The 72,089-nt window shown below is 38.2% G+C and overlaps 4 protein-coding genes across 7 annotated transcripts; 2 read left to right on the plus strand and 2 right to left on the minus strand.

Moving 5' to 3' along the window:
• Positions 1-13,850: 13,850 nt before the first annotated feature.
• LOC109174927 lies at positions 13,851-15,046 on the minus strand. Its single transcript, XM_019324169.1, has 2 exons — positions 14,626-15,046; positions 13,851-14,536 (listed from the first exon to the last, which is right to left on the minus strand). The coding sequence occupies exons 1-2, from the start codon at positions 15,044-15,046 to the stop codon at positions 13,851-13,853; spliced, it is 1,107 nt and encodes a 368-aa protein (XP_019179714.1).
• A 22,116-nt stretch (positions 15,047-37,162) lies between these two features.
• Positions 37,163-45,173, minus strand: LOC109174954 (RNA polymerase I-specific transcription initiation factor RRN3-like). Of its 4 annotated transcripts, XM_019324193.1 has the most exons (17): positions 45,057-45,164; positions 44,584-44,650; positions 43,029-43,189; positions 42,253-42,336; positions 42,074-42,145; positions 41,908-41,979; positions 41,583-41,819; positions 40,993-41,103; positions 40,785-40,904; positions 39,813-39,938; positions 39,656-39,724; positions 39,367-39,470; positions 39,149-39,232; positions 38,952-39,045; positions 38,172-38,291; positions 37,729-37,919; positions 37,163-37,601 (listed from the first exon to the last, which is right to left on the minus strand). In XM_019324193.1, the coding sequence occupies exons 3-17, from the start codon at positions 43,140-43,142 to the stop codon at positions 37,295-37,297; spliced, it is 1,905 nt and encodes a 634-aa protein (XP_019179738.1). In that variant the 5' UTR covers positions 43,143-43,189; positions 44,584-44,650; positions 45,057-45,164; the 3' UTR covers positions 37,163-37,294. The 4 variants fall into 4 exon arrangements, with proteins under 4 accessions (XP_019179738.1, XP_019179737.1, XP_019179739.1 ...); XM_019324192.1 differs by lacking the exon at positions 44,584-44,650 and having other exon boundaries at positions 45,057-45,173; XM_019324194.1 differs by lacking the exon at positions 44,584-44,650 and having other exon boundaries at positions 43,029-43,205.
• Positions 45,174-58,416: 13,243 nt separating this feature from the next.
• Positions 58,417-59,316, plus strand: LOC109174928. The gene is made up of 2 exons (XM_019324170.1): positions 58,417-58,587; positions 58,756-59,316. The coding sequence occupies exons 1-2, from the start codon at positions 58,417-58,419 to the stop codon at positions 59,314-59,316; spliced, it is 732 nt and encodes a 243-aa protein (XP_019179715.1).
• Positions 59,317-60,783: 1,467 nt separating this feature from the next.
• LOC109174929 lies at positions 60,784-61,735 on the plus strand. The gene is made up of 2 exons (XM_019324171.1): positions 60,784-60,924; positions 61,016-61,735. Exons 1-2 carry the CDS (start codon positions 60,784-60,786, stop codon positions 61,733-61,735), a joined length of 861 nt encoding a protein of 286 aa, XP_019179716.1.
• The last annotated feature ends 10,354 nt before the right edge of the window (positions 61,736-72,089 follow it).

Below are 72,089 nucleotides of genomic sequence, written 5' to 3' on the forward strand. Positions count from 1 at the left end.
CAAGGTTCCGGGGAAAGAACTGCGTTAGAAAGGACAAAAGAAGGAAGAAGAAGTCAAGAAAAGAGGTTCGAAGCACGTGCTTGGCCCAATTCTGGACCGAGTAATCACCCTGCCATACCTAGGCGTCCTCATTGAGCTCCAAGCTTATTCAGATCTTCTTGGGTGGAGGCGCGTCCGGTTGTTCCAGCGGACGCTTGGAGCTTGGACTCCCCGTTGGGGCTGGAGGCGGAAGTCGGGAAGGAGAAGCTGCCGGGGAGGTCGACAAATCCACCACGTTTCTGGGTGGAGTAGCACGAGGCACCGGGAGAGGAAGCAAGGAGGAGGCCGACGGGGTACCAGTCGAGCGCTATGTCAGTCGGCGTCTCATTTTTTCCGCACGGTCGGCCATGGCGTCGGTCGGAACTTCAGCTTCCTCCGAAGAAGTGGACACGGAGTCGTCGAGACCTGCACATACGAAGGGAGAAAAAAGCTAGCCACTCCGCTAGGAAGAAAGGCAAAAGAAAAAGGTCTAGTCGAAGACTACCTGTGGTGGCCGCCCCAGTAGGCAGAAGACCCCATTTCGCCATGGCACGCAGTCGCGACCAACGCTTGGCGGAGTAGGGTCCCATCCCCTTCAAAAACCTGGCACCCCGGTCTACCTCGGGAGTGAAAACAGATCGCCGGGAGCAGGGCTTGAAGAGAGTAGCCGGCCAAATGGTCGGGAAGGTAAAAGGAGAGAAAGAAGGGCGAACAAAGAAGAAATATAGCTTCCAATCTTTCACAGAATCAGGAAAACCCTCGAAAAGGAGACGCCCATGTCGAGCAAAGACTTTTACGAAGCCTTTGGAATTAGGGCCGACTTTGTTCACGGTGAACAGACACCGGAACAGTTCTATGTCGGGCTCGCAGAGCCACTAGCGACAAAGAACTATGAAACAGACAAGGAGACGATGGGATGGGCACAAACTGGCCCGGAACCAGGTTGTAATAACGGAAAAAAAGGGAGAGAAATGGATGGGGTGGCACTCGAAAGCCAAAGGCCACCAAGTGCAAGTGTACGCCGACAAAACCCTCCGGCGAGTAAAAAATGGACCGGTTTTCCAGTGGAAGAACGACGGCCGACGGACCAAGAAGATAGCGGGCCATCTCTAGGTCCTCCGCCGATACAAGCGATTGAGTATCCGCCGGAGGAGCTATTGACTCAAAACCACCCCTCGGCCGTTGAAGGCCGTCAGGCAGGGCCGCCACTGTTGTTAGTGGGGCCGGACTCAAAGGCACAGCCGCCCGGGAAGAGGACGGGGCTGGATGAGAAGAAGATGGGAAAGGGAGGTCTGAAGGAGCCTCCCGACGGCGATGAGACGAAGAAGAGGACGAGGAAGAAGTGGCGGATGACCCCGCCAGACGGTGAGAAGGAGAAGAAGAAGAAGACATGACTCGAATGTGTTCACCAACCTGCAGGGGCAGAGCCACCCCTACCCCAAGAGGGGCCCTGGCCCCCCTCACCCCACCCCCCATTTTTAGTAAATATATAGGTATATATTATTATTATATGGGTAAATTACACTTTTGGCCCCCTTCTATTTTTTTTTTAAAAAAATAATCTATTATGTATATATTAAATGAACTCGAAAGTTACACTTTTCATCCCTAAATTATGAAATAATTGTAGAATTCGTCTATAATTGTTGGTCGTGTTCACTTTTCGTCCTAAGCTATAATTGACATTGTAAATTTCGTCCTTTTAATAACAAGTTGCGGCCACTCTGCCTTTCTAAGCTACACTTTGTTCCTAATGTTTTGTTAGTAAAGGGACGAAATTTGCAACATCAATTACAGAGTATATTTTAGGGACGAAAAGTAAGCACGACTAATAATTATGAATTCTTCAATTACGCTATAACTTAGTGATTAAAAGTGTAATTTTTCTTATTTTTTACTATTTGTATAATTTTTGTGTTATGTAAAAAATTCAAAAGTAATGTTTGACAATCTTAATGATCGTACTCATATAATTATATATTTCATATATTATTGCATATAGTATAATTAAAAATAATTATCAATAATAAATGGCACAATCATATATGGTATATATGTAATAATATTATGTGGTTGGTACTAATATCGACTAAGATGATAAATTTTCTCTATAAATTTGGCCCCCCCAACCCCGGCTTGTGTTCATTCTGATATATGAGTTTAACGATGAAATGGTAGAAGTCCTTATTCATAACGATCACACTCGAGATTGATTCCCCCCAAGGAATTATTTTTTTAAGCCGGATTTCAGAAAGAAGCACAATGCTTCAAGAAGGAACACAATGTCTCAAAAAGAAGCACAATCCCTCAAGTCAAACAAGCACAATGTGAGCACAATGTTTCAAGAAGGAGCACAATGTCTCAAAAAGAAGCACAATCCCTCAATTCAAACAAGCACAATGTGTTGAAGTCAAAGAAGCAAGATGCGAAAAGAGCACAATGTAGCCAAATCTGTAACACCCCGTGTTACGACCTTCAATCCCGGATTAATTATTTAATTAATCTCGTTAATAATAATTAAATATGATTTAATTCGGTTAGGTTTCCTTTGATTAATCAATAAGGTCCACCATGAACCGTGGACCCTTGCCTAAATTAGAGTCTTAAGCCTATTAGGAATAAAGAAAGTAAACCCTTTACTATTCAGATTCTAATTAGGAATCCTAGACCTAGTTATCTATTAGGAATAAAGGAAGTAGGCCTTTTACTATTCAGACTACAATTAGGATTCCCTTTAATTAATTAATATGGGCCACTATGGACCATGGACCCCTATCCCTAAAATAAGCCCTTAGTCCTATAAGGAATAGAATTAGTAAACCCATACCATTCATACCCTAATTAGGAGTCTTAAATATATAAATAGGGATATAGGAGGCACCTAGATCTTTCACCACCATAATCTCTCACCACACAAGAAGCTCCAAGAATCCCCTTAGGAGAAATCAAGAAAGAAGAAAGCTTAAAGAAAAACCCTTCGTAGCCAAGGAATTAATTAAGGCTAAGAGGTAACCCATGTCTCAACAAAACCTATTTTCATAGTTATGATTCCCCCTTAAGGTTTCCCCATATTATTGTGTATTGATGACTTGTGATGATTATTATTGATGATTGATGTGATGATCCCATGGGGGATCTTGATAATCTTGATATTGGGAGATTCTTGATAAATATGATGTTCTTGATGATTATATGGAGTTCTTGACGATTATGTGTTGTTCTTGATAATTGTCTGATGCCCTTGATGCTTATGCGTTATTCTTACCGAATCTTGCAATTAGAAGGCGAATTGTATTCTTGTTGATATAAAAGTGATTAGAACCCTAGGTTGTATCGTATGATATTATTCTTGGATTATCGGGTGGGGTAATCGCATGTTTGGGTGTTGATTATGTTTAGAAAAGCATGATAGGTTATGTGTCGTTCGTTTCTCGTATTTGATCCGTTAATTGTCTACGTGTTGTCGTTGATTGCGCTGTAAAGTGTCTAAGCATGGTTTCGGGTTCCACAATGGTTCCCGGGGCAAAATTGTGTGATAAGTGTCAGTGGGGGGTAGGGGACCCGCCACCTACCCACGGCCAGAATAGTGATCCCGGCAGCGGGCAGCTGCCCGCCGGCGACCCGCTGCCCGGAATAGTGAATCCGGCGGGCAGCCGGCGGGTGGCCCCCCACCCACCGGCTACCCGCTGGAATTTTCCCCATCTTGGGTTCCCGGCTTCCCCGTTTGATGTTTCCCCGTCCCCCGTGGTGTCCCAACGGACTCCGTTTATCGTGTCTATGTCTAGTTTGATATTTCGGGTACCGTTCGTAGGTTTATGAGTCTATTATATTGAATGCTAGTTGAATTGGTATCCCGTTGACCTAGGTGGAAGAAGTATGAACCCCTTAGGACTATCCTTAGTATGTGATCGATCACGCATAGGTTTTGTTATACGCTTTCTCCCCCTTCCCAATGTGTTAATGTGGGTTGCATGTACTTGCTATGTGTTATGTGTGCATGTAACCCCGAGTTGGTTAAGATCAATCGGGCTATACGGGCAGTCGGATGGGCTGAGAACCATACCGGCTGTTAACCAGGCTGGTAGAGACCGGTCAGGTATATAAATATTATATAGGACTAAGTTCCACTATACGTGCAATCGGATGGGCTGAGAACCATACCGGCTGTTAACCAGGCTGGTAGAGACCGGTCAGGTATATAAATATTATATAGGACAAAGGTCCACTATACGGGCAGTTGAATGGGCTGAGAACCATCCCAACTGTTAACCAGGCTGGTAAAGACCGGTCAGGTATATAAATATTATGTAGGACAAAGGTCCATCAGTCGGTTGCGATCGGCTCCTCCGTAATGTGAGACGGGGCAGGGTGCTGCGGGGCCGTGTCAGAGCTATATGCGCTGACCCTCATGTATGGGCATGCGATTGGTCCTGTGGTGCCAACAAAGTGTGCTATGTGATGAGATATGGTTGAGTTGTGTTTATGATTATATTGGGGGACATGACTATGGGATCTATGCTGGGGATTGTTTATGTTGTGTTATGATTATTAATTATGCTCAGCTTTATCTATCTTGCCTGTTGTGGATTGTATACGCCTGTTATGACTGTTACTTGTGTCCAGCCTTATCTGTCGAGTCATTCCCGGTTTTAAAAGCTAGAGTTCGTAGGATATATCTTCATGCTCAAAATGGTTTTCGTATATCTATATATATCTCTATATGTATTGTATTTCAACGCGTTGGAGTGGGTTACCAGCATCTCTCGCTGAACAGATATATTTGGCTATCAGGCACAGAAGAATAAGTCACTGGAGCGCGCTAGAACTTGGAACGTAGAAGTAGACAGTTTCCCTTTCGGCCTGCGTGCCATGCTTATGCATTTACATTATTGAGGATATCAGTTAGTTAGCCTGTGCACCTGAGTTCTCTAGCTCAGGTGTGGCATAGCACCCTGTACTCTTGTATTATGTTTTGGGATTTAATGAGATTTCACCTTTATTTTATAAGTTTTAAATGTCTTGAAAATCTGGGGGTGTTACAAAATCAGAAAAGCATGATGTAGCAAGTCAAAAAGCAAGAAGTGTCAAGTCAAACAAGCAAGATCTGACTTTTAAAGCACAATGCGTCTCAAAAGAGTAAGATGTGACAAAGAAGCAATATGATCAGCAAATAGATAAATTTGAAAGAATTTATGTTGGTACATCTCACATGTCACAAGAATCCAAATTGCCTAAAGATATGATCTAGGGGTGTCAAAGTGGGCCGAAGCCCGCGGGTTAGGGCCGTAGGAAATTAGGCCCGTGAAAATGTGGGCCTAACGGGCTTGGCCCGCGGAGGGCCAAAGCCCACGCGGTCAATCCCGCACGGGTTGCGGGCCAGGCCATATTTTATAAAATTAAAAAAATAAAATAAAATAATATATATATATATATATATATATATATATATATATATATATATATATATATATATATATATATATATATATATATATATATATATATATATATATATATATAATATCTTCATTCTTAGGCAGTGTGTATATCTGACCCATCTAAGAAATCCAATTAATTCAATAATCTTTCGTCAATTCTTAAATCAATAATTCCTAGAGTACGCAGTTCTCCGGTTCTCCCGTCTCTGTCTCGCCTCCAACTCCAGCAAATTGATGGCCCGCGAGACCCGCAAGCCTGCATGGGACGGGCTTGGGCTGTGTAGTTCCAAGCCCGCGAGCTTTGCGGGCCGGACCGCAAAAGCCCGCCAAATAAAAAGCCCACGGTGGGGCGGACCTAATGGGGCGGGCCGGTCCGCATTGACACCCCTAATATGATCAGAACGGTGGAAAATTTATGAAGGCATGGATAAAAAAAATCTTATCTTAGAAATAAATTCTATCAGAAGAAATTATTGCAAAGAGACGTTGGAACTTCAAAATAGACAAGGAAAATAATATTTTAGAAATAACTTGAAAATCAAGTTGAAATAAAATATTATCTTGTCAGGCAAGTTGACAATCAAATCAAATTGAAGACCTACCATTATCAACAATATCAGGCTACAGGATTCAAACTTCAAAAATCAAAATATCCCACTCCAACGGATATATTTGGTTATCTATAAAAGGCCATGAAGACTTGAAGAAGAAGAACAACAACGGATGAACAAGTGCGAATTCTAGAAATACAAGTGCTCAAATATTCATTGAAATATCTAGAAAAGAGACTTAGTCTGAATAGTCCCAAAATTAGTTGGAGAGAGATACAATTACCTTTGTATTTGTAATTGTGAAAAGAGTATAGCTGTGTGCAAAATACTCTAGTGAGTGTAGCTGTGTGCAAAACACTCGTAGTTGCTAAGTGTAGCTGTGTGCAAAACACTTAGTTGGCGTTTGAGTATAGCTGTGTGCGAAATACTCGGAGTTGAGTGTAGCTGTGTGCGAGACACTCGGAGTTGGGTGTAGCTGTGTGCAAGACATCCGGAAGAAGTGCTTGTGTAGCGCTTATTCACTATTGTAACTGTGTGTGGAAAATAGTGAATTACTCCTAGAAGTGAATGGAGTAAAGTGGACTAGGAAGATTACGCCACTTCCGAACCACTATAAATTGCCTCTCTCATTTACATACCGCACTTACATAATTCGCTTTATTTATTTATTATTTGACTAACCCGTTTACTATTCACTATTTATCTTAATCTTTCGGGTTTAATGTATTTTCACGTATGCATATAACTCAAACTTTCCATACTTAACTTTTGATTTATTCTAAGCAAGTTTGACGTGTTGCATGTGACATTCATCATACGGTTGACGTGACACGAAGTCTTATTTATAATCTTGAATATTGTTATTAAATATTGAGTGAACCATCTCCTTTTAAATATTCAAGATATTCACGTCATTCTTATACATCATCTGAGCTTATCTTACATGTGCATGTGATTCAATTTATTGATTGGACATAACTCTTTATATATATTTATTCCGTTGTGCAGTTCAAGTTAAACTCTTCTCTACTTGTTACTTAGAGTTGAAGTTACCAAAGAGTTATTTAATTTAGAAAAAGTTTAGAAAGTCTATTCACCCCCCCCCCCCTCTAAACTTTCTACCACCCTATCGGGACCAACAGGCAGGATGCAAGTAGAAGAGCAGGGATCACCGGGGGCTCGATTTCTCTCTTTTGTTCTCTTTTGAAACGAAGTAGACAATGGGGGAGAAGATGGGATGTATTTAAACTGCGGAGAATCCCAAGGGGCCACCTCGTGTCAAACACCTATAGGAGGGTGAGAGAGGTTGATTGGATGTGAAGAGACGGCTGCATTAAATACCCTCGAAAAACGGAACGACGATTGAAGCTAGGGTTAGCCCAGACAGTGCGTCCAGGTATGCGAGGAGTCAGAGTGACCCAGCTTGTCCAATACATGCCCAATCTCGCCGTAATCCCTTTGGGCCACTCCAGTACTTGTCTAGGCAAGACAACCTGAGAATGGGTCTCAGGGCCGATCGAGTAAAGGAGTCGGCACTCATAACCCGACTTCGGTATCCAATTGGGTGAATAGTTGGGCTTCGGGCCTAGAGTCGCGGTCGACCCTGCAATCGGGAAAGTGGGACCAACTACCCTTAACGAAAGGTTAAGTTGGCTGAAGGAAAGTTAGCAAAAGCAATAAAAATAAAATTCTTTCTCCGAAGACAAAGAAAACAAGACGAAATGTTTATTAATCAGGACAGATAGGCCTACATCGCAGTCACGTTACAAACTCAAAGGCATAAAAGCGAGATCACGGTCTAGTCTTCTCCTTAGTCGGACGAGCAGGAGGTGGTGGACCCGAATAGTCGGGGCTGGAAAGGAGGCGGAGTCGGATCCGAACCCGGCACGTCATCCACATAGACTGGCGGCTCCCCGTCATCGACCATCTAGAGAGGCATTTCAAGAGCGCTGGGAGACATGGCCACCCCGAAAAGCGGAGGAACCTCCCATACCTCCTCCTCGTCCAAGGGCGGTTTGTTCATCGCCGGATCCACTCGCCGGTCGGTTGAGTCCACTGGAACCACGTCCAGCATGTCGGGGGGAACCACAATGGGATCTGAGCCGGTATCACCCACCAAGTGGCCACCTTGGGCTAACTGTTGTTGCCTCAGTTTCTCCAACCGAGCTTGCTCTTTCAGACGGATGGAGAAACGCCGGTCACCATCTCTATAGCTCATGTCAAAACAAAAAAGAGAGATAACGGTTGCTAGGGATGTCAAGGGCAGAGCGAGAAAGGTAAGTGAGGGGAAGTTCCATTTATAGCCAGGCCAAGCGAATCTCAAGGAGCAAATCACAGAGAAGAATCAAAACTGTCATCATTGGGCAGAAAAGAAGGAGGGGATAAAGTCAGGAATCTGCGTCAGTGAGAAATTCCATCAATCTCGCTCGGGCAGAGCGAGATTCCTGCCATGGCCTAAAAAGTAAATCTTCCACAGACACGGGAGGATCGCGAAGGGGACAGGCCTCGGGCATAGCGATGGCCGATCGATAGGTCGGCGGAATAACAAATTAACTCCATGCTCTAAGAGGGGGAAAGGAGAACGCAAAAGTAAGAGATAAATTCACTTAGTTTATTAAAGGGAGGGGTAGTACATTGAGAAAGAAACGAACTTTATTTTATACTAATATAGGTTCCTCTCATAGTCCGTCACTGAATCTCACTCGACATCACATCTCGTCGCTCGAAGACCTCAAGTAGTGCAATTCACACGTCTGACGAGGAGGGCTCGTCTTGGAAAGCCATCTCCTCCGATGGGCCAGTCAGAGATGGGCAGATCAAGTCCCAAAAGGCCGGCATCAGGGGCGGAACCACAAGCGCTTCATCGTCAGGGTATAGCTTGAGATAGCGAGCAAAGTCAGCATCCGACATTAGGTCGGTGGCCGGCCCATTGAAGTCATCCAGAGGGATGGTGAACATCATTTTGAAGGCTAGTTGCTCTGGAACCACCACCTCGACGAAAGTCCCGTCTTGGGCCGTGACACAGGCCTTAGTCGGGGGCGAAGGGTCGGTCAGAGAAGAGGAGTCCACCACCAGAGGTGGGGCCTCAGTCGCCATCCGCAAGTCAGAAGAAGTGGAGCTGGAATGATGCCTCTGGGAGGAGGGTTTGTGAGCTTTCTTCTTGCCTTTCTCCAGCCTCGACCGCTTGGAAGGAGGGGGCGAGGCAGCGACCCAAAATCGATCTTCTTCCCTTTTCTGGGAGAGCGACCCATGCTGATCAAGGGGATGAGGAAAAGGCCAAGAACAGAAATGCTATTTATAAGTCTGAGGGATGGAGGAAAAAGTTAAAACGGATCCGGCGAATCAGGCAGATCGCGCAGGATCCGGGATTTATCCGGCCATTGAAGAAGGTAGATTATAAGAGATTCTCAGGATTTGCAGTAAGGGTACGGTTACTTTCCAGCATTCGAGTAAGAAGACTAAATATTGAAAAGTGAGGGACTAGTTGATAGGGTGTGGACACCGGGCCCAAAGCCTGGGAGGTAGAGAAGAAGCCCAAAAATAAAGAGTGGCCCGGAAAGAGGAAGGGGCCAGGCCCAAAAGAAGGAAGGCCCAAGAGAAGTATGGACCAAGCCAAGGAATTGGCCCTACCGCGAGGTCAGCGCGAGTGTTCGGTCGGCGAAAGTGACAAGAGACCGTTGGAGCATTTAAGAGGGTGTTTAAGAGCCCAGTCAAAGAGTCGTTGGGAAGCCCAGTAACGGCAGCCCAACGGCCTTTAGAGATAAATAGTGATTAATGGGCCAATTATGGCCTTAAATGTATGTTTTAAGTCAAATCCAAGGGAGACCTAATATAAAAGGCTCCACAAAAGCTGTAAAAAAGGGGGCAAGTTCATGCCAAGAGAAAAGAGACCCATACTCACAAAAAGTTCTTACTCCCTTCTATTTTTGAAAGGTGAATCCACAAACTAAGGTTGTGTTAGACCTCCCTGGGTCCAAAAACCCTAAAACCAACATTATGTGTTAGAATAATATATTTTATGTGTTTTTAAACCGTGATTCCTACAGTTGTGTGAATCACTATCCACGCAATAATGATGGTTGGTCAATCATTATTGTGTGGACTATATTATCAAATAATGCATATTCAATACAAAAAATAATTTACTTTTAGTATTTTAAAGGTACTTTTTGTTATGGTCAACATAAAACTGTGTGGACTATACTTTGCCCCTTCTCCCACCCCCAACCTTATTATGTGGTGATGCAAGCCAGCTTTGCGGGCTAAGCCCATAGTATCATCAAGATCTAACATACGTTATATTGGTACACTGTTCCTAACATTTTCCCATTTTTCTATTAAAAAGGCCCAGAGTGTGGGTATTTGAATCCAAAAAAATTAAAAAATAATAATAATAAAAATAACTGATGGATTATATGAACCCGGGGGTCTGGATTATACAACCCGAATATATGTCGAATGTGATAAACGAAATAACAAAATGATAATAGGGGTGTGTATGTAAATGATATTGTATTAATCAAACAAACAGTGCTATTACAGAGGTAACAGACGTGTAATTGTCAAACAATTATTGTAGGAAAGTAGGGAAAGCTTGAATAGGACACTGGGGAGTGCTTTTATACTCCCCGGCCGCTACTGGCTCGGGGTACGTGGGAGGAGCCGTGGTCAGAGTCACAAGACTCGCTCCACGCGAGGACCCGGTCACCGGCCGAGCCCGCAGCTCGGCCGGGCCGAAACCAAAGGGTGGCCGACCCCACGTAGGCCGACCTGGGGTGCACCGGTCGACCCCGGGCGCGCCGGACGACCCCGTGGTGGCAGGGGACCTACGTAGGCCGACCCCGAGGTGCCGAGCCCATGTTGGCCGACCCCGGGGTGCCGAGCCCATGTTGGTCGACCCCGGGGTGGTTCGTCACTCCGTGTGCACAGTAGCCGGGGACCCCGTGATAGTAGCCGAGGACCCTGTGGTAGTAGTCGAGGACCCCGGGGAGGTAGACCCATCCATGGTCTGTCCGGCCGCGTGCGTAGTCCACTCGGTGCCAGGTGTGATCCGCTCCATATTTCTTCGCTCCAGGTCCGCTCCGTAATTATTCCATCATCAGTCCCCCAATCTCGGGGATGCGAGAAGTCGTCAGCCCAAGAGAGTACAAAGCCGCTTGATAATTACGGACCCCCCTTGTGCTTTAACGCTTAATCCTTCGTCTATGCTTGCTGTTGTGCAAGCAGTCGCTCGAGCGGCGTCCATTGAGAGCATTTAGGGACCCTTCGGGCATAGCTGGGGGACGAGATGAGGGGTCGCGAAGAGTTCGAGGCAGCGCACAAGACCATGGGGAGCAAGCCTGCTGCGTTGGAGGGCAAGTATGCCGAGTTGATTACCAGCCACGCGCGGGAGCGCCGGACACATGAGGAGGCTTTGAAGGCAGCCGTGTCGAGCTACAAGGACCCCGAGGTGTTAATCAAGAGGGCGGCCGAGACCTCCACGAGAGGTCGGCCGAGACCTCTTCGAGAAGTCGATTGAGACCTTCCCGAGAGGTCAGTCGAGATCTCCTCGAGAGGTCGGCCGAGACCTCCCCGAGATGTCGGTCGAGAGTCCAGACCTCCTCGAAAGGTCGACCGAGACCTCTTCGAGAGGTCCTTCAAGACCTCCCCAAGAGGTCGGTAGTCACCTCCTCAAGAGGTTTGCCGAGACCTCCCCGAGAAGTCGGTCAAGACTTTCCCGAGATGTCGGTCGAGACCTACTCAAGAGGTCGGTCGAGACTTCCCCGAGAGGTCGGTCACCACCTCCTCGAGAGGTTGGCCGAGACCTCCTCGAGAAGTCAGCCATGACCTCCTCGAGAAGTCGGCCAAGACCTTGTCAAGTGGCGAACGAGGTCAGACCTCGTGCTCCTCTTAGGGTAGCCCAATGACTCCAAGTCAGCGCATTTGGGCCGCTAAGCTCCTTCTGTTCAACGATAGGTGAGGTCAGACCTCGTACCACCCCTAGGGTATCAAGTATGCGTTACGCCCGTTCGGCGATAGGCGAGGTTGGACCTCGTACCACCCTTAGGACGTTTTAGCGATTCTTGGGTTGGAGTCTTTTGACTCGCATCCCAAATCCTTCCGTTCGGCGATAGGCAAGGTCGGACCTCGTACCGCCCCTAGGGTTCGAAGATTGCGTTACGCCCGTTCGGCGATAGGCGAAGTCGGACCTCGTACCGCCCTTAGGACGTTTTAGCGATTCTGGGGTCGGAGTCCTTTGACTCAAGCCCCGAATCCTTCCGTTCGGCGATAGGCGAGGTCGGACCTCGTACCGCCCTTAGGACGTTTTAGTGATTCTGGGGTCGGAGCCCTTTGACTCAAGCCCCGAATCCTTCCGTTCGGCGATAGGCGAGGTCGGACCTCGTACCGCCCTTAGGACGTTTTAGCGATTCTGGGGTCGGAGTCCTTTGACTCAAGCCCTGAATCCTTCCATTCGGCGATAGGCGAGGTCAGACCTCGTACCGCCTTGAGAATGGGATCACCGTGCTAATAGGCGTGTAGCTGGTTGTTGGCCGACCCAGCTCTGCGTGAAAGTGTTGGGAGGTCGGGCACTCCCGGGCGTACTCCGCGCACTCCTTGGCCATATTTGGCCAAAAGTACCCTTGCAATAGGGCCCTCCTTGCCATGGTGAAGGCTCCTTGGTGTGCCGCGCATGTGCCTTCATGTATCTCTTCTTTGACGGACTTGGCTTCGTCTGGGTACAAACACCGGAGGAGGGCACCGTTGTAGGACCTTTTTTAGAGGGTGTCGCCAAAGAGGACATATGTTGGCGACCTCCTCTTGACCGCCTTGGCGGCTGCCTCGTCTGCTGGCAGGGTGCCCATTTTCTTGCACTCCAGCAGGTGGTCTAACCAGCATGGGGGTCGAGTTTGTATGGGGAAGACTGGGTCGGCCTCCAAGCTGGACCTCTGGAGGTCTTCAATCCGTGCTATATTAGAGACATGCTCCGGGGTGCCGAGGCCAAGCTTGGAGAGCAAGTCTGCGTCCTCGTTTTGACTTCTGGGTACCTCGGTCAGGTCGGCTGTGGAGGTCGGCCTCAGTGCTTTTCACGATCATGTCATCGACGTAAGCTTGCAGGTCCCGACCGAGAACCTTCTTAAACACTTTGGGCCACCATTCTTGTGTACGTGGCTCCCAAGTTCTTGGGCTCGAAGGCCATGACTCGGTAACAAAAGACCCCTTCGGGGGTGGTGAACGCCGTCTTCTCTTCGTCGTCCTCGTGCATGAAGATTTGGTGGTACCCCCGGAAGGCGTCTAAAAGCTCATGAGCGCGCATCCCACCGTCTCGTCCACCAGTTGGTCTATGTTAGGTAGCGGGAAGGGGTCCATGGGGCATGCCTTGTTAAGGTCCATGTAGTCCACACACGTCCTCCACGTAGGTGGTTTAGGTGTGAGGACTACGTTCGCGAGCCATGTTGGGTATAGGACCTCCCTTATGTGCCCGATCCCGAGGAGGCTGTCGACTTCCTTCTTCACAAATTCTCGTCTGTCCGTGGCGAGGTAGTGCTTCCGCTGCTGGACCGGCTTGGCTTTGGGGTCCGCCGCCAGTTTGTGCGTGATGACCTCCCGACTGAGGCCCGGCATGTCCTTGGGACCCCAGGTGAACACGTCTTTGTAGTTGCGGATGACCTCAACGATCCGACCCCGGAGGTCGGCCGAGAGGCCTGTACCCACCTTCACCATCCTGTCGGGTCGGCTGAGGTCCAAAATGACCTCTTCCGTCTCCACCGCGTGTTCGCTCAGGGTCGTTTTCCTTCCTCTTTAAACACCTTTTCGGTTACGGTGTGTACTTAGAGGTCCTTCTTCGTTATTTGGCGGCATGCTTTCAAGTAGGGGTGGGGAACTTGAGGCAAAGGTGCTCCATGGAGATGATGCACCTAAGGTCATCCAAGGTAGGTCGGCCGAGGATAACGTTATGGGTGCAGCTGATTTTTACCAACACGAACTCCACCTCCCACCTTTTAACGTGCGGCGGGGTGCCGATCTGTACCTCGAGGGTGATGGAGCCCTCTGTTTCGATGGAGTCCTCGGTGAAACCAGATAGCGGGGTCCGTACCTGGGAGAGCTGCTTCCGGGATAGCCCTAGCTGCGTGAAGGTGTCATAATGCATGACGTTCACGGAGCTCCCCGTATCTACCAGTACCCGGTGGATGATGATGTCTTTGAGCTCCAGCTTGATTACCAATGCGTATCGGTGGGGCAAGGGGCCATCCGGGAAGTCGTCGTCGATGAGCGTTATAGGCTCCCTGCGTGTCCTTTTGTCGTGGGGTGCTCGGACGACTTCCCCCACGTATAGGCTCCGCGCCCACCTCTTCCTCTCAACGGGCGTGTCTCCTCCCTCCAGGCCACCAAAGATGACGTGGATGACTTTTTTCTTCGGCGGGCTGTCCGGCTCGGTCTCCTCATCCTCCATGAGTTGGCCAAGTTCCCTCTTGCGCGGGGCAGAGGCGGATGGCCCTGCACCATCCTTCTTATTCCGAGCGTTGTCGGGGCCCTTAGCGTGGTCCTGCCCTGATCTCTTCACATATTGGCCTAGGTATCCCCGTTGAATGAGCTCCTCGATCTGCCTCTTGAGGACCATACATTCGTCAGTGTCATACCTGCGTAGCCGATGGAAACGCAGTACTTCTTCGGGTCGGCCTTGGGGGAGATCTTCAAGCACTCCTCGGGGAATGAAACGATGCCCATGTCCTCCGCGTGGTCCAGAATGACACTCACGGGCTGGGTTAGCGGGGTCAGGTGTCGTAGTGGGGCTAGATGGGGACCCCGATCACGGCGTGATCGCGACGGGCGGCGATCCTCCTGGGGTTGAGGTGCCTTGTCGCCCCAGCCCCGGCCTTCATCCTCCTCCTTCTTCCTCTTCTCCGCTGCCTCGGCATTGGCATACCGCGTGGCGCGGTCCATCAACTCCGTGTACGTCTTTGGCTCGTTCCGGACGAGGTCGCTGTGGAAAAGACCGAATCTGAGATTTTTGGTGAAGAATGGGATGGCGGACCTTTTGTCGAAATTGGTCACCCCCATGGCCTCCTTCTTCCACTTGCTCAGGTACTCTGCCAAGGTCTCCGACTTGTGTTGTTTCAAGTAGCACAGGTCGGCGAACTGTTTCCTTCATTGTATGCTGTCCGCGAAGTGTGACATAAACTTCTTAGCTAGGGAGGCGAAAGTGGGGATGGACTCCGCCGGCAAGGACCCGAACCAATCGTGGGTCTGGCCATCCAGAGTTGTGCAGAAGCCGCGACACATGATGGCGTCACTAACACCTGTCATAATCATGACCGCCTTGTACCGGTTGAGATGATCCCGGGGATCCATCGCCCTCGTGTAGGGTTTGATGGCCGGGAATCGGAATTCCCGAGGCAGGGGCTCGGCCATGATGTCCTTAGCGAAAGGTGTGGCCAAGGCGTACCGAGGCTCTGGTGACTCGTCACGCGCCTCGATCTTGCGCTGCAACTCGCGCATCTGCCTGCGCAGTTGTTCCATCTCGTCGCGCTGGGAGCTTGGAGGTCAGCCTCTGGTCTCCCCCGAGCGCTCCCCCGGTGGGGTCGGCTCCCGTGGCCCCGGAACACGAGGTTCATGGCTCCGGGACCTCCGTGAACATGACGACTCCGCCTATCTGGCATTTGTTGCTGGCCTCGGCCCTAGGCGGTCTCGCGCCGGCACACGCGGGCCTAATCGCCCGAGCGCGGATGTGGTCCGGGTCGGCCGAGTCCTCCTCTCCTCTCCTCTCGTTGCTCGTGCTGGCCTCGGCTGGCCTCCGCTGCGTCTCGTCTCTCGGATGGTCAGGGTGAGTTAACTTCCCCATCGGCCGGCGTCGCGGGCGCCCGGGGCGAGTGAGTGCTGGGGCCACCGTCGCAGCCACCGGGGCGCGTGAGTGCTGGGGGCGGAGGTGGGGGTGTCGGGGCACCCCGTCGCAGCCCCACTGCGACGCAGTTGAGCGCGGTCGTCGCCTGCTCAAGTGCGGCGGCCTCCTCTTGGGGATTCGGAATCGGGGGTGGAACGGGTGCCGCTGTCCCGCTGAGCAGGCGATTGTTGGTGAGCCAACCCCGGAGGTCCTCCGCCGGTTCCCATTGATTTGATCTCTGAGGTCCCCTCCCGTCCCCACGGGCACAGTCTGCTGACTCGTCGTGGTCCCGTTGGGGTGGTTGGTGAAGGAGGGGTTGCGTGTATTGCGTGAACCCTACGAGTTGTAGGTGTTTGACCCGGATCTTGTCATCGCTGCGGATGAATGATAGTAGGGAGAGCGCTTAAGCTTGTACAGCCGTTCTCAACAAGAGCACCAATGATGGATTATATGAACCCGGGGGTCCGGATTATACAACCCGAATATATGTCGAATGTGATAAACGAAATAACAAAATGATAATAGGGGTGTTTATGTAAATGATATTGTATTAATTGAACGAACAGTGCTATTACAGAGGTAACAGGCGTGTAATTGTCAGACAATTGTTGTAGGAAAGTAGTGGATGCTTAAATAGGACACCGGGGAGTGCTTTTATACTCCCCGACTGCTACTGGCCCGGGGTACGTCGGAGGAGCCATGGTCAGCGCCGCAAGACTCGCTCCACGCGAGGACCCGGTCACTGGCCGAGCCCGGAGCTCGGCCGGGTTGACCCCGCGTAGGCCAACCTGAGGTGCGCCGGTCGACCTCGCAGTGGCCGGGCCTACTTTGGCCGACCCTGGGGTGCCGAGCCCATGTTGGCCGACCCAGGGTGGTTAGCCGATCATGGGGTGGTTCGTCACTCTGTGTGCACAGTAGCCGGGGACCTCGTGATAGTAGCCGAGGACCCCGTGGTAGTAGTCGAGGACCCCGGGGTGGTAGACCCATCCATGGTCTGTCCGGCCGCGTGCATAGTCCACTCGGTGCCGGGTGTGATCCGCTCCATATTTATTCGCTCCATGTCCACTCCGTAATTATTCCATCAATAACATCAACAAAAGAATAATTCAAATAGTCAATTGAATAATTTTTTTAATGAGGGTATTTAACCACACTCTTATTAAAACATAGAAGTCATACTTGACTATTTCATATAAGAAATGGTTTTGTTCACCATTTCAAACTTTGATTTTTTACCCAACCTTTTTTACAGATACATAGGCGAGTTTTTTGGTCGCAATAGTTGCCTAGGGCTGGGTTCGGGCAAATGTATTGGCAATCTTGATTGGTGTCACAATGCACATATCTTACATCTCTTGCCTCAACCTCAAAGAAAACACCTACATATACAATGCAACCAAATGATTAACACAATTACAACAAATTAAATATTAGTTGTGTTAATTAATTACAGAAATTCTCTATTTTTTTGAAAAATTATAAACTGAACAAAGAAAAATAGAGGATGCACTTATTTGTACATTTTTTCAAACAAAAAATGGGGAAGAGAAAAATGAAAAACTAGAGAAAGAAAATCAAAGAATACATTTATTTTTAAATTTATTCAAACAAAAAATCGAGTGGAGAAATATATATATATATATATATATATATATATATATATATATATATATATATATATATATATATATATATATATATATATATATATATATATATATATATATATATATATATATATATATATATATTATATATATATATATATATTTTGGAGGGAAACAAAAGGAGCAAGAATCCAATTATTTGTACATTTCTCTAAACAAAAATTAATGAGGGGAGGAATGAAAAATAGAAAAAAGAAAAGTATAGAATACATTTATCTAAACATAAAATATGAAATAAAGAAATGAAAATTTGAAAGAAAAAAGATAGAGAACTGAAGTAAATTCAAACCTTTTTTTTTATTAGAAATATATAGGTTGGTCGGAAATGAGTATCATTCATTTGCCTAATTAATGGACTAATTTTATACTTGTGATATAATAATTTCTGAATAACAAGGAAAAAGAGAAAATTAAAAAAAAAAAAAAAAAAAAAAAAAGACTTACAATATTGAACAAGACAAACAATGAAGAGAAATGTCCATGCTTTTGAAGTCATCCTTGTATATATTAATGTTTCTTTTTTCTCCTTAATTTTACTCACTATATGTTATTATGGATAGGAGATTGCATTTGGATTTATAGTGGGAGGGAGATCAGTATGCTTTGGACCTTGGTTCAGTTTCTTCATCATCACTTACATAAGATGTTGGAAAAAAGGGGTTTGTATTCTGTAATACATTTGAGATACAACAATAATACAGAATACAACAGGGAACAAAAATTGGATCATTTGATATCTTCAGGCGTGTAATCACTTTCCTATAAGCTTTAAATCTCCCTCTATAAAAGCAACAAGGTTCAAGATTTAATCTTATGGGATACAAGAAGATGAATGAAATTCTCAAGTTGCTTTGTTTGAGAATTCCCTGTAGAGATGTAAGCCTGTGAAGTGTCTTGGTTTCCTGCAAAATAATTGCTTGTAAAATGCATCTGTTAACTTTTTTTTTTCTATCTCTTTCAGATTTCTATCCAACATATTTATATAAAATATTTTGATGGTTAGGAGAGGTTACATGGCAGTTACAAAAGTTTAAAACTTCAACTTCCACAAGATATATCTTGAATAATATATCTGTCACTGGAGAAATAATTAAATATATATTGAGTTAGTAACTGTATGCAAAATTATATACATATATATATATTTATATATTCCTTACGCATGGAAACATGCAAAGGATAAATATAAATAATATGCATATATGTAGTTCAATAATCTCAAGCATACAGCTAAATATACCAAGCATGTTAAGTGTAACTTTGAAGCATATAGTTTCACAAAATAGAAGAGCATATTTCAAGCACGTTAAGTGTAGTTTTGAAGCATATAGCTTCAAAATTCCCCAACACCTTACGCATGAAAATATCCAAACATGCATTAATACTCTCAAGCATATTAGCTATATATCTCAAGCATATAGCTATATATCACAAGCATATAGCTATATATCTCAAGAATATAGATATATATAAAACTCAAGCATATAGCTATATATTCCAAACATATAGCTATATATCACAAGCATATAACTTTATATCACAAGCATATAGCTATATAAATTTCTCCCAGTATTTTAATTAACTTTCTACCAAACTAAAATAATATTTACAACTCCACAACTCCAAATATTATTTAAGCTTTCATGGTAGTTCATCTGAAACATTAATCTCCATTACTATATAAATTTCCAACATTCCTCCTGCATTTATATAGTAAAGATTAATACTTTACCAAGATAAATCCAAAACTCAGGCATAAATGAAAGTGTCTTAGAGATTGAACTTTCACATAGTATTATATGCGTTACATTAATTCGGATTGCAGTGATGGACGAACCTTGAATCACGCAGTCACTTTGACGAAACGTAGATATAACACACACAAGTTTTACAGTCATTACAACTCACTGTAACTTGACACTATTATGGCCATGTGTCCGTATCCATTAATGAGCACATACCAAGTAAAGCCCAAACTTGTTTGAAGCGGCCGCACTTCATGCTCACAGAGGCTAATCGTTTATCTCATGCACTGCATCTTGCATTTTTTCAAAAGATCAGTTAAGAGTAAAAACTCATCCCTACAACAGTGCAGAACCAAGCATCACCTTTTTTTTTATACAATTTTAATTAAACTTTTGATGCTGGCAAATCACAAAATAAAGTACTCATCTACATTGAACTCAAGGTCTAACGTAATAACTTAGACTTGAGTTGAGCTTTCTTTCACTTGCAATTTAATTTAGGCTTTCCGTATCCCTTCCGATGTACCATGTCCCTTGCAAGGACTCTTGCAAATGGATCCGTTAAAACCGGGACCGTACAAAGTCCAGTGCTACAACACTATTACCTAGGATTTCCCACATAGCTAAGTCTTAAGCCCATGTGCCTTCACTTGTCATTATAAACACTTGTTTATATGATATGGCCAGTGTAGTAGCGCTGTCATAATATACTAAACTGGTGACATCAATTTTGGCCAAACCGAAATCTAAATAATTAAATTCCTCAGCCAATCAACTTCTTGCATGTCAAAACCAACATACGAATTGAAATTCAGATGCCATAGTTGAAAAGACAACTTTGCTCTTAGAAACCCATAAAACAACACCTTCTCCAAGCAGAAATATTCATCTACTAATTGAGGAACAAGTTTCATGATTAGACATTCAACTGGCATTAGAATATCTTTCCAGGATAGAAATTTCTATTAAATATACTAAACCATAATTAATGGTTTTATTCAAGTATATCAAAATTTCTTTTAATCTCATCCACTTAGCCAACTGAACATGATGATAGATAGAATTTTAATATTCTATTAGTGAACTGGTGAAATAAAATATTTAATTGATTATACCGGAACCCCCTTTATAGGTTCCTAGTCAATAAATATTTATTTCTTTCAAATTCTATAACCAAGAATTTCAATCATCATGTTGAACTTATTAGCAGTGGGGACTCCTTAAAATAAAAATTCAACCTTCTCCATTTGAGTCATCATCAACTTTGGAGAATAAACCTCCTCCATTCAGAGAACATCAACTTTGGAGAATAAACCATTTTGATTTTAAGCTTTTAACTTTTTATGTTTCTTCTAAACTGAAGAATCATGACATCTTAAATCATTATCCATGATTTAAATTTAAACTTTCTTTTCACTACTAATTGCCAGCCATACTAGATAAACTAGTAAACTTGTTGGCTTTCAAAATTTTAACACATTCTCAATATGAGAAACTGTGTGTTAAATACATTCATAAAATTTTTATGAATTTAATTATCCATACTTCATGCATAAAAGTTTCTGTATGCCTTTATAAGAAATATAACCGAATATTTCCTGGGCTTTCTGCCTTTATCAGAAATATAACAAATATTTCAAAGGCTTCCTGCCTTAATCAGAAATATATATAACATAATATTTCACACTTTCACAAGGATAAAATTATCTGTGTGCTAAAATAATCAATAATTTCATGCATGACATTGAAATTAATTCCAACTTACAATCATTAAACATTGTAACCATGCATAAGAAAACAACAAATTGATAACACCAAATTAATTCAAATTTGGCAGATTTATAGCACATCAAGATCCAACATATTAAATATGTATCTTGTATACTATGCATGCAACCGAGACAAAGTATCAATATAAAATACTTATACACATGCATAAACATATCCTTGTATTTAACAGGCTTTGCAAAACTCAAAAAAGTCTCATGCAAATCTTCTAGACATAATCCAGAACTAAACCAGTAAGTAAAATAACACTTACAATCCTGTCGAGGCCAAGACAACTAAAAAGTACTGAACGGATCACATCCCGTAACTTGTATCTGCCTCAATAATCCATCTCTTCCGGCCTTTGAATCGCTAAAACCACTCACCCTACCGTGGAGAGAACATCTCTTCTCATTCCAAATAAATCATGGCTAATAAAATTATTTATTTATATAAAATCATTTTCACATCTCTCTAATCATCTTGGCATAATTTGATATGCCCATGATTTTGAGTGAAAACAGAAATGAAACTTCATAGCATATATTCAAACCACATGTACAACATGTACATAGCATGCCATGAACACCATGCAAACATCTACACAGAAATCTTCTACAATAAACAATGACAAACCCAAAAGTGATTTCTGTCATCCTCTTATCAACAAATTCGAAATCTCATTCCGAAAATATTATCGTGATGAGAACTTATTCTTCCATGCCTGACATCTTGCCTTCAAAACTTTCAAGGCAAGACCAATGATCACAGGTTTATAAACTTTAAAGCTTATAGATTGTTGGAAAAAAAGGCTTGTATTCTGTAATACATTTGCGATACAACAATAATACAGAATACAATAGGGAACAAAAACTGGATCATTTAATCTTATGGGATACAAGAAGATGAATGAAATTCTCAAGTTGCTTTGTTTGAGAATTCCCTGTAGAGATGTAAGCCTGTGAAGTATCTTGGTTTCCTGCAAAATAATTGCTTGTAAAATGCATCTGTTAACTTTTTTTTTCTATCTCTTTCAGATTTCTCTCCAACATATTTATATAAAATATTTTGATGGTTAGGAGAGGTTACATGGAAGTTACAGAAGTTTAAAACTTCAACTTCCACAAGATATATCTTGAATAATATATCTGTCACTAGAGAAATAATTAAATATATATTGAGTTAGTAACTGTATGCAAAATTATATACATATATATATATATATATATATATATATATATATATATATATATATATATATATATATATATATATATATATATATATATATATATTTATATATTCCTTACGCATGGAAACATGCAAAGGATAAATATAAATAATATACATATATGTAGTTCAATAATCTCAAGCATACAGATACATATACCAAGCATGTTAAGTGTAACTTTGAAGCATATAGCTTCACAAAATAGAAGAGCATATTTCAAGCACGTTAAGTGTAGTTTTGAAGCATATAGCTTCAAAATTCCCCAACACCTTACGCATGAAAATATTCAAACATGCATTAATACTCTCAAGCATATTAGCTATATATCTCAAGCATATAGCTATATATCACAAGCATATAGCTATATATCTCAAGCATATAGATATATATAAAACTCAAGCATATAGCTATATATTCCAAGCATATAGCTATATATCACAAGCATATAGCTTTATATCACAAGCATATAGCTATATAAATTTCTCCCAGTATTTTAATTAACTTTCTACCAAACTAAAATAATATTTACAACTCCACAACTCCAAATATTATTTAAGCTTTCATGATAGTTCATCTGAAACATTAATCTCCATTACTATATAAATTTCCAACATAAGATTGCTAAAAGTTAGAGTAAATCGGCAATGTATAATTGTTAAAAGCATTGCAACATTTGAAATCATGACCAATTACTATTTATATTTACAAAAAACATTGAAAAGATAAAAAGAAAATTTGACTTGGCTCTCCAAGCTAGATTATATTGCAATAATGGACTACATTTCTAATACAAGGGCTACTTTAGTCCTACTCTTTTAATTTTACTTTCTTATATCATTGATTTTATTTCCTTGTCACAATTAATCCTACATTTAAATTTTTATCATTCTATATTTAAAAAAGAAGGTTAGTATATAATTTCATCACTCAAAATACTCTTGCTCCAACATGTAATTTTCATCCCTCTCTCATAAACTCTTTTTTATTCAATAATAACATTATATGTTAAATCTCTTTATTAAAGGGTAGAATTACATAAATTAAATAAATGTTTAATTCTGAAAAAGAAATGAAAATCAAGAATATAATGAGGTAAATTAAAAAATGAAAAAGAAGAGATTACATGTAGCAATATCACAATAGTGTGGTACTGAATATGCAATTTGCTTGCAATTTCATCTATAATCTAACACACTATTTTCTACCCACATAATTCCACATTCTTTCTGCAAGGTTTTCAAGTCAAAGTCCGTTACAAATATAATTTATTTCGTCTACACAGTTGGGGCTTTGGGGCTTTGGGGCTTGAATAATTAAATACAGCTTACTTATTGGTCTTCCCTGACTCCTAAACAGTAATTGCTCACATAATTTTTTTACATTTACAACATCATAATTTGTTCATTCCAGTGCAAAATGATGTGGATGCAATAGTACCACAATTGTAAATTCTGATAATTATCTAACAAACTTTAAGTAGTTGAGATGCAGATCGCAGTGATTGGATTCAATATTTATTGATAACATTTTTTCTTTTGAGTACGGATAACATTAATTAAATTGGTGAAATTTAACTTTTTAAATTATTCATTGTTATAAATTGTACTATGTATAGCACCCGTGCGATACACGGATAGTAATATATATTAAATAATTATATTATTTAATTAAATGTAATCAGCACAACAAATAATGTATTTGGCTGTCCAAAAATATTAGAATTTGCATATACTAAACTACTACACTAAATATAATGTAATATTAGTAAGTGCAGGTTATGTGTATTGTTTAAAGTTTCCAAGATAATATATTTCTTTAGTAAATGCAGGTCATGTGTGTTGCTCCCATGGTGGACCAGGGTCACCTTCCATAGTGAATCCTGGTCCAAAATGACATCGTTTTCTATCAAATGTCAATTAGTACATCATGTTTAATAACATTATCATAGATTATGTTCATAATATTTGTTCTATATATTCATAAATCAAACCTTAGTGTCCATAAACACAAATCTAAATATACATTATATGCATTTTCATTCATATATACTATGTTCATAATATTCATTCTATATATGTATAAAAATAAAGCTTAATGTACATAGACAGTATACTATGAACGCATCATGTTTAATAATATTCATTGTGTGTACTGTTATACTCATAATATTTGTTCTATATGTCCACAAACATAAACATTAAGGGTCTGTTTACTAACAGAAAACTATTCTCTATTTTCAGTTTTCTAATTTTTCAGTTTTCATTCTCTGTTTTCTGTTTAGAAAACTTGTTCACTAATAGAAAACTGTTCTCTGTTTTTTGTTTTCTAATTTTTTAATTTTCACCTAAAATTTAGTTTAGATAATGTTAATATTTTTTAAGCTAATATTTAAAATATTTTTTGGATATATTCATTTGAATGACATGTATATGAATATATAACTTTTACTTTGAATTCTAATACATGTGAGATTTCAATATCCGATATATGGACCGAACTTGTATTACGATGTAACATAATTAAAAATATTTGAATTAATAATATATTGAGTTCAATCAAAATCTAAAACATTATAAAGTTTAATTCTTAATTTTGATAATGTAAATAATGTTTAACTTTAAAGTGTAAACAAATAAGTTATGTTTAAATAAGTAAAGTAAGTAGAAAATATAGAAGATAGTGATAAGTAAAATAAGATTATAGGTTAAGACTATAGTTGTAGGAATAGGTATTATATGGTGTAAATGGGCTATATCATTCTTATGACAAGTTTGGCCTAATATTAAATAAGTTGGGCTAGAAGACATACTTATAATATAAGTGGAATTAAAGCTAAGGTCCAAATGAATTGTAGTCTTAGGAAATTGGGTGGAAAATAATAATTCATAAGGAATTGGGCCTTAGATAAAATTCATATGAGATAGGAATTTAATTACTTAAGAAGAGTTGGGCTAGTTTGAAAGACTAAATCCCGTAAGGATTTATTTAGGAATAACAATTGTAGAATATTAAATACGGGGTGTCATATTCATCCTTATATTTTCAAGAATGTAATAGAATCTCCCTTTGGAAACTCAATTTTGAAGGATGGGCGCTCCTAGGTATTTTCCCAAGCTGCCTGTGACTGAGATCCTAACCACCTCCTCAATGACTCGGTTAGACATGTTAATATTAGGAGAACAAAAAATCTGGGATTTAGCCAGGTTAATAATCAAACTTGATGCCTTTGAGAATCTGGCCACACAATCCATGATGACGATAATCTAGTTCTCCGTGGCTTAACCAAAAAGGGTAAGACAAGCTGATTCCCTTACTGGAAACGGTGATCAGCCTCCAATGCTTAAGCTGCACCTCTCTCTAAATGTTCAATGAGAGCCTTTCAACGGCAAAAATAAATAAATGGTGGGTAATGGGATCTCCTAGCCTAAACCCATGACCCTGTGAGAAAGGGGCAACTTACTCCCCCCCCCCCCCCCCCCCCCCCCCCGGAAACCCTAGTCTAGACTGTCATATGCCTTTTGAAGATTGAGCTTGATGATCACGGTCCTTTTCCGCCCTCTTTTTTGGTGCATGTTATAAATAATTTCCTAGGTGAGAATGATATTGTCTAACGTAGAGCACCAAGGGAGAAAGTTGTTTTGGTGCTACCTGATCAATTTGTGCATAATGGGATGTAATCTATTGGCATGGACTTTGGAGATGATTTTGTAGACATTGAGGAATGTGATCAGTCGAAAGTTGCTATCTGACTCAAGAGTGTATTTTTTGGGGATAAGCGTAATAAAAAATTCCTAAAATTGGGTTGGGACCTTGCCGACAGTGATTGTCACGTTAACGATCCTAGTCATAGTATGATCCACCTGGTCCTAGAAAGATTAATAAAAGGTCACTTGAATGTCGTCTGGTCGTGGGCTGCAAAACCTTTTCATGCCAAAAATGGACTTCCTCCATGCTTGTTTATCTCGCCAAACTAGTTGTCTACCCTAGAGGCATCTGGTTACATGCACTCTCTCTAATACTAGTATTTTCCAAGCACCCATCCCTGGAATAAAAGGCAAATGAGAAAATTAGCAATGTGCTCCTCTAAAAGTCTAGGATCGAAAATCTACTCACCATTAATTTTCAGTAGGCAACACCTTCCTTGGTTTCTGCAGATCACAGTTGACCTATGATAGAAATTGGCGTTATGGTCCCCATCCCAAATCCAGTCAGTTTGCGATTTTTGGAACCACAACATTTTTATTGCTCCAGAAGGGCTGGGTTATAATTCTATGAGATGGGGGATGGGAGGGGGTAAATAGACTTGTATAGACTTTTAAATTTTCTTTACTATTCAGTTAGTCTTTACTTAAGATGAACTTAAGTAAAAACACTTTATTGCAAAGTGAGTTTGCAGCGGGAATACGGAAACTCTTTTTAAGATTTAAGCACAATTTTTGTCTTATACAAATTTTAGGTTTGGTTGTTTTAAGACTTGAAGGTAATGTGGTAAAGTAAACGATAGGGAGAGATTTTTGAAGTGGTTCGGCATAAACACAGCCTACGTCCACTCTTTCCCTTAAACTCCAAGGAGGATTGCACTATCACAACTAGTACAATAGAAGGCTACTTAAGCCTTGACCACCAAGCCGACATTAAGTGTCTAGGTTTTTCACAAGCAGCACATGTTACTCTGCCTCTTTCTACTTAACACAAGTAGAGAAGTTGGTTGGAAATAAAAAAAATTTTATCCACCAACTTGTTGTAGACATGACACTTAAATCTTCATTGTTCATTAGCCAAAGTCTAAGCTAGATTTTGAATTATAGCTTTTTCTTTGTTTCTCACTAGTCACGTAAACAAAGAACTTGAAAGCTATGAATGCTTAACAATTTTCACTTAATAGACCAATACCTTCTTCAGTTTTGATTGAAGATATTTATAGGGCTATTTGAAATGGGAGGAAGATAAATTTCAAACGTCCATTATCATTTGGGTATTGGCCAATGGATACTTTGAAAGGTCACTTTTGTGTCAGATTTTCTAGCCCTCGGCATGCCTTTAAGTGCTACAATATACTTTTTTTGCTATGCACCTTTTGTTTAGGCTTTTAGGGAAAATCTATCTTGGAATGTATACCTAGAACCCCTTTTGCTCAGAGAATGTCTCGAACAGTTTCAAATGGTCAACTCATGCTTTCCTAAATGGAAATCTGTCTAAAACTGTTTATATGAAGCAGTCACCTGGTTATATTGATGCTCAATATCCCAATCATGTTTGCTTACTTAAACGTTCTTTGTATGGCTTAAACCAGACTTCTAGAGCTTGGTTTAATCGTTTACATATGTTTACTCTCGATTGGATTTCAAGCATCAAAAACGGATGTGTCTCATTTTACTACTCACAGGACTCTGCTTATGTGTATTATGTTGATGATATACTTGTGATGGGAAGTGATCAGGATCTTGTGATTCGTTTGATAAGAGAATTATCTGCTGCATTTAAGCTTAGGGATCTTGGGTGAACCTGATTTCTTTCTTGGGATTGAAACAATTAAATATGATGATGGTATTTTACTTTCGCAACAGAGATATATGAATGATATTTTGAAACATGCTGGAATGGCAGAATGTAAAGCATTATCTACTCCTATCTCTGTTTCGAAATCTATCCCCTTCAGTGCATATTTATATGAGGATCATACGCAGTACAGAAGTCTGGCAGGAGCACTACAGTATCTAACTATCACATGCCCAAATCTATCATTCGCAGTCAATCAATTGTGTCAACATATGCATGCTCCTACAGTATCACATTGGGAACACCTAAAACTAGTTTTGAGGTATGTTAAGGGAACAGTTAACTTTCGCTTGCGCATAAGAAAGTCAGCATTAAGAGAACTCCATGCATTCTTTGATTCTGACTGGGCTGGATGTCCTGAGGACCGTAAGTCCACGACTGGTTTTGCTGTGTTTCTTGGATCCAACCTTGTCTCTTGGGTTTGTAAGAAACAAAGAACTATTGCTAGATCTTCTACTGAGGCAGAATACAAAGCTCTAGCAGATGTCTGTGACGAAGTTACACGGATAGTCTCCTTGCTGCATGAGATTAAAGTGTCAAGTATTTTTTCCAAAATTATGGTGTGATAATCTTGGTGCTACTTATATGTGTGTAAATCTCATCTTTCATGCTCATACCAAACACGTGGAAATTGATTATCACTTTATTCGAGATAAAGTTGCTTCTTGAGACATTCAAGTTAATTTTATCTCTACAAATAATCCACTTGCAGACATATTTACAAGGAGTAAAAGACATTTTTGGTCCTAGACTTATAGTGGCTTGGACAATTTTAGTCCTTTATAAAAAAATTTATCATTTTATGGACAGAGTTATTGTGGCGAGGACATTTTTGGTCCTCCGTCTATATTTTTGTTAGATAACCGTCTGAGAGAGGGGTATTCGCACTTATTCACCGACCGATAACCGGGTCTAATAACTGCAAAATAATTGAAAAATCAAAATTTTTTTTAAGATTAATAACCGTAACCGATCAATAACCGATTTTTTTCGGTCGGTTCATTTAGCGGTTATCGGGCAGTTAACCGATATTTTGCTCACCCCTGGTATTAGGCTATTCCTGAGTTCTCGGGAATAGCCTAAAGTTTCTATTTCCTATTTACCCCCAATTAAATTTCACTGCCGCCGCCGCCGCCACCACCACCACCACCATCGCCATCGTCGCCACCACCGCCGCCACCACCACCACCCCCCACCACTGCCACCACCACCACCCCAGCACCACCACCACCGCCACCACCACCATCACCACCACCGCTGTCGCCGCCACCATCGCCACCTTCACATATTTTTATAAGGGTATTTATGTCTTTTAAAACATATTTCATTTCTATTCCTTAAATCAACCAAACACTGTAATATAATTTCTAAAGTTTATTCCTTCCGCGAACCAAACAATAGAATACAATTTCTATTCTATTCCTTGCATATTTCATTCTTTATGGAATAGCATTCCTATTACTTCAAAATTCATTCCGTGAATCAAACGTGCTATTAGTGAATTTACTTCATCTCATTCATACTTCATCCCATACCAATTTCATTTTCGAATTTCTTCCCTTACTGAATTTACTTCATCTCATCCATACGTTTTAAAATTTACTATGTAAAATGTAAAGGATGAAATTTGAACTTTAGACCTTCGAGTAATAATATCAAACTTCCAACCACTTCCCCTATACAAATTATTGATTAATAAAATATTCTTTGTGATGTACTTCTTTTCTTTCATAATTTCTTGATCTTCTTGGTATCTTCCTGCAATGTCATCATCTTCTCCAATTTACGTCTTCTTCTTCTTCTTCCTATCTTCGAATTTTCTTTAACTTTGCGTGTAATTATTTCTTCTTCGAAAATTATTTCCTTCGAATTTATTCTAGCTATATGAATAATGTTTCTTCGAAAATTCTCTTGAACTTATTTCTTGATTTTCCTTTTGGTCTTTGACACACAAACAAAATAAAATTGGGAGTTCTAAATTTTTCAATCTGTTAAACAGAAAAAGGCAGAGTGGGGAGAGGAAAGGTCAGGATCTCTTTTATTCATTTGTTTCCTCTATACAGCATACAATATATATGACAATACATATATAATACAAAAGCCATAATGATGGTATTAATAATGACCGTTACATCCGTTATAGAAATAATGTCCACTTATGATATATTTATAACACTCCCCCTTGGACATTATTTGACAACGATCTTGTCTCGTCAAAAACTTGCTAGGAAAACCCTGTGGGAAAAACCTAGACAAGAAAAGAGTACAATAGAAAATATATTCATGCCTCATTAAAAACTTCACTAGGAAAACCACGTGGGAAAAACCTAGTTGAAGAAAAGAGTACATGATATATGTAAAAACATATATTGTATTGGTCGCCTCATTTAAAACCTTAACTTAAGAAAACCCTGTGGGAAAAACTTAGTTAAGGGAAAAAAAGTACAACCATAAGCCTTCAGGGCGCAAACTGCATAATCTTCAGGATTTTGGGGTTTCTCCATTTAAGCAATTATTTTGCAACTTTTCCTCATTGTCATTATTATATCATACTCATACCTCGTTAAAAACCACACTAGAAAACCCAATGGGAGAAAACTAGTGAGGAAAAGAGTACATGATATTTATGTTTTTATGCGTTGCAAATAGTGCGCAACTGTTAGTCTTTTATGACTTAATCTTCAAAATTTTACGTTCAATCTTCCAGATTGATTCAAGTAAATGTATTTCCTGTTGTGTTGCAAATATTGCGCAACTGTTAGTCTTTTATGACTTAATCTTCAGGATTTTATGTTCAATCTTCCGGATTGATTCGAGTAAATGTACTTCCCGTCTCCCCCTGTAGATAAAAATATTCAAGTTTTACATATATTTCAAACTCTTTATATGTTTCATTGATATTTACACCATCAATCTTGACTGAGATAATAAATAATAAATAAGTTCATTATCAACCCTTTATCGAGCACACAATGGTACATATTATTCCTTCAATGAGGATATTAACTCCATTCGCAACCCTTTAAAGAGTAAATAATGACACATAATAATACTTAAAAATCCTCATTTCGAGAATTATGAATCCATCAGGGATTTCTCAAGATAAATTTAACTGCATATCTAAATTTATTATTCTGCCAATTGTATTATGTAGCGGAACTTAATGCCATTTACCGTGGGAGAGTATATTTGATTAAAATCAATTAAGGGTCTCTACGTGAACCCATAGGCTACAAACTCGCTGCATATCATATCACCTTGTTATTCTTACTTCTCTTTCATGCACACACCCATTTGTAACCTTCAGGGTTAACGCTCAAATGGTGTATTGTTATAAAGAGAATTTATTCATTTTAGCGAGTCGAGCTATGCCTTAATTGCTCCTTTATATATTAAATAGTCATGGCACTTCTGGTGCCTAACTCTGGATCCAGATTATCATATAACGAGCAATTTGTAATGGCAATTGTGTTGTCGACAACTATAACCTTTTTGTAAACTCCCATATTTTTAAAAGTAATGGCAATTTCTAAAACAACCAGATTCTAAACATTTCCCAAAGATATTTTGATCTGGTCGTTCCGCATCCCTAGTATTACGTTTGTTTGGTGCACCCATAAATCTTACCAGGGTTTTTCGTCATCTGGACGAACGTCTGCAGGACATCGCTATTTCAAGAGTGACAATATTTCTTTACTAGATCTAGTATTATGATCCATATCTCTTTCACCGATAGATCTCCTACACTTCTAGTGTCAAGGAGTATCGATAGATATGTTTGGTCCAAGGATATAGGACCTAGTCACTTCTTTTATGATCATTATGATCAATAAATGTATTTGGCAGATTATTTGCTAAAATCGCAAATAGATTATCTTTTGAACTTCCAGTTCAGTCTAACTAGTACATTGATTTAAATAATGAAGATTTTTTTATTCTTATGAAATTTCTTGGCATTCTAAAAAGCTACGGAGTAGTATATTATCTCCCCCTAATGCCGAGAAACAATCTTCATTAGGAATGCAGTCAACGTACCCAATTATATGTATTGATCCCCTATCATGGGCTTTCGGTCTTTAATCAATAGACGGGGGTTTCTTTGATAGCCCTTTTAGAGGTACGTTGTGGTGGTGATATAAAATAGACTGCGCAAAAAAAAAAAATAATAACGCAGATAGGGAAATGTTACTTCTGAAACCATGTACTAGGTGAAAAAAAAAAGGGTATAGCAATCCTTGAGGGATTGATTTGTGATATGCTTTGAGTTAGACTTGGGTAAAAAGAACTTGACTCATAATAACGTCATAGCAATCCTTCAGGGATTGATGGGATAGGTGGACCATTTTTGTTAAGAATTCATTGTCACGTTTCGTCCTAAAAGGGTGACTTAGAGAATTAAAATCCTTAATCTACCTTCTGGGCAAATAAATATACAAAACAATGAGGGCTATACATTTAAATATCATATGCCCAAATCTCATGTCAAAGAGTTTCTATAGCAGAAACTAGCACTGTAAACATGTCATAGCCTTTAATTGTTATCACATGCAAGTTAAGGTTTAGCAACGACAGGTGCAACCTAACCATATTGAGAATTCATGATATTGCCACACTTATAAGTTGGGTGATGAATCTCAATAGCTATGGCCTATAGCAAATAATTAATTGCCAACAAGAAATAACAAAAGCTCTTATATGAGCCTAATCAAGAGATTATATGCTAAAAGTTGTCAATTAAAGAGAAGCATGCAATAACATGTGATATAATTGTCCATTATGTCTTGGACACCAGAAACTCAATTTAGTCGTGCACATCATATTTGGTACACACAAGGCATGACATGACAAGAGATATTCTTATTAATTCATAAATTAGAAAAATGAGAGAAGTACCGTTCGCCGAAGAATAATGAGCACATGTTTGCTGCCGGGCCCATTCATTCCTATTTTGGGGAGTCAAAAACAGTACTTTTCCAAGAAAGCTCTCATTTTATCTCATATTTTCATACAAGCATGAAAACATCACAAAATAGCAAGATATACAAGCTGAAAACGGCAGAAAATTTTCAGAATTTTGACCTGAATTGCATAATTTTCTGGGAAAAACGGTAATACATTTTGACGCAAAATTTTGCAGGTATGTAGTTCAGCAAGTCTAGAACGTACACGGAAATTTTCATGCCAATCCAAGGTCTAGAAGTATTTTTTCTAAAAAATTTCCCAACATTGCTCTAGGCAGAAAAATAATTGACAGCACAATGCCAAAACTTTAATTTTTTTTCTGGAATCACCAAAGCATATTTTTAACAAAATCTTTTTACAGACATCAAATACCACGAGTCTAGGTTCTCCAGAAAAAATTTCATGCCAAAAGGAGTTCAAGACGTATTTTTCACGAATTTAATTTTCAAACTGCGCCGGTCAGAATTTTCAGGCAGTGATTACCGTGTGTAAAAAAATATTCACAAGTTGTTTGCTTCAAGCAAACCAACATGATGCGAGTCAATTTTGACTTTCGGAGAGTAGCATCTAGCATTAAAAATAGAAGTTGCAAACTTCATTCATAAGTCATTAGTCACTTTAAAGATCAATCCACATTCAGGGTCTTCCAGACCTTATTAAAAAAATAGCCCAATGACCGAATACTTAGCATAATTTTGTCATGTACTACTATTGGAGTACAATACGACCATCATAGATAACAATGAGACCCGCGTACACCAAATATCCTTCCGGGATTGACTTAGGGTCTATAAATCCTTTTAGATCAAATTTCTATAATAAAGGGCTTGAGGCAAGATAACGTGTGATTGATAAAATTAGTGCTCTTGATTTACCTTCTGGGTAAAATTATATTAAAAATTAGACACTATCAATTTGACTTGTTGCCTTCGGCAATGCTATGTTTAGAGTTTTGGCTATAATCACTTGTTGATCAAGACGATCCTTCAAGGACGATCATATAATAAGTGCTTCATTTCTAGGCAAAAATTACATGCATTTATGCAAATTCCGATTAAGATTTAAGAAAAACCTCATCATCAAAAATGGCCTATAGCAAATAATAGATTGCCAGCAAGAGAAGCATATTCAAATTATTCACAGCAGACACACCATTATCATTCGAATTAAGGTCATTATTTAAAACAGGACTAGTGCTAGTGTTAGGCTCACGAATGTTGTGCCTACTAATCACTATGTTAATGATGCGCAGAAATAATTAAGCAAAGCATATGCACGTCACAAACAACCTCATTGCTTGTGTTGGTAAATGATCTCAACTTTCTTTATACACATGCAAGGATTAAAAACTTCGCATCAAATATAAAAAATTGTAAGCTAACCTTAGCTTGCCGGAATAAATCGAAGAAGCAACTTTGTTTCTTGTCATAGCAACGCTTGGTTTTTATTCCCCTCCGAACAAAATAGCCAAACATCATTACTAATAGCAGGTGCAAAGCTTTGGGCATTCTTCCACCAGAAAGTAAATTAGGAAACAGCTCTCCAAGTGAGCCATAGAAAACTTTGCTTCATTAGTTTCCTTGGTTGACTCTCAATTTTCCCGGCCAAGATCACCAAGTAATACAAGGGTGATGGTGGTTTGGCTAATGTTGTTGGTAATTTTGCCAACAATGTTGGTCAGATTACCAATTCTGTTATACTATTTAGTGGTCCTAATAATAGAATTAGGCACAATATTAGAAGCATTCTCCAAAGTAGCATTAACATCAGAAAAAGGCATGGCCACACTGCCAACACTTAGAGAATTATTAGGCACACTTCCAGGCCTAAAATTGACATCAGAATGGCAATTGAGAGGAGAATTCGTACGGCAACAACATACACTGTAATGCATGTCTAATTAAAATATTTTTATCCATGGTTCAACACACAGATTGATGGTATATATACAACAGACTCAAGTTCCAATCAAGACCCCTGTTTAATTTGACATCCTCTTCCAGAGAAAGTAGCAACTAATGATCACATACTGATAGATGCATATATATACTCTAGCAAATATTCATATCCACAAATATACTTTTAATGGAAATATGCACATTCATGATTGAAGACGTGAAGTACTAAAGATATAAGATACTTAGCTTCATTCTCCAAAGGCATAGTCCAAACACGCACGAGAGCGGCGAACCTATTGCGAGCTGCCGGCTCTTAGGCGATTAAGCCAACAACGAGCCCAGGGAGAAGGGTAATCCATGAACGGGTAATCTCCGGTCAACCGTGACGGCCAAAACAAAGGGCTCGAGTGGTGTCACCACCGAGGTTGTCGCCCGGTTGTTTCCTGCCACTGTCAATTGAGCAACATCACAAGGCCCATCGGTATCGCGACCATCCCATTGTCGAGAGAGCCGATCTAGTCACCGGACTGCAAATACCAGTCGTCCTTGATCCGTGAAAACCAACTTGTTCTCGCCTCGGTCGTCGGCCGATTCTAGAGTGGAGCTCTCCGATTAGGAGGTCGATGGCAATACCGAAGCTGATTTGCTGGTTTTGGGGCTTGAAACATAACGTTCGGTAAAAGGTGCCATGAAAGAAACCGAAATCGCGATTGTGTTTTTGGGGCGGAGAGGTCGAGGATCGCGTGGAGGAAGCCGGACTCACGCGGCGCTCTCCGATCAGGGGCCGACGATCTGATGAACACCGTCTCGCCTCAACGATTGCAAATTGCAAATTGGGTAAAGCATCATGTGCTGATAACGTGTTAAACAGAAAAAGGCAGAGTTGGGAGATGAAAGGTCAGGATCTCTTTTATTCATCTGTTTCCTCTATACAGCATACAATATATATGACAATACATATATAATACAAAAGCCATAATGATGGTATTAATAATGACCGTTACATCCGTTATAGAAATAATGTCCACTTATGATATATTTATAACACAATCCAATTTGACATTCAAAATCTATTACAATTTATTTCTAACACCACTTTGTATAAAAAGATCAAAATGTCATAATTTATTGACTAAAATAATCATGCTACATTAATACTAAGACCAACAGAAAATATTATGAAAAAAAAAAAAAAAACAGACTAAAAAGTAAAATAACATCTATAAATCTTAAATCTAAGCCAAAAAATGAAATTAATTTTTTTATTAATTCTTCCTTTTCTTCATTAAAGAATAATGGAAAACCCGGGCCCGGGTGCCGTCTGCCACAGTCCCCATCCGACTGGCAAATTATATCATGCACCGCGCGTCTTTTTTTTTTTAAATGAAAATAAACAGTTTTTGCTTTTCGCCGTTTCGCACATTTTTGCAAAAAGTAACCCTGTTCTTCAGTGTCATTTTGTACACACTGCAGTTTCAGTTCAACACAACTACAGTTTCATTTTGATATAAATATAGTTTCATTCGATATTTATAGACTCAAATATGTGAAAATGTTATTTAATTTTATTTTATATACACTATAGTTTCATTAAAACACAACTACATGATTATTTTGATATAATTACAGCTTCATTGTACAATATACACTCAAATATGTGAAATGTTATTCAGTTTCATTTTATATACACTGCAGTTTCATTTCACTATAACTACAGTATCATTTTGATATAACTGCAGTGTCGATTTAGATATACTGTAGTGTCAGTTGGTGTTTAATACACCAAACAAGCGGACTCCGTTAACTATAACAGCGGGCCGTTTCTTTACTTAAAGAAACGGCGCCGTTTTTTACCTCGGTGCACATGCACCGCGGTCTATGATATAACGACTGCATCCAACTGGCAAATTTCAAGTTTTTTTTTTATAAATTCAAAATAAAAGAAAATTTTTTTATTGTAATTTAAATTAAAAAAAAAAAACTCGAGAGACAAATTATATATTTTTTTTAAATAAATTTAAAAGTATATTTGAACCTATTTTTCCCTAAATTTTTATATATTTTTTTTAATAAATTTAAAAGTCTATTTGAACCTCCTTTTTCCCTAAAATTCTTTTATATATATTTTTCCTAATAAATTTAAAAGTCCATTTAGACCTCCTTTTTCCATAATTTTTTTTTATTTTTTTTTTCTAATAAATTTAAAAGTCTATTTGAACCTCCTTTTTTCTTAAACTTTTTTAAAGGTAAAAAAAATAGAGACACATGACTCATCGTTTTGATTAAAACAATAGGGTTACATTAATGAGTTCTGCTACATAAGCTTTTAAATCATACTCCCTAAATTTTACTATGTGCTACTTTTCTCATGTGAATCCCAATACAAATGTCTGCATCAAGATTTTGTGTAAGAGTAAAAAGTTTGGAGTAGAAAATGAGAGTACATTAATATAAGTAGGTAGGTGTAGAATACATGGAGCAGAAGATTGCGCTACTCCACAAAATTGAGACTAATGTTGAAGCTCCTATATATTTTACAATTACCTACTAGGCTACTACGCACAGCACAAAGCAAAACTGAAGGACAACGGGCCATCCATCACAAAGAATCAGGGCAAGGTCGGATTCTTGAGGGCATCCGCAAACCTGCACCTTCACCTCCAAATCGTTGGAGTAATGTATTTTTCGGAGTTATAGACATCTTGTTCAGGTTGTAATCAAATTCAACCTCAAGATTCCCGTTGTCACCATGACAACTCCGGGGAGCTCCTCCATCGACTATGTCCATACCATTCCCAGGAATGCAAACTTCAACCTCATCCTCATCGCTAGTGCATTCATCATCCTCAACCTCGTCATAAGTATTTCTAACCATGGACCAGTATATGAAGTTTGGCCTGATAAACCTATAAACAAAAAAACACAGGACAGTCAATTAATTGGTGGAGTACACTAACCTCTAAAAACTAAAAGTTAAATCACAGGCATTTTTTCATTTTCTTCTGGTAAGATTGACATCTAAGCAAGCCAGACCTGTCAGATTTCTTTAGCAAACATGGGTCAAATGGGAAAAACGTGTCAAGCCTCTGATTCCCACCAAATGCCATTGAAACTTCCGACTCGAGTAGACCACTACCAATGGGGGCATTGTTCTCTGGGAAACTAAATAAACATGTAGTTTCTGCCACCCTAAGGAATTCTTCTACTATTGATGGTAAGCAAACCTGTTCAAAAAGACAGCTCATTAAAATAAGGCAAAATCCAGTCATGTCCATTGTAAATGGAACACAAATAAAAATGAAATATTTTCTTTCTTGAACCGTTAATGGAAATGCAAACACAAAAGAATCATTTAAAAGATTATTATTATGAAGAAGAGAAGGTTGAAATGTGGGCAAACACTACAAGTCACTTCATACTTGAGGAAAACATTAAAATGGCCATTATTGGCATTATCATAGATTCTTAGTGCTTACCATCAATGGACATAGTGAATGCCTCAAGATATCCTCTATACGCATGCGCAGGAGATGAGATTTAATACGGAATAAACTATGAATGGATCCCCTCCGGAAGCAAATTATGTACATTATGGCCTGTAATAAAGCAAAAAGATGTACAAATAAATTTACTATTCCATTTGATCCTAGAAGCAATTGCTAAAAACAGGCAGCATTTTCTAACTACCCAATAATAATTAATACATGTAAACATTACATAACATACTTTATGGAGTCAGGACACAACCAGTAGACACCAGAGTAGAAACAATTTATCACTCTACACAATCCTCCTTTCCTTTAAGATGTGCAGAACATCTTAATATATTTTATGTGTTTGGATTGGTTAACCAGGATAGACTCAAGATATTTACATGCTATTTTAATTAATTAATTTAGTTTAGAGGATATAAATAAAGATATTTAGAGACCTGAGAAATGATGATATGTGTCTTTTCATAATCCAATCTTATTTCCACTACACAAAGTATACCGTGATTAAAGAAAAGTGCCAGTTACATTAGAGAAGAAATATGAGGTTGAGATAGTTAAGAGAGGAACACAGATAGTTAACAAAGTGAAATCGACTGTGGTTGCTCCGTCGCTTAAGCTATGAAGCGATGCTTTTGACAAGTGAGGCATTAGTTTAGTTGTGGAACTATGGCAAGAACCCCCCTCCCATACCCACATCATGATAAGAAATTTCAACTGATTATAGAATGAAATCAGTCCAAGATATAAAAGGCAATCCCATACCTGACATCCAGCATAGAAATCCTTGTGAGCTCTAGGATTTGGATTAATTTCACCAGTTTTAATTTTGCAATAATTATAACACCAATTCACCAATCTGAAGCAACATAGAGAAAGCAGACCACAAGAAATAATCAGAAATCCTTTTATCAATATTTTATTCCACCATAATAAGCAACTAGGATTAAGATGGAAAAAACCTTTCCAAACAGTCAGCAACAAATGGCATGTCCATAAACCTTGCACGAGCCAGATAACTAGCAAGATAAGCAACAGCACTCATTCTGCAGGAACCAAATAAAGCAATTAGTAACTAGCCAGTAGACAAAGCACAAGAAAACAGATAGAGAGACAATGGAAAAGGATAACAAGATACACACACGCACACACACACACACACACACCAATCCAGTCTTACCTCCATCCAAGATGGGCACCGGACTCAAATATATGAATGAGCATGTTTGCAAACCTCTTACCACAGTTCTCAGGATCAAGTGAACAAGCATAGAACATAACAAACTGAAAAAAAAAAATGAATGAAGTTGAATTACAAAATATAAAATAGCACAGAGTACATATATATATATATATATATATATATATATATATATATATATATATATATATATATATATATATACACCAATAAAACCATGAGGAAGATTCTTACTGTCAGGTGAAAATCAGAAATTGTTCAAGTTTACCTGGGCAAATTTAGACTTGTATGCTGTCAAAACAGTTTTTTCGAAGGACTGAAGAAGTGTGTCAAATACCTGCACAATGTACAAAAACACACATAAGAACTAAGAACCAAAAGGATTTTAAGGGAGGGTGGGAGGAGACTAGACAGATGATAATCACCTGACAAAGGCGGCCACTGTCATTGCAAGATATGAAGTACTCAAATATGAGCACCATCAAACTATCCAACTTCTGAGCACTGACACTGTCTCCAAAAAATCTGTCTATCCACATGTCCCTTTGAAGCTGCAAAGCAGTTTTAAATTAGAATCAGAGATTATAGGGTATGCAAGCCAGAATCAAGAAAATCTAAATTTAGGACTGAAGGAAAAAAGTTCAAGAAAAATATACATATACCTCATGCCAAATATAATTTTCAGCATAAATGTTTATACTTACATCAGCAATATATAAAACCTTTATGGTTGCATACATATCATTTCAAAAAAAAGGTTTTTCAACTGTATTTCAACTGTTATCACTCATCAGTTGGGAATTCTGTTAGAGAAAAGAACAAGGAGGTATTTTTATAGACTGGAAATTAAAGAAAAGGAACAAGAAGTCACAAGACTTTCCCCAGCAAGAGTTTTAGGCTCTTGCCCCACAAGAGTTTTATGCTCTTGCCTACTACTAAAGCTTAAAGACTAAGGATAAAGATTGGATGATTTACTCTCATCTAGAGGTTCTAATTTATAGTGCCAGGAAATAAATAATTATAGAAAATGAGATATTGTTGATATGATTGTGCCTTTGATTTTATTCTTGTCAAATCCCTTGAGTTAAGCCTTTCCTTGTGTATTCTGATTTGCCTGATTTTCTTCATTCCTTTTTCTGAGTAAACTATCTCTTATTTTGGGTGCGTATCAAATTCATGTAAAATTGTCCATGACACCATCAAGCCAACTTCACCCTAAATCTCATGAACCAATTTCACATTCAAGAAACTAAGTTCTCAACTTTATGGACAACTTTGAATTATACCAATGCCGCATAAAAGAAGGCAATAAGAAGTATATACAATCTAGTACTGATGCAGATTAAGGTATGCTTTAAACACAAACAATGATAAGCAATATGTATATGCAGGATTACCTCAAAGTCAAAACTCTCTTGTTGACCATTGTCTATGGGCCCTTCTAGATCTTCCAACTCAATGTCAAAAATTCCTTTAGTGAAATCATCTTGCAAAATAGCATCCCACGATACATCCACCTGAAACAACAATAATAAGTTAATTTGGTGCAACGTCTCCCTTTCAACAAGGAAATCAATTCAAAAACTTCCTCTTGATAGAACTCACATCCAAATCTACAAGCCTATCCACAATTGCCACAAGCATTGTGCTCCCAACAAGTTCACCTAGTGGGCTACTCTCCAATTTTAGCATGTTCTCCACATACATGACAATCAACTGCAGGTAAAGAGAAATGTTATTTGCTACAAAACGTTAGTTTCACAAATGATACAGCCATGAAAGGGAAAGCAAATAATTTAACTAAATTAAGCATTGATCACAATCTAGTACAGTCGGTACAGACAGGTGAAAACTTGAGAATATGGGCCACATATGCAACAAATATCAATATATATTATCTATGCCCGGATGCCTGAAAGAGCAATGCTCACATTAGGCACCTAGAAGGATAATGATTATTACAGGAATGATACTCCTACTTGTTGAACAACATTCAGTTAATTAATGATTATCCAATCACTATGTTGTCTATTATACATATTTGAATGACAAAACATAATTTTAATATCATATAGATCTCCATAGACTCCATGCAATATTCTTCTCAAAGACAACTGGATCTCATAATTGTGCACTCAAATAGCACCAACAAATAAGAAAAAGAATGACACCGAAAGGTGTATATCTGAACTCACAGGTTCCTTGATAAATATGTTAGGCATTCTGTCCTTAATTATTTTCTCAAGTCTCAAAGGAGAGAGAGGTACTAAATCAGCAATGTCTTTCAATGTTGAATGCACACGATCAAGAACTTGCCCCTTTCTTGCCTGACCTCTTGGCTGACTCAGCAATTGCAGGAAGGTGTATGGGGGCATAAAATTACTCACAAGCATTTCCAAGCATAAATCAATGTACTGCCCACTTGATGCTGCCTGCAAGTTTTAAAGCATGCATTGATCTCCAAGAACCAATGTACTAGTGAGAAATGAAATGGTAGCTATCACCAGTAGAGAAATATACCAAGGATACAACTAGTTCCATCAGAGCATCCATCACATCAGTCCCATAGTTCCACATGCTCATTCTAAATATCTGGAGGTCCTCATTCATGAGAATTTGTTTAACAAAAGATAATAAACATAAATCTAAAGGGGAATTATTAACAAGAATTATCATTAAGACTTACAGAAGAAAGAAGAGATTTATGATGAACAATGTCTATACAAGAGACAGCTCCTGACAAAGCCTTTAAACATGTCTGCCATGCAATTTGTGGAAGAAGAGATAAATACATGATCACTAATTACTAATGAAAAGGTCTAGGTTTTCATGAATCATGACAGTGCATGTGGAATTAAACCATACCACAAGTAAGGCCACCTCCTCAGGTGATAGATGTTGATCATGGTTTATAACTCCAACAAGCTGGGAATAATTGTCCATATCACCCTAAAACCAGCCACATTCAGCTATTAGATAACTTATTATGAAATTAACAACAAGCTCATAACTGTAAGCAGAAATTACTGTATGTCAAGAAACAGATAGAGGCCCAAATGAGTTCAATGCATAAGGACGGACCTCAACCTATCAAAAGACATGCTTTTACTTTTTGTTGAATGATTTATTCTTGCAAAAACTTAAAAATCTGGCAGTGGGAAGTGGATTTAAACAAATACAAAATGTTGAATTACATCTCCAGTAATTCTGCACTGGGATACATGGGAGAATGGACAGCTCCACCTATTTGAAAAGAACATAAAAATCATATAGTGCCCCATACACAACCCTTTCTGCTCGCTCCACTACCCCCAAAAATAAACTATAAAACAAAGGGAAAAAATGGTAGGATCTAAAATCACCAATAGTACTTGATAGATAAATGACATAATGAAATAGTTATACATTTCCAAATTCCTTTCTTAGAATAGAAAATAATGTATACATGAATAACATCATGAAATCAGCAGGTATGAAGAAAAGCACAAGGAAAAAGAATAACTATCAAACAGCAAACAGATAAGCCACAGATACACTTAACAATAAATTCCCCATGTGTAGTCCCTAATCAAATGCTAATAACACTATAACAGCAATTAAGGAATTTGGTACATTTTTTAATCCACATTTAAAGTGATTACCTGGATAGCAGATTTAAGGGCATCCCTGACATGATAGAGCAGCTCTGAATCAGAAAGGTCAACATTCTCAACCTCTGGCATGACTACCTGCTCAGCAGCTAATTGCACTCCCATTTCTTCCAATATACGAATGACAATTAACTAAAACTCCAGTGATGGATCTGTATGATGATGAACGTTAAAATAAATTATATCATTAAGGGAAAAAAAAAAAAAAAAAAAACATCAAACAACCCAAGCTCAAGCTGAAATGTATACATCTATATCTTTATATTTATCTTTATCTTTATCTTTATCTATATAATAACAAAATAGTGTCCCAAAACCTTTTCCTGCCTTGTGTGAAATGGAAATAAGCAAAACTGGAATAACAGAACAATGAATTAAGCATTGGGCAGTGCCAACAAAATGTACAATTCCGAAATTTTCATTTAAATGTAACAAGGTTGAGGTGGGGCAATTATGGCAGGTGTAATGCAGTGATTCGTTCAGATATTTATTAATTGACCATACATTGCTATAATTCAAGTTGCTTCGGGTAAAGTGATTACTCAAATATATGGCTGCTGTAATTAAATAATATAATCCTTTAACTGATTACTTGCTGTGAATTATAGAGCAATTCACCTCAGCATTCTATCATAACCAATTCTGGTAAGCATGTTGATCAAAATACATTCTATTCTTCTTCCAGTGACTATTTATTCAACACAAACACTGAATTTGAACATTGTTAAGTGCAGCTGGCACCAATGTCCGGGCTTGTGAAAGGCATTAATCCTAGCAACACCTTTTGGGCATTCAGATCAAGGTTGGTTAGTTTGAATGAAGTGCAAGACAAGACAATGGAGTGTGTCTTCCACGATATGACGTTTGTACACATAATGCCATATTCGTTTTTTTAATTTAATCAATCCATTGTATGTCCTTTGTACGAGAAAAGAAAATTGTGAGTTTGTTTTTAAATGTAAACACAAATTGTGAGTTAACTTCAGTCTTGGCAATATATTTGAAGAATACACCTTGGGCATCACTTATTATTTCCAGATGCGTTGAGCATTTAAGATGGATATAAATGTTTGTAAACTATTCTGGAAGTGTTTAGCAGACCTTAGTATCAAAAGGAACAACCATGCTAATCTACATTGTGTCAAAAAACTATCCATTTCTTTATCACATATATTATTAATGTGAAGCTCAAACATAACTGTTTTTCCTATGCACCATGTGTTCTTATAATTACCCCATAAGAAAATTGGAAAGAGACTGTTTCATCAAATCAAACCATCTGGCTAACACAAAAAACCATTCCCCTCTCAAACCCAACAATGAAGAAGCTAAATGGATCAATATTATTGAACAAGTGGCAAATTAGCAGATTATCCACAGGACCACATCCAGTATTTATATATTTATTTATTAGAACCTGTTTTAATCATATAATGCATGTTCAAAAATCATATACTGCATGTTCAAAATCTTTGTTTTGGATCTGTAAATTTTAGTTTCTGTTCTCAAGTGCTATTTTCTTTATTGGTATTGACTTGGTATCTACCTCTTTCTGACCCACGGAATAAGTTCTGAAATCTTTTATATGCTGCTATGGACTTGATATATTATCTCTTATATACAAAAATCCACACTTAAAAAATCAAACTGTTATATAATTAAATTATTTAAATATTCTGATTTCGGTATATAATTTTGTTTTTCTAGGGGCAATATCACAGCTGAAATAATAACACGGGATTACAAAATTGATCAAATTCACGAATTCGGAAAAATTTTATTTCAACCAGAACTGACAACAAAATTTAAGAGAGGATATTACTAAAAATTTGCTAAATTATCTGAGATTTGCAGATTTTGAAGGCACTGCATATACACCTTTAATAACACTGTATTATGTAATCCGGGTGTTCATTCAAGTGTCGGAAATATGCAATTGTCGAAAAAAAAATTAGGTTTACCAGTATGCATGTTCGTTTTTATTCATTTACAGATAATGAATTAGAGCATTGAACGTACCTATTGTATTATCCAAAATTAAGGGTTTAGAGAGATTGATTATGTACCATCTTGTGCTGAAAAACGGCGGATGGAGAACAATATTGGCTTAAGCGGAAGAGAATTTGAAGAGGCAATGCAGGGTTTAGAATCCATTCCATTTATATATGGGCTGAAAAGATTTGCTAATTTGTTCTTGGGCCGCTTATAGTACAAGTGACCTTTTATTCAGAATTATACGGCAAATTATGGCAAATTATGCCCTGAACTGTGGACACGGGTCCAAAACGACGTCGTTTTAAAAAAAAAATGCGTCATTTAGTTTTAAAAAAAAAAAAATTCGCGCGCGTTTTGCCGTTAACGGCGTTATTTTTTTTTGGATTATAAATGTACAGTTATGCCGTTATGAATGTACAGTTATGCAATTATGAAATTATGAACACAGAGCTCTAACATTATGAACTTACAATTATGAATATATATATAGTGATAAAATTATGACCATGGGGCTTTAAAATTGTGAATATAGAGCTTCGAAGATTATGAATGTACAGTTATGGAGTTATGAATCTACAGTTATGGAGTTATGAATCTACAGTTATTTATTGATGGAATTATGAATGTACAGTTATTGATCGAATTATGAACAAAGAGCTCTAACATTATGAACTTACAATTATGAACATATAGTGATAAAATTATGAACATAGAGCTCTAAAATTGTGAACATAGAGCTTCGAAAATTATGAATGTATAATTATAGAGTTATGAATGTACAGTTATGGAGTTATGAATGTACAATTATGGAGTTATGAATGTACAGTTATAGAGTTATGAACGTACAGTTATGGAGTTATGAATGTACAGTTATTAATAATATAGTAATAAAATTATGAACATATACTCCTATAACGAAGCTGTTTGAAATTAAAAAAAAAAAAAAAAAAAAAAAAAAAAAAAAAAAAAAAAGATAACAGTGCCTAACGGCACTGTTACCCGTGTCCAGCAAGCATGCTGGACACGGGTCCAACGCATAACGATTGGCAAATTATTGTGTGGATCATAATAAAATGTACATTTTTAATATACTAAATGTACATTATTTTGTACTGAATGTACATTATACAATATAATGTATACTCAGTACAAAAATAATATAGATCCCCTGAATACAATGTACATTATTTTTGTACTGAATGTACATTATTTTACAGTATACAAAATATGGTCCACACAACTTGTGTAGACCATGGTCTACACAATAATGATTGGAATTATACTGTGGCACGGCCAAGCACTCATCGTTATGTTGTGCATCCATATGCACCATTCTTGGTGCATACGGATGCAAACGACGTCGTTTTGGAGTAACGGTGTCGTTAGTGGCACCGTTTCACTCCACCACTAAATTTTTTTTTTTTAAATACAAAAGTTCCATTTCATCGTTTCCTCTCCAAAACACTTCCCTCCACTACAGAGCCTTTTCTTCTCCAACACAATTCCCTCCACCTACAGAGCTCCGATTCTAGCCATTTTCACAGCCATTTTCATTAGCTTTTTCTTCGCCATTCTCTCAGGTCTACTCACTTTCTTCATCGTCGTTGTCGCCGTCTTTAATCGTCGTTGTCACGGAGCGCTTTTTCTCTACAACCGATCTCTACTTCTTTTTGAAATAGGTATTATGCATTTTACATTGTTACATTATGGATTTATAGAAAATAAGCATGAATTTTCAGTATACATTTTTGTAATTTCAGACTAGGGTTTTGGACCATTTAAAATACGTATGGATGTGTAGTTATATGATTATGAATGTGTATGTTTATCATTATGAATGTATTGATCATAGCTTCTGAATATATGACAATATCAGTCTCATCTTTGGTGCTTTGGAATTTGTACTTATGTAATTCTGGATGTGTAGTTATTAAGTTATGGTTGTGTAGTTATGAAATTCTGGATGTGTAGTTATGCAATTCTGGATGTATAGTTATGAGTTTATGGATGTGTAGTTTTACAATCCTGAATGTGGTATAGTTATGAGTTTATGGATGTGTAGTTTTACAATTCTGAATGTGGTATACTTATGAGTTTATGGATTTGTAGTTATAAAATTCTAGATGTATAGTAGTGATCGAGTTTATGGATTTGTATTTATACAATTCTAAATGTGGTATAGTTATGAGTTTATGGATGTGTAGTTATACAATTCTGGATGTATAGTTGTGAGTTTATGGATTTGTATTTATGCAATTCTGGATATAGTACTATGTGCACCTTATGTCTCCTGATATATATAACCAAAATGCATTCAAATCTTTTTATCATAACTTTGTATGATTTTTATTTGCAGAAATGGAACCCTCAAATCCACAAGATGAAACTACACTTGGAGAATTTGTCAAGACAATTCGAAATACAAAAACCAGAGCAATACTGAACTCACAAAATGCTGAGCTCTCCCCTCCGCAAAATGAGAGACGTGGCAGTGGAGATTGTGCAGAGCCTTCAACAAGGCAAAAACCAGCAGCGCTCAAGAGAAAAAGGGCAAAACCAACAAAAAGAGAACAAATACAGAAGCCAGATTTAGATTACTTCAACACAAGGATGGGTCCCAAACTAATGTTTGACCTTGTCCATCGCCTATCACGAGATCAGAGGGATGCTGTTGTTGATATTGGTTTTGGTGGCCTGCTATATCAGCAATTCTCCAGCAATTATTCACAGTTGGTTCAATACCATCTGAGCATATTTGATATTCTCAAGGGAGACTTTGTATTGGAGGGTGATATTCTTCATGTCGATGAAGAGGACATCGAATACACATTGAGGATCCCCTGAAGAAAGAAGGAAGTTGAAGAGGGGACAAGGTCTGAGGAAAATTCAACACCTGTATATAATAAACTCCTGACTGCCTGGAGGAAGAGGTGGAAAAAGGGATAATCACGGTAGTATCAAGAACAAGAGAAGTAAGAAGGAAAATCAAGGCCAAAGTAGTGGTCAGGGTAATCAGCTGATGAAGAGGGCTCAAGTGAAGATTGATGGCGTGGAGACATGTACACTCCTAATGAACGCCATACCTGTTTAAGTAACATAGTTGATTTTAGAAATTTAACCTTCTGTGACTGTTATGCTTTTGGATTGATAGTGAAGAGACCTTTAAAGGCTAGACACAAAGAATAAGAGTTGAATTAGAAACTTAGAGAATTGAAACTTAACATTGGGATATTCATAAGTAAGATAGTCCCTTCTATCTTTATGGAGATAAAGAAGAGACGAGCTAAGAGTTGTGAACCCCGATGGGAGTGAAGCTTAAGCTGATGACTAATAACCTCAATCCTTGAGATATGAAGGGATAGGAAGAATGTTGTACATAAGTCATAAGATCCTTCGAAGTGCGAAGAACTAAGGAATGAATTAAGTAAGGAAAGACAAGTAAAAGAATGGAGATTTAGGAATGATAAGATGTGTGAGAACTCAAGGAAGTATTATAGTAATGAGAATGAAACAAGAGATAGTTGAATTAATGAAAGAATGATGGAATGATTAAAGACTAAGTTTGGTAGGAGTAAACCGAAAGGATTAGTTTAATCGTTGAACTTCTTGAATAAGAATGAGACTTTGCATAGGAGAATTTTGAAAGAATGCATCGTACCGTAATGAGTGAGGAAGGTAATTTGTCAATAAGGAAGTGAGTAACACCTCAAGCAAGAGATATGATGATCTGTATTAGATTGAATTGAGGGCATCGAACCCTAGAGAAGAATAACAAGATACTACTAAGTAAGAAGAAAAGTGTTTACGAAACACTCTAAAGATTTCACGCAAGAAGCGTAGAAGTTCTAAGTGTTGAGATTGAAGGAGTGGTAAGAACGATAAGAATAAGAGGAGTAACAAGGATACTTTAAGTCAGTGAGTTCTAGTAGTTAGGTTAAGCTTAGCGCCTTAGTTGTTTGGGTGCTTGTTTGGAACTCAGAGATTCCATTTCTTCTTAGTATTCCAAGAGAACTCCTAAGTCAATCTTTGGAATTCTTACCATCTTTTCGAAAGCTTCCGTTCTGAGAAAATCCGTCCGTTCCTTCTAAGTTTCGGGACGAAACTTCTTTTAAGGGGGGTAGAATGTGACAACCCAAAATTTAATTTTGTAAATCCAATTTTAAGAAATTCCAAAATAGCCATTTTCACTCCATTAAAATTTTTTGAGATAAATTTGGTGTTTGAATAAATTATTTTGAGTTACATTTTAAATGCATTCAACACCGGAACTTATTTTAATTCAAAAATCCTAAATTCTCGGGTACATTGCGTACCAAGTTTCTAATCCGAAAGTCAATCTGAGTGAAACCGGGAGAAATATGAGAAATCTAAATTAAGTGGTTGTCTAGAAATTATTTTTAGAAAATATATTTTTGACCCCAAAACTATTTAAAACTATGATTCTAGATCTTGGTCCATGAAGCTTGGTGAACCACTAGACTCCACCTCTCTTTGCCTGATATTTTAGAAGCCAAGCCAAATTACCATTTTGCCCTCCACCAATCATTGTTGATTCACCTAGGGTTTAGAGCTACTATAAAATGAATAGTTAGCAAACTTTTCCTCTTGATTCCATCATTGTCTTCCCACCAAGAGCTCTACAAGAAAACCAAGAAGAAAACAGTAAGTTTCTTAGGCTTATCCTCATCCATTCATTCATTTCCATCTAGCTTTCCTTCCTTAGCTTTCTATCTCTGAGGTTCTTGTTCTTAAGGGTTATTGTGTGGTTTGTTTGAGGTGTCTAGGAGGTGAAGGAGGTAGTGGCTGACTTGGGAAGAAGGAGGAATCCCAACAAGAAGAGGAAACAACAAAGGTATAACCCCATGGACTCCCATTTTAAGTTTTGGCTCTGTGAAGCCTTGTTTCATAGGTAGAAATGAGTAGAAAAGCTAGATTTTGGAAGTGTTTGAGCTATGAAGTGATTTATTACTTATCTATGATGTGTTGTTGATGTTTTGATGTGTTAGAATTGTCTGAGGTTGAATTGCAGATGAGAAAAGACCATCTGGTGCACAGGCAGTGTGCACCAGACAATGCACCGACCCCAGCCAACGGCCCAACAAAGGGACCGTTGGCTAGATTCGTGGCCAGTCGGGCCTAGGGAACGGCCCTAGGAGAGGGCCGTTGCCTAGAGCCGGCAATCTAGCGGTTTGAGGGGGCGGGCCTAGCTGAGCCCCGCCCCATGGTCCGTGTGTTGCTCCCTGTGCAGCGGCCGGGCCCTTGCGGCTCAGCTACGTGTCGTTTCGGACCATGTGTCACGGGCCCTTGTGGCTCGGTACCTCGGGTCCATCTTGACGCACGTTTTGGCTTTGATTTCATTGAATTTGGATTAGAATTGAGCATGTTATAGTAGAATTTGTGATGGAATGCTTCACAGAAATGTTAGTCTGAGTTCTCTGATTTTGGGATTTGCTTGCCATTGCCTTCCTGTTGATATTTGAGTATTTCAATAGAGAAGCATGAACACTTTGTGAATAAGAATTTTTATAAAAGCATGACTAGAATGTGTTGTATGTTCAATAGAAATTGAAGTCTATTTTGATGGTAGAAATGTACAGAGTATGTTATTTTGCAACCAAACATGATTGTGTGTTCTTGAGAGTTCACTGTGATATATAGAATTGAAGTATTATTGTACAGTAATCTTACATTTCAAGCATATCATGTTTTATAAGTGCATAAATGGCCAACGTGAGCTTAATTATTATTTTCCAAAATCCATGAGTATGTGGTATGTCATTACCTTGTTGCATTGAGGAGTTGTTGAAATGTGACATGCATAAGTTTGGTGCATGATATATATATATATATATATATATATATATATATATTATCTATCTATATATGTGAGGTTTTGGAGGACCCGTTGGGACTATGTCCTTTTGGAGTAAAAGAGAAAGTAACGGATATTGCGATCCGACGGATTTATCATGTAACGTGGTGCATTCCCATGTTACGAGGTTGGAGACTGCCCGCAAGGCTTGGAATCCTGGTTAGGGGGTGCGCACACTAAAAGTACGATACCTGATTCCACAGAAAAAGCAAACAAGAAAGAAAGATAAAGAACCAAGAGAGTGGTTCTTTTGGCGAGTTGAGTATGTGGCCGGCTATATTGCCGAGCCGGTTAGGTCCATTCACGATTCGTGAAGACCTACCTCCCCACGAGTTAGAGGTTCCGTAGTTACGGATGTGGCGGATGCACGAGATTGCACCGTACGCTAGGGCTTCGTTGCGGCGGAGTACCTGCCTCACACAAGAAGAGAAATGAGAAGTATGAGAAAGTTTGAGCAAGAAAGAAATCGAGTCAAGAGACTCAAGAGAAAGAAAGCAAGTCATTGTGACTCTAAGAAACCTCCACAGAAAAGTATTCTATTTACAAACAAGTGTATAAGTATACTTAACCTATAGCATCAGATTGCATTCAAGTATAGTATTGCACGAGATTGCATAATGAGAATGTTTGCACGAGATTGCATTTGAGTATAGTATTGCACTAGATTGCATATTGAGAAAGATTACCCGAAATTGTATATTGAGTATGATTGCCTTAGTTGCATATTGATGTTTGATATTTCTAGTTTGCATGATGAGAACTTGAAAGCATGAGAATAATTCTTATTGATTGGTAGCACGAAATTGTTTGATAAGTTTATGTCTTAGCATGAGTTTGTTATTGAAATGTTATACAGGATTGAGATTTGCTATGTTAAGTTTGCGATAGTATGAGCATGTTGTTAGGTTCAATATATTTGAAGTATGCCTATATGATATTTTAGGTTGTGAACATATAGAAAGCTTTGTGGTTTATATCAAGGTTTTGTCTAAGTGATTGAGATTGCTTGATTTGAGAATGAGAACAAATGTTTTTCCAAAGTATATACTATAGTACTTTACAGGGTTGAGTGTGGTTATACTTAGCTTCGTGCTAACGGGTATTTTCCTACTTGTCTACTTGTTGTTTTGCAAAACCCCTTTCAGGTGGGCCCAGCATTTGAGAGTTGATCGAGTTAGACTAGTTTAGTAGATCTAATAGTCTAAACTCTTTTTATTTTTATGATGTTATGATAATGGATTATAGACTTATGATATGTATGTTTGGTGATAGACACCGGGGTGTTTTTCCCCCAAGTGACTTTAATCAAGTAATTTCGATGTTAGTTTGACTTAATGATTTAGTTCTATCCTTAGCCTGTGCAATCACCGTGGGCAGGTGGTTGTGGCGGTGACATTCCCACTAGTTTGTTATTTAAGTTTGTTTATCCACTGCTTAGTTTATCTTGATTTTGGTTTTAGAACTGTAATTAAGTTTGAGAAAAGTGGGGTGTTACATTTATGGATTTGTATTTATGCAATTCTGGATATAGTACTCTGTGCACCTTATGTCTCCTGATATATATAACCAAAATGCATTCAAATCTTTTTATCATAACTTTGTATGATTTTTATTTGTAGAAATGGAACCCTCAAATCCACAAGATGAAACTACACTTGGAGAATTTGTCAAGACAATTCGAAATACAAAAACCAGAGCAATACTGAACTCACAAAATGTTGAGCTTTCCCCTCCGCAAAATGAGGGACGTGGCAGCGGAGATTGTGCAGAGCCTTCAACAAGGCAAAAACCAGTAGCGCTCAAGAGAAAAAGGGCAAAACCAACAAAAAGAAAACAAATACAGAAGCCAGATTTAGATTACTTCAACACAAGGATGGGTCCCAAACTAATGTCTGACCTTGTCCATCGCCTATCACGAGATCAGAGGGATGCTGCTGTTGATAATGGTTTTGGTGGCCTGCTACATCTGTAATTCTCCAGCAATTGTTCACAGTTGGTTCAATACCTTCTGAGCATATTTGATATTTTCAAGGGAGACTTTGTATTGGTGGGTGATATTCTCCATGTCGATGAAGAGGACATCGAATACACATTGGGGATCCCCCGAGGAAAGAAGGAAGTTGAAGAGGTGACAAGGTCTGAGGAAAATTCAACATCTGCATATAATAAACTCCTGATTGCCTGGAGGAAGAGGTGGAATATCCAAACAGGATCACCCATAACAACCAAAATGCCATATGAAATAGTGAGAAGAGGTGACCATGGTGATGATTTCAAGAGGGACTTTGTGGTCTTCACTGTTTCCGCATGCTCTGAGGAAACACTGCAAGGAATGCCAACTACAGAGTTCTTAAGTCATTGATCAACGTCCGGGCAATTTCAAGACATACAAGTCTCTGATTGATTCGGTTGAGGCATACAAGGAAAATCCTTCAAGATCCTTTGCAGGGCCAATGAAATTTATCCTGGTAAGTTCCTATTATACATAAAGTGTCTTTAATTTAATTGAATGCATTTTATGCAATTCTGGATGTATAGTTATTAATTTATGGATGTGTAGTTATGCAATTATGGATGTACAGTTATTAACTTATGGATGTGCAGTTATGCAATTCTGAATTTATAGTTATGCAATTATAGATGTGTAGTTTTGCAATTATGGATTTACAGTTATGCAATTATGGATTTATAGTTATGCAATTATGGATGTGTAGTTATGCAATTATGGATGTGTGGTTTTGCAATTATGGATTTATAGTTATGCAATTATGGATTTATAGTTATGCAATTATGGATGTGTAGTTATGCAATTCTGGATGTGTAGTTTTGCAATCATGGAGTTATAGTTATGCAATTATGGATGTGTAGTTATCCAATTATGGATGTGTAGTTATGAAATTATGGATGTGTAGTTATGCAATTCTTTAACATGCTCTTCTGTAATTTTGTAGTTGTTCTACTTCGACCGTATGGGGTTCAAAGGCATGGTGGTCAACCGAACGTACCCTACAATAAAAGCTTGGACAAAAGTGCTTGTACGTAAGAGGGTATCTGCTGAACTAAAGTCAGGGGGATTTGGAAAGGGGAAAGTTATCCCTAGAATTCAAAAGCCTACCACCACTGCAGCAACATCCTCACCCAGACCTGCACCTCCTGCTGCTGCAATATCCAGACCGATACCTAGCCCTGATGCTACACTAACCATTCCAACTCCAACTGTGCCACTCTCTAATGTTGATAGAGTGACACGTGTGCTTCAAAGGCTTACCACAGATGTACTGGAATTTGGTGAGGTCATGTCCGATATTGGGAAGCAAGGGGCACTAGTTTGAGGTTATGAAGAAGGTTTTTTCGGGGATCTCCACAATGCTGAGTGCTACAAGCACGATTCAACCCACTTCCAGCCCAACTGCCTCACAACTAGATGACATATTCTTTGGAAGTGATAGCTTCACGGCAGCGGTTGATTCTTTGGTGGAGGCCTTTGAAAACACAAGAAAAAAATATGGAACTAGATCCTCCATCATTTGAGCTACTTGGACACTCTACTCCAACCCCAACACAATCACAAGAGCAACCTTTGGAAGCCCTGGTTCAGAAAATTGCGAGGAGTGCAGGAGTGTCAACCTCGAAGGAGAAGGAAGCAACTCCATCACTAATTAGAGTTCCATTTGAAAAATCCACCACTCCTACTACCCCTGCTGCCACAACTGCCCATGCTGCTGCTGAGATTGATGAGTTTGATAAGTAGATTAATGCTTTCTTATGTATGTTTAAACTATGAATATGATGTTTGATTGATAAGAATTTATGAATATGAAGTTTGATTATTATGAATATGTTCTTTTTCATCTATTGACAATGATTGTTAAAATTATGGATATATAGTTCTAAAATTATGAATATATAGTTTACAGATTATGGATGTGTAGTTATGCAATTCTGGATCTATACTTATGAAGTTATGAATTTGTAGTTATGCAATTCTGGATGTATAGTTATTAGTTTATGGATGTGTATTTATGAATATATAGTATCATAACTGCCTATGTTTTTTTGTAAACAACATTGCTATGCAAGAGAGTGAATCTGATGTCGAAGATGTCACTGTAAGGAAGAGACCCGTGAGGAAATTCAAAAACATCCACTTTATTTGAGATCACCATACTGGACGAAAAATAAAGGCTCCATACATAATGCAACTGCCAAAGAGAAAGTAATTTCAAACTACGCATTCTTGGAAGGCTCAGATGAGCACCCAATAGGGTATGTTTCCATCCACATATTTATTAAAAAAAAAAAAAACAAAATTAATTACTTAAGTATTTTACATGAATTTTATTTATTTATTTATGTTTTTTTTTTATTTGTGTTGTAGAGAGATATTGATCAGTTATGGTGACTACTTCTTGACAAGGCATGACTTTGCCACTCTAAGCGATGGTGAGATATTAAGCAGCTTCTTGGATGTATGGTCCTTACGTTTTACTTTGCTAAACACATGCCGTGCAGTTGGGGACACAAAGCGAGTCTACTTCTCCATACTAGTACATGTAAGTGTTTTTTTTTTTTTTACTTGCAAACACCTATTTTAAAAATTTGAATTTACATTAAGGGGGTGTTTGGTTGGATGGAAGTCAAATTCCATGGAAAATGTTTTCCTAAAAGTGTAGGAAAATGTTGTTTTATGTTGTTTGGTTGGATGGAAAATCTTTTCCATACGAAGTTGAATTCCTAAAGTTGAAAGAAAACAAAATCCTAGCAAGACATTGGTATTTTGTTTTCCAAAGGATTTGGGAAGAAAGTATTACAATATTGGACTATTTTACCCTCTTCAAAGTTTATTAATTACACATGTATATATTATTGTTAAGGGCATATTGGTCTTTATATTCATAATTCCTTACCATTCCAAACCCAACCAAACAATAGAATTCATATTCCCAGTAATTTCTTTTCCACCAACCAAACAATGGAATCCATTTTCCTGGTAATTTGTTTTCCATGGAATTTGAATTCCATTTCCCATCAAATATTTTCCAGCGAACCAAACGGGCTGTAAGAGTTATGGATGTGTATTTGTGCAATTCTGGATGTGTAGTTATGCAATTCTGGATGTGTAGTTATGAAATTCTGGATGTGTAGCTATGTAATTCTGGATGTCTAGCTATGCAATTCTGGATGTGTAGCTTTATAATTTTCAAAGTATAGTATATGAATTATGAATACTCATTCCTACATTTGTGTATACTGCATGTCCCCCCCCCCCCCCCCCCCATAGCTGCAAATTGATCTGAACAACCAATGGATGAAGGATCTCCCAATTGACATAAAGAAATAGAATTTCAATGAATGATTGAGATACGAAATAGCTAGCTTTGGGAACCTAGATATCAGTGATACAGAGTTGGTAAGTTCTATTACCCATGTCCAATTTGACTTTATCATGTCCAAAAAATATTAACATTGCTTTAACTTTGAATTGGAATTAGATATTTTTCCCAGTTCATCGCCATGGTCACTACTTCGTGGTCTGCATCAACACCAAAGAACATAAAGTACAAGTCATAGACAATAAAGAGTTGCCAGATGATTTTCAGAGAGTGATAAATATGGCCATTGTCCACACTTGTTGGTAAATTGAGAAAAAAAACTTGAACTTCTTATCATTACCTATATATTAACTTTAAAGCATTATCAACACTAAACTAATTTTTTGTCCAGATTGCATCATTCAAAGAGTACCTTAAAGCAGAATGTTACTCCTTATATGTGAGTTTGCAAAATGTTGCAATAGAGTTCCTTAAGTTGGACTGGAGAAACGCTGAAAATGTCACGATTGTGGCATATATGTACTCAGACATATGGAGACATACCAAGGGACTCCAAAAAATTGGCAGCCAGGATTCAAAAAGAACATGCGCATAAATGTAAGAGTAAAATAAATATATTACTTTCAAAATACATTAAAAAAATGCAGTAAACTAATTATTTAATGTTCTTTATTTACAGGCGAGCTTCATATATGAATTGAGAGCGAAATATGCTGCAAATCTCATCAAGTGGAGGATGAACACGGTTAGAGGACAGGTTTTAAAAGCGGCCAAGGGTGTCTCCAAGAAGAAATGAATGAACAAAGATCATTGACATGTTGACTGTATTTTGTGAATGTGAAACTTTATGTGTTCTATGTTAACAAGATGACTAATATTTTTACATGTTAATTATCTCTCTCTAGGGTTTGCTAGAGTTCTCTCCACCCCTAGGGTTTGCTAGGTCATCCCGTGCGTTCTTCCTGGTCTTTCTCCGGCGTTACTTTCCAGCTTTAGCTTTAGCTTCACGAACTGCTCTCCATGGCGACGTTTGCTACTGTCGATGGTGTCGCAAGGCTAACCACGCGGTGGGCTGATTTAGTTCTGGAGGACGAAGAGGATCGAATTTTCGATCCGGACGAAGGCGGTGCCGACGAGCAGCAGGCAGAAGCTGAACAGATGGGGGGGGGGGGGGTTGTTGGTAAGTTCCTACCAATAAGCTCATTAAGGCGGAGTATATGCGACAAGTTATGGCTTCTTTTTGGCAGCCTGTACGAGGGGTTCAGGTTTCGGAAATCCAACCGAACCTGTTTCTTTTTGTGTTCAATCATGAGACGGATGTGCAGTATGTGTTGGAAGAGGGACCGTGGTCGTTTGATAATCATACGTTGGTATGCAGAAGGGTTTCGGATGGGGTGATCCCGGTTGATGTGGTGCTTGACACGGTAGACTTATGGGTTCAGTTGCATGATTTACCGATGGGTTACACGGCCGAACCGATTCTTGAACAGATTGGAAATTTTATTGGAACTTTCGTTAAACTAGACGACAGGTTCATTGGGGCAACATGGCTGACCTTCTACCGTATTCGTGTCTCAATACCGATAGACAAATCGATTAAGCGAAGAATGAAACTGCTTAAGCGGGACAAGACTACCTGCTAGGTCAATTTTAAGTACGAAAGATTACACACATTTTGCTTTTTCTGTGGTATGTTGGGCTACTCTTACAAGTTTTGCCTAAAAGCTAGGAATGCGGCAATACCGGTCGGCCAATTACCGTACTCTGCGGATTTGCGTGTGGGAGGGAGTCGGGGGCCACATGCAATAGGCGACCCCTGGCTAGTTCCGCTCGGTGGACGACCAAAGGGGGAGCCGACTGCAAATCAACCGGCGAAGCAGCCGGCAAACCATGCTGATCCGAGGGCGGTAGCGGCACAGGAGGCCGGGGAAGTGGTGGCTGCGGTTGCTAAACGATGCCGTGAGGGGGAAGGGAGGGGAGGAGATAGGCGGGAGGGTGGTGATGGTGATATGACAATGATTGGCAGTTCAAAAAACTTGCATATGGCGGGCTCTGGATCCCAGACCCGTCCGACCCAATGAGTACGTTGAGCTGGAACTGCCGTGGCTTGGGTAATCCACGGACAGTTCGTGAAGTTGTGGACATGGTGTCTCGTAAGCAACCCGACTTTGTATTTCTAATGGAGACTAAGGTGGGACGCGATCACGCTGAGCGGATTTGTGTCAAAATTGGCTTTGAAGGATTATTTTATGTTGATAACAGTGGTTTGAGTGGTGGTTTAGCATTGTTTTGGAGAAAGAATAATACGGCGAGACTCCTCAGTTACTCAAAGAACTATGTTGATGTTGAGGTAACTATAACTGGTTTTCCAGGTTAGCGAATGACGTGCTATTATGGTTTCCAGGAACGTACCAGACACACCGAGTCATGGGACCTCTTGAGGACGTTATCAGCCAGATCAAATCTCCCATAGATTGTTGTGGGGGATTTCAATGACTTGTTTTTTCAATATGAGAAGAGAGGGGGAAATCCGCATCCGAATAACCTCCTTCGCGGTTTTGGGGATACTATTGAGGACTGTGGGTTGGCCCAAATGCCTATGGATGGATATCCGTATACTTGGGAGAAGGGGAAGGGAACAGTTAATTGGATTGAGGAGAGGCTCGATAAGGTCCTAGTAACAGACGAGTGGCACAACATGGTGGCGAGGGCCAGGGTGACGAATTTGAGAATCCGAAAATCTGATCATTCGGCTCTATTTCTGGGAATCCATGAATCTTTAGGGAAGAGTGGGGCTGGAAAGAGGGGATTTCGTTTTGAGATGGCATGGTTATATGATGAGGGGTGTAGAGGTGTGGTCGAGCAGTCGTGGCAGGAAGGAAGGGGTCAAGGCTTGCAAAGCTGTATTGAGTACTGCAGTGACCGGTTAACACGATGGGGTGGAGATCGGTACCACAAGTACGGTAAACAAATTATAGACCTAAAGAAGGATCAGCAACAATTGAGGGGGTGCACTGACCCGGCCTCGCTTGCAGAGTTTCATCGCTTAGAACAGCTTCTAAGCCGCACTGAAGCCTAGGAGGATGCCTACTGGAGGCAAAGAGCCAAGCAACACTGGCTGAAGGAAGCCGATGCCAATACAAAGTTCTTTCACAGGTATGCTTCTCATCGTAGAAAGAAGAATATTGTATCTAGACTAATGAATGATAATGGGGATTGGGTGGAAGGGGAGCCTATGAAAAATGTTATTTTGGAATATTTCAATCATATTTTCTGTTCTGGAAATCCGGGATTTGGGGAGGGTTTCTTTGAAGGGATTATCCCGCGGGTCACTCAGGCACAGAATGAATCATTACTACGGCCTTTTGAATTAGAGGAGGTTAAAACTGCATTGTTTGCAATGTTTCCTGACAAAGCACCGGGCACGGATGGAATGAATCCGGGCCTCTATCAGCATTTTTGGGATGTGGTAGGGGGGATGTCGCGAGTTTTGTAATAGGCTGCCTTGACTCTCACAATTTTCCATCTGGTTTGAATAGTACGGATGTTGTTTTGATCCCGAAGAAGAATACCCCTGAATTGGTCACTGACTTGCGTCCTATAGCTCTCAGTAATGTGGTTTATAGGATTATGGCTAAGATGATAACTAATAGAATGAAGCCGCTAATGGAGGAAATTATATCGGAGTCACAGAGTGCCTTTATCCCAGATAGACTAATAACTGATAATATTTTATTAGCTGCGGAAGTGGGACATTTTTTGAATAGGAAACAGTGTGGAACGGTGGGGTGGAGTGCTCTCAAGCTAAACATGGCAAAGGCCTATGACCAGATGGAGTGGTCTTTTCTTCGTAACATGATGTTGGGGCTCTGGGTTTTGATGGTAGATGGGTGGAATTAATCATGAAGTGTGTAACCACAGTCTCTTATAATTTATTGGTGAATGGCTCTCGAAGTGACCCCATTATACCCACGCGTGGTTTAAGGCAGGGGATCCCTTGTCCCCCTATCTATTTATTATTTGTGCAGAGGGTCTTTCCCTATTATTGCAACATGCACATAGTACGGGGTCAATTCATGGTTGCAGAGTAGCAAGAGGTGCTCCCCCAATCTCTCATTTATTTTTTGCTGATGATAGTCTTTTATTTTTTAAGGCTAATGTGGAGGAAGCCAATGAGATAAAGAGATGCCTATCAGTTTATGAGGATTTATCTGGGCAAGTGGTTAATTACCACAAGTCAAGCATATGTTATAGCAGAAATACAAATAACACAGACATGAAAGTTGTGGCGCAAGTTTTGGGAGTGGTGCAGGCTCCTAATTTTGGCAAGTATTTGGGACTTTCCTCTTTTGTTGGAAGGAACAAGAAGGCAGCCTTCTCATATATTGAGGCTAAAATCCGGCAAAGAATTGGGTCGTGGAACAAGAGGTTACTATCATAGGCAGGCAAGGAGATTTTATTAAAAAGTGTAGCACAATCTATGCCTACCTTCTCAATGAGTGTCTTTCTGCTGCCAATATCTGTGTGCACAGCGATTGAAAGAACTATGAATCGCTACTGGTGGGACTCTGGAACTGATAGGCGAATACATTGGAAGGCATGGGATAAGTTGTGTGTCCCTAAGAAATATGGAGGGTTGGGTTTTAAGGATTTGCGTGCCTTTAACCTAGCTATGTTAGGGAAGCAGGCATGGCGAATGCTTACTAAACCCGAGTCCCTAGTGGCTCGTGTCTATAAGGCTCGTTGTTATGCCAAGGGTTCATTTTTTTGATGCACAGATAGGGAGTAACCCCAGTTTCTGTTGGCGGAGTATTATGACAGCCAAGAGTATAATTTGTAGTGGGATAAGGCGCAGAATTGGAAACGGGGAGTCTACACTCATATGGACTCATCCCTGGATACAGGATGGTCAAGACCCCATGGTACAAACAGAAATGCCAATGCAATTAGAAGGAGCCAAAGTGGTGGGATTGATAGATCAACAGACTGGTACATGGGACCATTCAATTCTAACTGATTTATTTCAACCTAGTGATGTGGCAAATATTCTAAAAATACCTGTTTCCCCGGAGTATGATGATACTTGGTATTGGCATGGAGACCCGATAAGAATTTATTCTGTAAAGTGTGGATACAGGCTAATAGTTGGAGATTATGAAAGTGGTATTGGGACCTTTACAAAGTGGTTGACCCTATGGAAACTCAAAATCCCCCCAAAATGGAAAATGTTCCTTTGGAGAGCCATTTGTGATATTTTGCCTACCACTACTAACTTGCTTATAAAGAGAGTGGATATGGATCCACATTGTGCCATGTGTGAAATATCTCAGGAGGATACTATGCATGCCTTAGTGTTGTGCGAATTTGCAAAGAACATATGGGAACAATCCAACCTTCCAATCCCCAATATTGTGACAAACGCTTTTCATATTTGGTTTGGTGAACTCCTAAATGTTTTAGACTCTGATGGGGTATTATATGCATCATCAATTCTATAAAATATTTGGAGAGCACGAAACGGGGCGATTTGGGACGCATTCCTACCGCGGCCATCATCCTTGCTCGCGGCTGCTGTGGCTATCATGCATGCATGGACACGGGCGCGCCCGACATCTGCGGCCCGAAGCCACACTCTGCCGCCCGCATTGCCACAGCCGCAAGGGGAGGCCGATGCTCACACTACTGCACAGCCCGCACCACCGCTAAAGCGTTGTCGAGTCGACGCCGGGTATTTACACGACACAGGCAAGGCCACAGTTGGGGCAATTCTTCTGGATGTGAATGGATGATATGTCTCGGCCTTCAGTGCGCCTCTCCCGAATTGCTTCTCACCGCTTATGGCCGAGGCGTTGGCATGCAAGGAAGCCTTATCATGGTTGAAGGATCGGGGAAAACAAAACATCGAGGTATATACAGATTTTTTGACACTACAACGCTATCTTACTACGCCACTTGCTGCGTTTCGCTCTTACGTCGGCTATGCCATTGACAGCTGCAGAGCAGCTGCGTCTTTATTTCAGTCTTGTTCGTTTAATTTTATTACTAGACTAGATAATTATTTAGCTCATGCTTTAGCTACTTCGGCTTACCAGCAACCTGCTGCTATGTACTGGGATCTTCTCCCACCTGACATTATATCGGCTTATTTCTAATGAAGTACCACATATATTTCAAAAAAATATTAACAAGATGACTTGAATCTGTGAATGCATAACTCTAAAAGTGAATACAAATTTTTGCACTTCTGATCTATGCAATTCTATTTTTTTGCACATATCAACTCCAGAATTGTATGACTACACATACATAACTTCATAACTATAGATCCATAATTGCATAACTACAAATCCATAAGTTAATAACTGTACATCCATAATTGCATAACTACAAATCCATAACTACATAACTATACATCCGGAATTTCGTAACTACAAATCCATCACTATGAAACTACACATCCAGAATTGCATAACTACACATCCAGAATTACATAACTATAAATCCATAATTGCATAACTATAAATCTAGAATTGCAAAACTACACATCCAGAATTGCATAACTACACATCCATAATTGGATAACTATAAATCCATAATTGCATAATTGTAAATCCATAATTGCAAAACTACACCTCCAGAATTACAAAACTATAAATCCAGAATTGCATAAGTTCAATGATAACAACTTGTATTAACACACTCTCAACCTACACCTACATTGTCATCTAAACCCTTACTAAACTGAACAAACTCTAAACTCGAAGAACTTGGATGTACGAGGTATCCATCCCCAGCAAGCTTGGATATGCCTTCCAAAACCAAAGATTGAACAGCACCCTTCGTACTCGAAGCAACTTTATTTGCAGCACTCCTTCTCCCCCTTGCAAGACTGTACTTCTTTTCAATAACACTACTCCTCCTTTTATTACGCTCACATTTCAATCTTCGGCTTGAAGGATTTTGTACACCACCACTTGAAGATGAAACACTACCCTCTTCAATATGCACATACCCAATCTCAGCTTCAACCTTTTTCTTTGCATCCTCAACAGCTTCATCACAAAATTTTCTAGCTACGCTGCTATCTTGACTAGAAACAATCAATCTTTGAAATTTCCTACTAATATCAAAAACCCAAATTGAAGGAGGGACACCAACATTATAAACCATAGAAGCAATGCCCACATTCCTACCATCAATAACCTTTTCATTCCATCTTTTCAGGATATATTTATCAGGGATACTAGAAACACAATGCACATGAAGAATACGTAGACAATGGCATCATAGAATTCCCAACTCAGAAATCAACTTGCAACTGCAAGAAATGTCCAGGTTGGCTGGGTTAAAACTAACTCCATGCCTTATAATGTCTATATTTGGCCGCCACACGTAATAGTGCTGACAATCATCATTCAACACCATTTCTTGATGACAAGCACTGCCTTTCATAAATTGTTCCTCAAACAAAAAATCTACCTCAATAGTATATACCTCTCGAGCATGTGAAAAAGTTTCACGTGCTCCATCATCATAGCGGGTACCCCTTGAGCACAACGAAAATCTTCACCATTCTCTTTACTTCTCCATTCAGAAATTACACTTACAAACGATGAATAGAAATCACAAAGACCAGTAGTCTTAGACAACCTTCTAGGAATTGAATGATTTATAGTTTCACTCATTTGCGACGATAAAATGCCCCTAGAAAAATAATCCTTGTTAAATGTTGGAAACCACTTCTCCCTACAGTCATAAAGCTTTTCTAATCAAGTATTCTTGTGACACTTATAGTCAGTCACCAACCTGAAAATGATAAGACACAAGCACTAATGTTTATGAAACAGAATAAAAACAAGATCACCACATCTCTAACACATGTTCAGAACTCTACTGCTATATATCCATAATTGGTATACTATACATCCATAATTGATAGACTATACATCTATAATTCATATACTACATGTTCAGATCCCAACAGTAAGTTCCAATGCTATGCATCCATAATTCATATACTACATGATCAGAAAGCCTAATACTATATATATATATATATATATATATATATATATATATATATATATATATATATATATATATATATATATATATATATATATATATATATATGCAATAAATATGCAATGTAATCCAGCAAAAACCATTAATTACTAACATACCTTGTCCAATAAAATTCAAACTCAGCTTCAGTCTCTGTGTATTTCAACACATAGTTAAACATATCCGAGAAATCCTTATTATTCCTTAACGTCTTGATATGCTTCTTTGAATTCTCACCAATATTCCATATGCAAAGGCGATGACGTGATATGTTGGAAACACTTGAGAAATAGCAGCAGCCATAGCTGCACATTGATCTGTCATGATAGACTATGGACACTTGCCACCCATGGATCTTAAAAACGCTCTAAACAACCACACAAATGATTCTATCCTCTCATTTGTCAAAAACCCGCATCCAAACATTACGTTCATGCAATGATGATTCACCCCTACGAAAGGGCCACAAATCATATCATATTTGTTGGTGTGATATGTCGTATCATGCATAACAAATCCCCAAAGACCTCATAATCTCGTCTCATTTGACCATCCCTCTAAAAAAAAATTGCACAATCTTGCATCCGAATCATGTTCAAAATCAAAGAAAAAATCAGACTCGGTAGACTGCCTCCCCCTAAATATTTCAATTAAAGAGTTAGAATCAGTTCCATCCAATCGCTTAAATGTATCAGCAGCCAATGAATTATAATCATCTCTATTGGTGAAACCCACTAATGGAGACCCCCCTGCTTGATGTTTCAAGAACCTAATACCATCCGCAAGTGCAACCCCATTGTCCTTCAAACCTTGTAAATATAAGAGCTGATTATCTCCCACACTTCTATGTGAACGAAGTAGATGACTCGTGTTGAACACACATAACTCATGATTGTGCACTTTCTCATGTTTTATAACTGTCCACAACCCATCATCACCTACATCAAACTAAACAAATGCACCACACTCTGTCCTTGTGTCAATTTTTGAATAAGCCTTAACCCCACTCTTTGCCTTATAACCAACCTTAGAACAGGAAAACTTCTTCATTTAAATTGTGTTAGTAGATCCCTTGTAACGTTGATGACCCTTCCTCACACTAAAACCAACTCTATATGCATAATTGTTATACAACTCATAAGCCTCATCAACATTACTTACTACAGCACTAACCAAATCTTGATCAACTGCAAATATACCAAAATAATAATCATTTCTACTAAGATATAATTCCTAACCAGAATTTGCTAAATAAAGGTGAAAAACTAGAAATAAACCTGGAATTGAAGAAGAGCCATCAATGTCTAAATTTGCTTGGTCTGAACTTAACGAAACATCCACAACACCTTCACTAACTGCATTACATAAATGTTGTGAATATTATTTCATACAGTTCATCAAAACAGCAAAAATAGAGTACCTACAAATTCTGAATATATTGTTATGCAATTCTGGATATATAGGTATGCTATTCTAGATATATAGTTATGCTATTCTGGATACGCATACGCAAAGAATTGTCAAAACAGAGTACCCACAAATTCTGAATATATAGTTATGCAATTCTGGATATGTAGTTATGAAATTATGGATGTGTAGTTATGCAATTCTGGATGTATAGATATGAAATTATGGATTTTTAGTTATGCAATTCTGGATTTATAGTTATACAATTATGGATATATAGTTATGCAATTATGTATAAATAGTTACAAAACCACCAAACTCACATTCATTATGCCGCAATCAAACTAAATGGCAGATTCTAAACACAAAAATCAATCAAACACACTGCTAACATCAAATTTATCGCAATAGATATCAAAACCATAAAAATCGCAGAGGAACAAATGCAAAAACAATTGCAAAATACAAATCACCTTGAATCGAATGCACACCATCAACCACTGAATCTGTTTGATCTGTTGCCTCCTCCATCTAACATTCAATATTCGCAACTGCGAATGCGATTACGATTGCACATACTTTGAATGCGAATTCCACAATGCCTAACTGCCAAAAACGGATATGGAAACTTGTATAGCGAAAGGAGAAAAACGTCGTTAACAAAATTTTTTTTAACAGACTGAATGCCGCATCATTACTCCAAAACGACGTCGTTTGCATCCGTATGCACCATGCATGGTGCATACGGATGCACGGCATAATTTTCCAGTTAGGCCTATAATGGGTAGAAAAAATGGCGGTCAAATTTTTTAATCAAATGAATGGCTCAGATTGATTAGATTTTAATTTTTCCTTAAGATTTCCTACTTTATCCTTAATGAATATGATTATTTGTTAACTTTTCCGTTAAATATTATCTTTTCCGTTAATTTCTGTTAGTTCACCGTTAACTTACTCATTGATTTCAATAAGAAAGGTCTTAGGTTTGATCCCCATCCCAATCAAAGTTGGCATAATTAGTACTCTATTTTACTCTTATTAAATTAAAACAATAATTTAGTAGCTACAACAAAAAATAATACATATACATTTCTTTAATTTAGAATTATGTGTCTACAATGTCTTTATTCAAAAAAAATTATTCATTATCAATAAATTAAATGAGAGAAATAATTTCATTAGTTATATTGTATTTATTTTTCTCCAATATAAAAATTCTTTACATTCAAATTCATCAATTGATTATATTCGATACATTGTCCCTACAATGTCTTTATTAAAAAAATTATTCATTATTAATAAATTAATTAAGAGAAATAATTTTATTAGTTATATTGTCTTTATATTTCTCCAATGTAAAAATTCTTTACATTCAAATTCATCAATTGATTATATTCACTACATTGTCTATTATCTTTTTTGTGCACTATTTGTTAATTAAATATTAAAGTTATAATACAAAATAATGCTATATATTTATTTACCAAGTATTTTATTAATACCATGAAAAAATTAAAAATAATAATTAATAAAGTCAATCATATTAACTACTTGATGGATTTGTTGAAAAAGAGAGTATTCAAACCACACAAAAATTGAAGTGAGAACTACCTCACAATGTCCATGTTTGACAATCAGCAGTAAGCGGTTAGTGTTAGCGGATTATATTAGCTAATTTGACCAGCGAATTATATCAACGATTGGTAAAAAGATATTTGAAAAAATTAGCTGTTTAGATTAACATGTAAAATGACATAAGGGTATACATATAATAATAATAATAATAATAATAATAATAATAATAATAATAATAATAATAATAATAGTTTTAAAAAATTGTAAATATATATATATATATATATATATATATATATATATATATATATATATATATATAATTAAGCCAATCATATTAACTACTTGGGAGATTTATTGACAAAAAAAGTATTCAAATCACACAACAAATTGAAGTGAGAAACTATCTCGCAATGTCCTTGTTTGGCAATCAGCAGTTATCTCTTCAATATTAGTATATATTTAATATTTTATGCCCTAATTTTTATTTTCTCTCCCTTATGTTCCGTATTTGGTTTCAACCATACCTATATAATTATTTTATTGACAATTATAATTAATCTTGACTATATTATCTTGCATTTGTGAACTTAGAATTGCCTATTTAAATATGCAAATTTAACATTCAATTATCTAGGCATGAACAATTCCAATATAATCTTGTCTTAATATACTTTAAAGTACTTATTTAAAAAAAAATATTGGGCATTATCCCAATCGCGCAATGCTCGTAAAAAACTTGTATATATTAATAAGAGCCAAAAAAATTGGGCCTATAATGGGTAGAAAAAAAATTTCCGTCCAATTATTAAATGAAATAAATAGTTCAGCTTATTCGCATTTTAATTTTTCCTTGAGATTTTTAAATTTATTATTAATTATTAACTTATTGATCAATAATAAAGGTCTTAGGTCCGAACCACATTCCAATCAATGTTGGCATAATTAAGTTTCTCACTCTATTGTATTCTTTTTAAATGAAATAAGTTAGTAGTTACAACAAAAAAAAATGATACATATGCATTTAATTTAGAATTATGTGTTTACAATGCATAACCCAATTGGGTAGCTCATGTGGCAAATGAGCTCTCTTTGTGGGGGAGAAGTGGGGGAGAATTCCGAGATAACCCGAGTTTGATTACCACAAGTGACAATTCCCTCTGGGCTAGCTTCTATGTCTCCCAGAGTGAACCAAACTTGGACCACATTGTGGTTTACATCAAAATGTGTTTACAATGCATTTATTTTAAAAAAATTATTCATTATCAATAAATTAAATAAGAGAAATAATTTTATTAGTTATATTGTCTTTATTTTCTCTCATGCAAAGATTCTTTACATTCAAATTAATCAATTGATATTCATTACATTTTTCATTATCTTCTTTTTACACTATCTTGTAATTAAATATCAAAGTTATTATAATACAAAATAATGTTATATATTTATTTACCAAGTATTTTATTACTACCATGAAAAATATAAAAATAAAATAGTTTAAGGTCAATCATATTAACTACTTGGGGGATCTGTTGACAAAGAGAGTATTCACCCAACAAATTGAAGCGTGAAACTACCTTGTAATATCTTTGGACTACATCATATCCACAATAACTCATTGAACAATAATAGTTAAACCAAATGAACCCTGAGCATAACACCTAAAGTACTAGTATGCTTTTATGTTGATAATAATATGTAAATGTTAATTATATCATTATCTTAAGTAGCTACATTTAAAACTCATTATTAAAACTGTCAATGTAGGGCAATAGAATATCGTAACACACTTGATGCATTGAAAAGATGTCGAGACTACAACAATGCTGCAATCAATTTGGCAAATCTAGAAAATGAAGAAATTTCAAAATAACCACCGTTGATTCATTCATTAATATTTATCATTTATGTAAAATATTTATTGTGCATTCATTAACTATATTAGAACTAATATAAATTTACAATTCATTTCATTTCACTCAACCTGCTTAGATTACATGCAAAATCAACATCAACCTTCACAACAAAAATACTTGGTATATAGGATGTAGTCAATATTTTTTTAAGAAAAAGTTTATGCACAAAGGAAAAAACAATTTAACTCGAAGGTTATATCAATTCAATAAAAAAAAATTTTAAAAAAAAAAACTCATACACACAAAATCAAGTACTACACTCATTTTTACTAATTCTAAAAATATGAACTTGAAAATGAACAGGCCAGTGAAAAATGGATGTTGAAATTATTGATGAAATTGGACACGTTGCAGCATTAGTATTCGGACTAGCTGTAGAGTTATTGTTATTACTATCAAGTAAATAAGTTGGGAAAATAGAACAAGAGGTACTACTCGTGAACCTTATACAAATATATAATAAATATTAAGGGTGTGTTTGGTTGACAGGTTTAACTCTAAGGAATGGATATCAAAGTGATTGGTATTGTTTGGTTGATAGGTTTTTAGAACACTACTATGGGTTTCAAATACCCCCTTAATTGAAAAATCCATACCCAAATAAAATAAGGGTATCATCCCTTTCATTCCCTTATTCCTTCTCATCCCCTTTAATTAGTGCTTTTAGATTTTTGTTTTTATTTTTTTTTTGTTCATATTGATGTTTTGGATGTCTTTATATTATAATCAATGTCTTGATTTTGTGTTCTTGCATTTTTAAAATCATTATTCCCATTATAGGATCATACATAACCAAACAACATTATTAATAATCATTCTCATTTCACCCTACTACCAAACATGCAAAATACTTTCACTAAAACCCATTACCATTACCAAGTATTTGATACACATTCTGATTCTAGTTCCCATGTGCGAACCAAACACGCCCTAATATTTTGTTCAATACTTACACATGAAACATGTAGGGGAACAAACTAACTACCACTCCAAAATATCAACAGGCGCTTGCAAGATCAAGAGTTCATATAGTACAACTAAAATCCCAGTCATATATACAACAAGGAAAATCCACAACTTCCTACACCATAATCTCATTGCATGACGTTGTCATCTATGCTACCAATAGTAACCCAATTGCAAATAACACACTACCAACAAAAAGAAAGAAGACAAATAGTGATGAAGACAATAACAATGTTACTCAAAGAGAATTAAGAATACTTAGAAAAATTCAAACCAAAAGTAGTATTTATTTGGACAATCGTTTTTTGACAAAGTATTTGGACTACCAATTTTATAAAGTTGCAAACATTTATTTTAGTGGCAATTATAATGAATTTCCTATATTATCTTGCATTCATATACTTTGAGTTACATATTTAAATAAACAAATTCGACATTCAATTACCTATGGGTATGAACTTCTCCTATATAATCTTGCATTGATATACTTTCAAATGTTTATTTAAATATAAACATTGAGCATTAACTCATTTTCGCAATGCGCGTGTAAAATTAGTGTTGGAATTTTTAGCTAAAAATGGCATTTTGAGTGATTATTTTGTGGTACAAATATATGTGGGTCCACTTCCGGTTTGGGTCGGGTCAAAGTGGATTCGGGTTCTTCGTAGTGAGACGAAGAATTTAATATAATGTACGCTCAAAATGAGTAATAGGTGAATGAGAAATTGATTCTCAAGTGAACCTATTTGAGAGGAGTCAAATCTTTAAGCTTATGTTGTTGTTTCGTGCCAATATAGGCATGATGATGTAGCTTAATTTGTAAGCTAATTAAGCTTAAAAGATGATTAAGCTTTATTAAGCTTAATTAGGGAAGATTGGGATTTGAAGTCTCGTGCTTTAAGAATTAAAAGCTCAATTTGGAGCTTTGGTTTCTGTAAAGCACGAAACTTTGTTTTGGCACCTTTCGTGCTATGTTTTCATGCCTGAACGAAAGTGCATGCAAATTGAAAGCTTAATTTTAAGCTTTAGTTTCATGCTGAAAGTTGAAGTTGTGAGCTCTTTCGTGCTCTTCTTTCGTGAGCTACTTTCGTGCTGCACCGTTTCGGTGTGTGTGGACCACTCGGGTGTGGTTTTCAGTCCCAATTTGTTAACCTTTCAAGTTCGTACGGACTCCTCGGTCACTCAGGTATTTTGAAACGGGTCGTTGTGATCGGTACGAATTAATCGCGTATTAAGTTTGTGACCGTTGAAATTATTACGATAATAATTACGACCGTTTCAAACGTTATTATCCAATTATTAAATCTTGGATTTATGTTGGTTAATGGTCATTATAATGCTACATAATTCCCCATTTCCCTACATATAGTTGTTATGTGTTGGTACCGTTGGTAGGAAAACAAATAATAATTAAATAAAATTGACTATTATTTTCTGGAAAGAAGGGAAGAAAAGATGAAGAAAAGTGGCTAGTGTTTGGTGTTGGGTTTTTGCAAGAGTCAAGTGAGCACTCTTTCCTTCAAACCTTATTTGCCACCTCCCAAAGATGCTAGGAGCGTTGTGGCCTAGGCTTCCCAGGATAAAATTTGCTAATGATTCAATGTTTGAGCACTCAAACAAGGAATCCGGCGAGCAAGACAATGGCTATGAACACAGTAGGCCAAGAAAGGGTAGAAGCAGAGAGGTTTTGAAGCTGAAAAACGAACTTTCGTATTCTATGTTTCTGTGTGTAAAACTCTACTGCCTCTACCCTCTCTTATATAGGGTTGAAGGAGCCAATAGCCTTTATTATGGCAATTAAAAATGACATTAAAGCTGCCTTCCAACAGCTATAACAGCAGGCCACTACCTGGGAATTGAATTCAGAATTCAAAATTGGAATTAATAGACAATTAATTCCGTAACAGATGAATTCAATCCCCTC

The sequence above is a fragment of the Ipomoea nil genome, unplaced genomic scaffold (genome assembly GCF_001879475.1).
Source record: "Ipomoea nil cultivar Tokyo-kokei standard unplaced genomic scaffold, Asagao_1.1 scaffold0672, whole genome shotgun sequence".
In the NCBI taxonomy this organism is placed as follows: Eukaryota; Viridiplantae; Streptophyta; class Magnoliopsida; order Solanales; family Convolvulaceae; genus Ipomoea; species Ipomoea nil.

What these genes read in the sequence shown, in the direction of transcription:
- LOC109174927 (XM_019324169.1), bottom strand. Translation starts at nt 15,046, where the DNA reads ATGGGGGTGACCAATTTCGACAAAAGGTCCGCCATCCCATTCTTCACC. An exon ending in CGTTTCCATCGGCTACGCAG is followed by an intron (nt 14,537 to 14,625) that starts GTATGACACTGA and finishes TGAAGAGATCAG; the next exon opens with GGCAGGACCACGCTAAGGGC.
- LOC109174929 (XM_019324171.1), top strand. Translation starts at nt 60,784, where the DNA reads ATGAATCGCTACTGGTGGGACTCTGGAACTGATAGGCGAATACATTGG. An exon ending in TAGCTATGTTAGGGAAGCAG is followed by an intron (nt 60,925 to 61,015) that starts GCATGGCGAATG and finishes TTTGATGCACAG; the next exon opens with ATAGGGAGTAACCCCAGTTT.
- LOC109174928 (XM_019324170.1), top strand. Translation starts at nt 58,417, where the DNA reads ATGGAGACTAAGGTGGGACGCGATCACGCTGAGCGGATTTGTGTCAAA. An exon ending in AGAACTATGTTGATGTTGAG is followed by an intron (nt 58,588 to 58,755) that starts GTAACTATAACT and finishes CAATATGAGAAG; the next exon opens with AGAGGGGGAAATCCGCATCC.
- LOC109174954 (XM_019324192.1), bottom strand. Translation starts at nt 43,142, where the DNA reads ATGGGAGTGCAATTAGCTGCTGAGCAGGTAGTCATGCCAGAGGTTGAG. An exon ending in TGGAACTAGTTGTATCCTTG is followed by an intron (nt 41,820 to 41,907) that starts GTATATTTCTCT and finishes TAAAACTTGCAG; the next exon opens with GCAGCATCAAGTGGGCAGTA. An exon ending in ATAGGCTTGTAGATTTGGAT is followed by an intron (nt 40,905 to 40,992) that starts GTGAGTTCTATC and finishes TTGTTGTTTCAG; the next exon opens with GTGGATGTATCGTGGGATGC.